The following is a 72089-nucleotide window of genomic DNA, read 5'->3' as shown; positions in this document are numbered from 1 at the left end:
CCCTCCAGATCTTGTAATAGATACGCCTGGAGGCCGGCTTTCTGGCATTGACCAGAGTGGAAAGGACTGGCCCCGAAAGGCCACGGTCTCTCAGAATGTGGGTCTCAGCAGCCAGACCGTCAAATTCAGACTGCGTAAAGCAGGATGGTAGATTGGACCCTGTGAGAGCAGATCTGGCCGGAGAGGGAGGGTCCATGGCCTGCCCACTGCCAACTTCATGATTTCTGCAAACCATGGTCGCCTGGGCCAAGCTGAGGCCACTAACAGGACCGACTTCGACTCCCTCTTGACCCTTCCCAGGAACCGCGATAGCAGCGGGCTCGGGGGGAAGGCATAGATCAGATTGTACTGATCCCAGGGAACCGTCAGAGCATCTGACCCCTGAGCAAGTGCATCTCTTGTCCTTGACACAAAATTGTCCAGTTTCCTGTTGAACCTGGATGCAAACAGATCCACGTCTGGAGTGCCCCACTTGTGACATATGTTCTGAAACACATCGGGGTGCAGAGCCCATTCTCCTGGGCACAACTGCTGGCGGCTGAGAAAATCCCCTGTCGAAGACATATGTGTCGAAACGCGTCGGGCTAGCTTTTGGCACCCTACATTGCTTTTATTTTCATTTTTACCTAATCTTTTTGTGATCACCAAGTCATAAAATATTTTATATAATTTTTTGACTTTTAAATAAATTTGCCGTTTTATACCGTCTGACCCGCACCATGTGGAGCTCTCTTTTTCCTTTCTCTTTTTTTGGCCTAAAAAACCTCTAACATCTTTCACCCTATTTTGGGGTGATCGGATTATCGGTGCTGATCGTGTTACGTCCGAGTTGGATAAGAAACCATCCTGATGTTCCATCCGTGAAACACATCGCCTGGCACACAGTTGGTTGGAGTTCTCTCACCAGTTTGACGGACCCTCATCGATCCACCCCCTGGCCCCAGATTGGGACCCCAAGCTTTACAGACTCAACTGTCATATGACCGTGTGAGTCCAACACAGTTGGTAAGAGTATTTATCTACTTCCCTAATGTCTACAGACAAGCTGTTTTACATGGGTATATCTGTTTAGCAAGATCCCTCTCTTTCCTTGTAATGGCCTAAACATCCTTGCACCAGTTACATCACGGAAGTTCATACCTATTCCATTGGACTTTGTTTTATGTATAAGGACTGCCTCATGTGACCATTTATTTGGAATTTTTTGTGTATGTGTTGATCACATTCACTATTACAGAAGCGCTACACTATTTTTTACTTTTTGATTGTGGAACTTTGTTTTAAGTGTTGGCAGCTGTTTTTTTGTTTTATATTCAGTTATAGCGCAGTGTTTTCCCCCACTTTTTCCTTGGCTGAGAAAATCCGCCTGCCAATTCTCCACTCCTGGGATGAAAACTGCAGTGAGACACGGAACATGCTCTTCTGCCCAGACAAGTATGCGATTCACCTCCCTTTGGGCCACCAGACTTCTGGTACCGCCCTGGTGATTGATGTAAGCCACTGCGGTGGCATTGTCGGACTGAATCCGAACTGGGAAACCTCGCAGTCTGTAAGACCACTCTATGAGTGCCATGTAAACTGCCCGAATCTCCAGGATATTTATGGGCAGCAGACCTTCGGTCGCAGACCATCTTCCCTGCGAGCACGTTCCCTCCAATACGGCTCCCCAGCCTGTCAGGCTGGCGTCCGTTGTGACAATCTTCCATGAGAGGGGAAGAAAAGTTTTGCCTTTCAGCAAATTCCTGGTTTGTAACCACCAGACAAGACTTTTGCGTGCCCGGGGAGATAAACGCATAGGAAGATCCAATGATTGGGGCTTCCTGTTCCAAACCGCAAGGATGCATCTTTGCAGAGGCCTTGAATGGAACTGGGCGAATGGGACGGCCTCGAATGAGGCGACCATCTTTCCCAATAGTCTCATGCATAACCGAACGGAGGGAGATCTTCGGCCCAGAATCAGGCACACCAGATCTCCAATGGCCAAGGCCTTTGGCCCTGGAAGAAACACCCTGCCCTGAGCGGTGTCGATAATGAAACCCAGGTAATCCAACCTGGTGGTCGGTTGCAAGGACGACTTTTCTAGGTTTATAATCCAACCTAGGCGCTCTAAATGTTCTAGCATCCTGGTGATGCTGCGATTTAGGCATGCTGCAGTTCTCTCTACGAGAAGCAAGTCGTCTAGGTAAGCCATGACGGCTATGCCCTGAACTCTTAAGATTGCTAAGAGCGGGTCCAGAATATTCGTGAAGACTCGAGGGGCCGTAGCTAGCCCGAACGGCAGGGCCACAAATTGAAAATGGCGCTGCTCTACCGCGAACCTTAGAAACTTCTGGTGTGCGGGAAATATTGGCACATGGAGATATGCATCTTTGATATCTATTGATGCCAAGAATTCTCCCCCTTGCAGGGAGGAGACCACAGTGCGTATTGACTGCATCCGGAAGGTCTGAATGTGTAAAAACCGATTTAAGTCTCTCAGATCCAAGATAGGTCTGACACTTCCGTTTGGTTTTGGAACGGTGAAGAGATTTGAATAGAAACCTGAACCCTGATCTATCGGGCTCACTTCTACTATCACACCTTGGGATAGTAACTGATCTAAGGCCAGGAATAACGGTCTCTGCCTTACTGGATCCTTGGGGATCCTTGACCTTAGAAAACGAGAAGGTGGAATCTTCTGCAACTCTAGCCTGTAGCCCCGAGATACTGAAGAGATCACCCATTTGTCCTGAATCTCTTCCCGCCAGGCGCCTGCAAACTGCAGGAGCCTTCCCCCCACCCTGTCGAGCGGGGGCGCCCCTTCACAAGGAGGTCTTGGGGGTCTGCTTGGCAGGCTTTCGCCCCCAAGTCTTCTTCTGTCCCTGGGCTCGGCCCTGGGGCTTTCTAGCAGAGGAGGGCTGGGAAGGCCGTCGCCACTGTTTAGAGCTTGATGCTTCGGGAGAGAGAGTACGCCTGAATGAAGGGCGTTTGCTCCTTTTGACTGGAAGGAGAGTAGACTTACCTCCCGAAATATTTTGGACGAATTTATCCAATTCTTCCCCAAACAAACGCTCCCCTTTAAACGGGAACCCAGTCAAATGCTTCTTGCATGACATCTCAGCAGCCCAGTTCTTTAGCCATAGAGTCCTACGCATGTGTACCAACATGAGGGACAAACGTGATGCTTGTTGGACCGAATCCAAAATCGCATCAATTATGAAACACAAGATGTGAGGCATCTCTGCATATTTCTCTACTTCCTCACTGGGAAGGAGATCAAACATTTGTTTAACCTGTTCCTTGAGGAACTGACACAACCCCACGGCTGCGACTGTAGGCTGCACCACAGCGCCGGCCATGGAAAAGGAGGCTTTTAACAAGGTTTCCAGCCTTTTGTCAACTGGATCCTTAAATACCTGCGCATTATCCAAAGGACAAGTTAGGTTCTTATTCACACAAGAAATAGCCGCATCGACAGATGGGGCCCCCCATTTCTTAGTGAAACTTTCCTCCACAGGATAATGCATAGAAAACCTTTTGGGAGGAGAAAACAGTTTATCGGGATGTCCCCATTCCTCATACATCAATTTATCCATTAAAGGATGAATTGGGAAGGAACAAGCAGTCTGTGGGGCTTTCCTGACTCCCAGGGAAGAGACAGAGGATGTAGCGACTTCAGCAGCCGGCATTCTGAATGTGGTACGCATCAATTCAGTATAATACTGCACCTGCTTTCTGAGTGCCTGGGAGGAGGGGACTAACTCCTCTTCCTCTGACTCATCCGACTGCTCATGATCCCTATCCAAAGATAGGGATCCCTCCTCATTTTCAGAGCAACTATCTGAGAGAGGGATTTCAGCAGAGGGAGGGGATCTACCCCTTTTCCTGCTATCTTTTAGGGAAGCAGAAATAAAATTCATGATCCTCCCTTCAAAACCCTCCAATGTAGCCCTAAGGGAGTCCTCAGTGACATAGACCGGGGCTGCGACATTGGGGGAGGCTGCAAAGCCTGAAAGGGGCACTGACTCGTCTTGAGAGGCAGGCTCCAGTCTTGCAGAGGGGGATGGTAATTTACAGGCACTTTTGGAACCCCTGGACCTAGGCTGTGACTTGCCAGTGCTTTTATTACCTGCCCCTGAGACCCTCTTACGAGGAGACATAGTACTAAGCTACAAAGCAGAGGTACTAGTACAAATGCAATCACTGTTGCGCTTAAAGTCTCACAATAAATTAATATATGCTTAAACTGCACAACCTGATGCTGAGTAGGTGTCTTAAGGTTTGCCTGGATCCAATCCCACGGATGCTTACAGCCCACAGCTCCTGTGTCTCCAGTTACAGTCCCCTGACGCTCTGGGCTTTTAAAACTGCCGCTTGGCACCTGCGATACAGCGCTGTGCACACTAACGTGCACGGCTCGCAACCACACACCCCCCCCCCTCCATTAGGCCGGGAGCGCGCCCGCGCGCGTGCACGAGGACCGCGGAATCCGGGGGGGGGGGGAAGGAGAACCCAAAGGGAACAACGTGGGACTGCATGGGACCCCTCTTTACCTTTAACTGTGGCAGGAACTGTAAGGGAGACGTGAGTAGCTGGAAGAACCAGGCTTTCACAGAGCGTGTTTGTATTGAAAGGCATGTAAGTATGCATCAGGCTGCTCTTACTCCCTCAAGTGGTGGAAACCAGGTAAGACATACAACTACTCACAATGAAGAAATCCATTCATATATTTAAAATATATAGGATGACTTCCCTTACCTGTTCCCCGCCGCAGGAATTGCTGAGAACAGACCAATTCCAGCCTTCACCCATCACGGCGGGTATTGCTAGCCAACCTTCAGGTATATCTGGGGCTCTTACGAAAAGATCCTCCCACCTGGGCCATGTAGAAAGCTCTGCCAGAAACTTACGGGCGCTCTGAGTAAACAGTACCCCAAGTCTGGTTGTCCCAGAGCCCAGTCTTCCAATGGAGAGGACTTACAGGCAAAACCTCGTGTCTTCGGCAGACGAGGCCCGGGTACCATACCATCATGGGAGTCAAATATCGGCCCGAGGTATGGATCCGGTTTGTTGTAGCCCTTCGGCCCTCGCTGGGACCCGCATAGAGCTAAGTTTTACGTGACCATCGACCAGACACTGGCGAAAAAACTGAGGTGCCTCCCAAATGGGAGGGGTTATATAGGGGAGGAATTCTCTTTAATTAAGGTCAACCAGTGTCCAATCACCAGAGGTGCCTATATAACCCACTATGTAATGAAGCTCCTGTGTCCCGTGATGTATGATCAAGAAATACATTTTTTCTTTTACTCAGGCCATCTTGTCTGGCACCAACAACCATGCCACGTTCAAAGTCACTTAAATCCCTTTTCTTTCCCATTCTGATGCACTTCAGCAAGTTGTCCTCCCCGCGTCTAGATGGCTAAATGCACTGAGTTGCTGCCTTGTAATTGGCTGATTAGCAATTTGTGTTACCAAGCAATTGGACCTGGGTACCTAATAAAGTGACCGGTGAGTGTATACATGAATGTGGAAGTTGGACACATTTTTGAAGAGTGCATCAGTCATAATCACATTAATCTCTGTTCCCTTTTTTTTGTTTGTTTTTGTTTTTGTCTATGGCATTGTTTTTATCCATCCTTGTGAAAGTGAAAGATTGAATCACTTCCCAATTTTGAGTCAAGAGGAGAATGAAAATGGTGGGAGGGGCAAGAATTGGCCCCACCCACCATGTATGGGATGCTGGCAGACCAATTGTCGTTAAACAGTTAAAATGCTTACCTATGATTGGTGGTATCAAACAGCAACGGTCCTGGCACGAGTTGCTACCTATAAAAATAAAAAAAATTGCGTCACAAGTAGCAGTTACCGGGACAAGAAGAGAAGAAGACGTTCCCGCCCCCCCTTCCCATGTCGCGGCCTGTATTATGAGGTTATTTGTCCTTTTCTTTGAAAAGGGACTGTTTATTCTGTGTGCTTAAATGGCTTGAGCTTTAATAGCTAAGCTATGTTAATGTTGTTGAAATATTAATTTGTGTTTTTTGACAATTTTATGCTGAATAAAATAGATATATATTGATTTATATTTAAACCTATAATAAAAAGGCTGCGGCCGTTTAACTCCACACATATTGGTTTATTGTTTATTCATTATTAATGTTTGATATATTAAATTTGGCTAAATATAAGTTCTGCCTAGAATACCATATTCACAATAAAAAGTGTTGACAACTTGGTGTCCTTTTTCATTTTCTATATTACAATATTATTGTAAATCAGTGTTTGTTTTAAAGCGGTGTGTTTAAAGTAAAGGTGTGCGATGGGTGATGCTGTAAAGCAAGGTTCTCCAAACTACTACTCCATTCCACTATGAGATTTTAGCCCGCAACCAGGGCCAGAGTGTCTTCAGACTGAGGTTTCAGATCAGCGTCACCCTGGCTTCTCTGCTGGGTCCCTAGCTGGCACCAAGATGCCTCTCAAGCTTCACCCCTGCTGGCCTGCTCGGTCCCTGGCTTGACACATATGGCTGCTCTGCAAGCATCACCTTCACTGGCTGGGTCCCTGGCTTGATACCCACTGAAGTTTCCCGATTTTTCACAGTCCCTGGTTGGTGAGAATGCCACTCTAGTACTTGCTTCAGTTACTCACTGTGCTCCCTGGTAATTAGGCGGATAGTGCCTTACTGGCGTCAGCTTCTCTTCTACCTCCGACCACGACTGAGGTTCTCAGGCTGTGAAAACTGTCACTTTTTGACCTCAGTCCAAACCCTCCGCTGCTCTCTTGCTTCTGGATAAGCCCTCAGACAGCCTAGCAGCCAGGTGTGCCGGGATAGGCCCAATCTCTGGCCTAGCATCCCAGGCAACATAACACACCTCCACCCAGACAGCCCTCCAGGTGGCACAGAACACAGATCACCCGACTCTACCCGAATATATAGGCTCCACCAGCAGGACAAGGGATTCAAGAAAACCCCTGCCCAGGGGCGTTGGCAGGGGGTGGCTAGGGGGGGCTGGAGCCCCGAATGGGTCCCCGAAAAGCCCAGAGTCTCGGGAAGGCTCCATCAAATTGTCAGCCCTGAGCACCGCCGGCCGCTGCCGAGTGGGGACCGATCTGATCCGCCAAGTAACCTAGCAGGTCCCCGGGTCCCGCCTTCTGGAGCTATGATGGACGTCCCACTGGTCCAATGGCGGGACCGCGGGACGTGTGACGTCCATCACAGGCGCTGCAGGCTATAGAAAGCGGGAATTACAACATCGCCGCTGCGTCGCACTCGCACCACTTCACTGAGATCCCCGCTCGGCGCTCGGAAAGATCATCATGGCAGCGGAGGAGCAGTCGGGTGATCTGTCAGTGACTGCGCTGGGGGCGGATGGTAGAGTGAAGAAAATCTCGGTGGCAAGGTCAGTGTATGTTAGGTAGGTGTAATTGTATGCATGTTAGGTAGGTCAGTGTATGTTAGGTAGGTAGGTGTATGTTAGGTAGGTCAGTGTATGTAGGTAGGTCAGTGTATGTATGTATGTATGTTAGGTAGGTCAGTGTATGTATGTATGTTAGGTAGGTAGGTGTATGTAGGTGAGGCCAGTGTATGTATGTTAGGTAGGTCAATGTATGTTAGGTAGGTCAGTGTATGTATGTTAGGTAGGTCAGTGTATGTAGTGAGGTCAGTGTATGTTAGGTAGGTCAGTGTATGTATGTTAGGTAGGTCAGTGTATGTAGGTAGGTCAGTGTATGTATGTTAGGTAGGTCAGTGTATGTATGTTAGGTGAGGTCAGTGTATGTATGTTAGGTAGGTGTATGCATGTCAGGTAGGTCAGTGTATGTAGGTGAGGTCAGTGTATGTTAGGTAGGTCAGTGTATGTATGTTAGGTGAGGTCAGTGTATGCATGTCAGGTAGGTGTATGCATGTCAGGTAGGTCAGTGTATGTAGGTCATGTAGGTGAGGTCAGTGTGTCAGGTAGCTGAGTGGTCAAAATTGATGGGCAGTGGTAAGCCCCAGGCAGCAACCAGCAAGTAAGCTCGCCCAGCCAAAATACCCCGTGCCACGACCACCCTGGACCCCCCCCCCCCCGGTGCCAGCATTGGCCCCTGGTCTTTCTGCCACCTAGCAACGCCCCTGCCCCTGCCCATTGGCTGAGATACCCCATATACCCATAACCTGACCTTGAGTTGCCCTTCTCATATCTAGTAGCACCAAATACCCGGCCACCTAGTGGTAGAAGAGAAAAGTGCAGTAAGGCCAATCCCTTTAAAGAGGGATTCCACTGTGAAAAAAAATATTAAAAGCCAGCAGCTACAAATACTGCAGCTGCTGACTTTTAATAAATGGACACTCACCTATCCCAGGGTCCAGCGATGTCGGCAGCCGAGGCCGATCGATTGCTCGACTCTCGGCTGCTGCCGCCACCATTCTAGGTGAGGGAATCAGGAAGTGAAGCATTGCGGCTTCACTTCCCGGTTCCCTACTGCGCATGCGCGAGCCGTGCAGCGCAATAGGAATTGTCCGCGCTGTCTCTGGGACCCGTGCGTGTCCCATCAGACAGCGCGCTGGGACAGCAAGAGGCATAGACTCCCGTGGGAGTCTATGCCCGGAAGTGGGTGTAAATACCTGTCTTTGACAGGTATCTGCACCCCCTCCCCCCTGAAAGGTGCCAATTGTGACACCGGAGGGGGGGAGGGTTCCGATTAAGCGGAAGTTCCACTTTAGGGTGGAGCCCCGCTTTAAGGAGAAATCAATGGATCTCTAACAATGAACCAGGATAATTATTCCTAGCAGGTAAGTTTGTCAGGAGCAACCCTTCCTAAACTCCAGTGTGCTACATCCTCCCCCTGCCCAAAAAACGATGTCTCTGAGTTTGCAGAAAAATTTTTTATTTTAAAGCTCTCAAGCCTGAGAGCAAGTGTCCTGGCAAAAACTGGGATGGGTTGGAAAACTGGAAAGGGTTAACAATATAACTATCTACATATATATATATATATATATATATATATATATATATATATATATGCATGGCGTACCACACGCAATAAACATAGGTGTCAAATATGACATAAAAGAGGTTATGATAGGTCATGTATGACAATAAAGTATCAAAAATATCTATGTACAATTTTAAAGGCAGTTCTAGGCAACAGTCTTAATTCCTCACTCTATCTAAAATATATATACAGCAATAATATAGAAATGGGTTTGTGTTGACAGCAGGTAAGATCCCTGTCACAAGGAAGACGCACTGACACAGCAACACCTGAAAGAGAGAATCAACAGCAATGCAAATGCATCCTATCCTATAGTAACATGGTATAGTAACATGGTGCAATATATGCATACGTGATTAACCACTTCAATACCGGGCACTTAAACACCTTCCTGCCCAGACCAATTTTGAGCTTTCAGCGCTGTCGCACTTTGAATGAAAATTGCGCGGTCATGCTACACTGCACCCAAATGAGATTTTTGTCATTTTTTTCCCCACAAATAGAGCTTTCTTTTAGTGGTATTTGATTACTTCTATGGTTTTTATTTTTTGCTAAACAAATAAAAAAATACAGAAAATTTGGAAAAAAAATATGTTTTTTTTTGTTTCAGTTTCAAAACTTTGTAAATAAGTACGTTTTCTCCTTCACTGATGGGCACTGATGGGGCTACACTGATGGGCACTGATAAGACGGCACTGATGGGCACCAATGATGTGGCACCAATGAAGTGGCACTGATGAGGTGGCATTGATGGACACTGATATGTGGCACTGATAGGCGGCACTGATAGGCACCACTTATGGGTGGCACTGATGGGCGACACGGATGGGCACTGATAGGTGGCACAAATTGGCACTGATAGCTGGCACGGATTGGCATGGATGGGCGGTACAGATGGGCATGGAAAGGTGGCACAGATGGGCATGGATAGGCGGCACAGATGGGCATGGATGGGCACTGATAGGTGGCACAGGTGCCACAGGTGGGCACTGATAGGCGGCATTGTATTATGTTATACTGTACTAATGGATGCCAATCAGTGCCAAACAATAATGCATGCCAATCAGTGATGCCCATTGTGGGCACTGATTGGCATCCATTATGGGCACTGATTGGCATCCACTGTGGGCACTGACTGGCATCCCTGGTGGTCTAGGGAGGATTACCTTGTGCTGGGCATCCCTGGTGGTCTGGTGGCGCCCCTGGTGGTCCAGTGTGGGCATCCTCGGGGGGCTGCGCTGATAATCGATCAGCACAGACACCCCCTGTCAGAGGAGAAGCCGATCGGCGTCCAGACGTATGGTTTAGTCCATTATTCACAGGCATGGTGGGGTCCTGATGTTGCATTGCCCTTCTCATATCTAGTACCATCAAGTACCCGTCCACCTAGTGGTAGAAGAGAAAAGTACAACAAGGCCAAACTTAGGGAGAAATCAATAGATCTCTAACAAGCAACCAGGATAATTATTCCTGGCAGGTAAATTTGTGAGGAGCAACCCTTCCTAAACTCGAGGGTGCTACACTGACAAAGGGTGATCACACCAAATATTGATTTGATTTGGATTTCTCTTCTGTTCATTTACTTTCCATTTTGTTAACTGATAAAAATAAACTATTAGCACTTCTATTTCTAAAAGCTGTGGTTGCCTTTATCTGGCCCTTGGGACACTTTTCCTGCAATTGAAACCAATAACGGGGCACCATTCCTCCCACTGACACCATCAATGGGGCATTATCTCTCCCACACATACCATGAATGCAGCACTATTCCACTCACTAAAACCAATAATATATATTCTATATATATATATATATATATATATATATATATATATATATATATATATATATATATATATATATATATACTAGCGCTGATGGTGGATGAATAAGGTGAAAAATAGTGAATGTAGCTGATATACACAAAGTGCTAAACACTTGAACAAAATAAAAAAATTATTACCGTGCTCACAAACATAAATTATAGGTAGAAAAACATCAAAAACATAATGTCCATAAAAAATGCTTCAAATCCGCTGTGCAAAAAATGCAAAAGGTGTTTCAGAAATTTTCATATGTGACACAACACCCCCACACGTGTCCCCACTCGCTGGATCACAACAACACCCAGTTTTGCAGTCTGGGGGTCACTTCAGACTTATATTCAGATTCAGTATTGGGACTTGGTGACAGAAGATCATAACAGCATCCTTCAAGATGATTTCTTGACCATATAAACAGATACCCAGAATGAAAAAAGATGAACTAATAGTGAAGTACAAGTTTTATTACACATGAACTTACAGACATAAGTTAAAAACAGGCATAAAATGGAGACAATATTTGTCAGAATTTATTACGTTGATATTATTCTTCTCATTATTTTCTATTTTCTATTTCCATTTTTATTTTTATAACACTCATTTTTTTCATTTCTATTTTTCTATTTTTATGTTTATTTTTATTTATTATTTCTATTTTGCTGATATTTTTTGTTTATCATTTTCTATTTTATTTTTATTAAAAAGTTTTGTTATTTTTTATTTTTCATATATATATATATATATATATATATATATATATATATATATATATATATATATTTTTTTTTTTTTTTTATTTCATTTTTACTTTTATTTTTATGTTCATCATTATTTTTATTTTTCTTATTTTCATTTTTATTATCTTTTCATATTGATTCATATTATTTTTCTTATTTATATTTATCTTTTTCCTTGAACTATGTTCCTATATTTTTCTGTAATTATTTTCACAGAACAAAATGGTGTACAATTCGAAAAATACGTAATTTAATGAGACATTGCACAAGAATGTGTTTGTGTTGGAAAAAAATCCAAAAAACAACCACAGAAGCCATTTAAAACCTAGTGAACCCTTAAGCACCACTGTAAACCACCTTAATTTCACCATCCCTATTGTCTCAAACGAATTTTGCCATATTGGAGACATTTCTGACATGTTACCAAAATGTAGGCGAAGTTCATTAATCTCTATTCCAACTTGCTGCTGCAAGATTCTACCACACATGTACTAGCTTTCTTTTTGAAAGCCATTTTTTTGCCCGTATAACTTCAGTCTAATAAGGTGACAGTCATAGGTGTCGTTAAGGGGTGGCTATTGAGGTTGGAGTTCCGAATGTGGGGTCAATAGCCCCGAGTGTCTAAGCGGGTCCAGCTTTGAGAAAGGAAGAAAGTACGGACAGCAGCGGCAGCCGCATTTTACCTCGTGTGTGATTTGGCCTATGCTTTGCCGCCCACTGCACTGTTACTGGCGGAGTGATATGCCACCTGAGGAAAGAAGCAGGAGAACGGTGGCGGTGCTCAATTTCTCCTTGTATGGAGCCAGTGCGGTGACGCCCCCTTCTCCCTCCAGAGTCACGTTGTGTTTATGCCTACAGCAGCCAGCAGGAGAATAGAATAACGGACGTGGTGGCTAGCTGGGACAGAAGAGAAGATTAACTCTCTCTCTATCGTGTTTTACATTGTACGCCCCTAAACACCATGTTCCCTATAAAAAGGGGATGGGCATTAAGGTGTATATATACAGAGTAAACACCTCCAAAATCTTGATATGTGTATATCAGGTTGGTCAGTGCACATCATGTAGGCCACACCCCTCCCTGGCGCCAGACTCGGACTTCGGGCTGAAGACCCTGGTCTTTTTGCCACCTGGCAACACCCTTGGTGACAGTAATCAAGTGCTTACATTTCTCAGTAGCAAAACTGGACAAGTAGCCCTAGCCTGAGGCCTCTTTAAGATAGATGGATGCCACTTCTGGATGCAGCAGCATTCTGTGCTGTGGCCAGATCCAACTTGGTAGATCAACTGTATGAGCTCCTACCTAATTGATAATAACCTTTATAATGCCCTACATTCTGGCTTTCGTTCACAACATTCCACATAAACTGCTGTCTTAAAACGCACTAATGACTTATTAAATGCTAAAACAAATGGCCACTACTCTATACTCATACTATTAGACATTTCTGCTGCTTTGAAAAAGTGACCACCAACTCCTCCTCAATAAACGCCATGTTCTTGTCCTCCGCGATTCTGTTCTTTCCTGGTTCTCTTTCTCTTATCACACCTTCAGTGTCATCTACAACTCTATCTCCTACATTCCTCTTGTTCTTTCTGTAGGGTATCCCTGAGCTCCTCTATTTTCACTCTACACCTCTTCCCTGGGTCAGCTGATAACCTCCCAGTTGATAGCAGCTTTCAATAACACCTCTACGCTGATGACACCCAGACCTGTCTCTCTACTAGGGATGAGCCGGACACCCCCCGATTCGGTTCGCACCAGAACTTTCGAACGGACCGAAAATTCGTACGAACTTTAGAACCCCATTGAAGTCTATGGGACTCGAATGTTCGAAATAAAAGTTCTAATTTTAATGGATAATATGCAAGATACTGTCCTAAAAAGGGTTTGGGGACCTGGATCCTGCCCCAGGGGACATGGGTCAATACCTAAAATGTTTTTAAAAATGGCCGTTTTGGCAGGAGCACTGATTTTAATGACGATTAAAGTGAAAAAAAAAAGTGAAATATTCCTTTAAATATCGTGCCTGGGGGGTGTCTATAGTGTGCCTGTGAAGTGCCACGTGTTTCCCGTGTTTAGAACAGTCCCTGCACAAAATGACATTTAACGGAAATAACGTCATTTAAAACTGCTTAATGTTATATCTGGTTCCGGCAATATGGATGAAAATCATTGACAAAAATGGCATGGGTAGCCCCTCCTGCCCATTACCAGCCCCTTTGGGTCTTGTACGGATATTAAGGGGAACCCCGTACCCAGGCCCCATATACTCAGAACAGCAGTATACAGGTGGTGCAAACAAGACAGGGACTGTGTAGGTTTGTTGTGTTAAGTAGAATCTGTTTGTAATTTTCAACGGTACATTTTTAAAGTGTAGCTCCAGTCAAAAAATCAATTTTTAAGCTTTTTGGAAAACATAGGGAAGGGTTATCAACCCTATATAATTTGTTTTGCCGTCCGTCTTTTTTCATCTCACTTGCTGTTGTCTCCTTCCGTTTGCAAGTAGGAGACGTTTGTAAGTTGGATGTTTGAAAGTATGGACCTGCCCTATATGCTCTGCAGAAATGGCGGAACAAGATGTTGGTGTTGCCACAACATTGTAAGCCCTCAAAGTGACTCTTGGTGGGCGCTGGAGCGCTCTGCTGTGAACGATTATATCAAGAATTGTAATTACATGCCATTGTTGAACAGTGGTAGAAAAATTGACCTTTGGTGGTTGTGGTGCTGGTGCCACAACACTATAAGTCCTCACAGTTACTCTGGGTGGGCACAGGAACGGGCCCTCCTGTGAACTATTATATCAAGAATTGTAATTACATGCCCCTGTTAAACAGGGGCAGAAAAATTGGGCCTTAGGCACTGGTGCTGGTGCCACGACACTGCAACCTCTCTCATATACTCTAGTTGTGGTGCAGGAATGAGCCCTGCTGCAAAGCATTGTATCAAAAATTTTAATTAAATGCCCCTGTTAAACAAGGGCAGAAAAATTGGGCCTTAGGCACTGGTGCTGGTGCCACGACACTGCAACCTCTCCCATATACTCTAGTTGTGGTGCAGGAATGAGCCCTGCTGCAAAGCATTGCATCAAAAATTGTACTTAAACACCCCTGTTAAACAGAGGCAGAAAAATTGAGCCTTAGGCACTGGTGCCACGACACTGCAACCTCTCCCATATACTCTAGTTGTGGTGCAGGAATGAGCCCTGCTGCAAAGCATTGCATCAAAAATTGTAATTAAACGCCCCTGTTAAACAGAGGCAGAAAAATTGGGCTGGTGGCATCACCCAGAACCAAAAATGTTCTTCCAACATATCAGCGGAGGAGGAAGAGGATAGAAAATCAACATAACAGGACAGTCACTCAGCATCAGCATAGGCAATCTTGAAGGGATGTGATATTTTAAAAAAAATTATTCGGTTACATCAGCTTCAGGTGCTTGGTAGCTGTGGGTGATCCAAGACTGATTCATCTTGATGAAGGTCAGTCGATCAACTGAGTCGGTGGACAGGCGCACCCTGTGATCGGTAACAAAGCCACCAGCAGCACTGAAGGTGCATTCCGAAAGAACGCTGGATGCAGGACAGGCCAGTAGCTCAATTGCATACTGTGCAAGCTCTGGCCAGTGATCCATCCTCAAGACCCAGTAAGCCAGAGGATTTTCGGTGGGAAAGGTGTCCAAGTCTGACCTTGCCCCTAGGTATTCCTGCACCATGTAAATCAGACGCTGGCGATGGTTGCTGGAAACGATCATACCTTGGTGCTGCGGACTAAAAAATTGTCTGAACGCATCGGTCAGGCGGCCACCTTCTCCACCACTCCTTCTGACCGATGCCTCAGCAACACGTTGTCCAGGATCAGGAGTTTGTAACCTCCCAGTCTCTGGGAACGCGTTGCACAGACCTTTCTGCAAGGCTTCCCGGAGATGTCTCATCCTCTGCTCCCTCTGCGACGGCAAGATAAGGTCAGCAACCTTACCCTTGTACCGTGGATCAAGGAGAGTGGCCAGCCAGTAATGGTCCCTCTCCTTGATCCGAAGAATACGAGGATCCTTCCGCAGGCTTTGCAGTATCAGGGAGGCCATGCAGCGTAGGTTAGCTGAGGCATTTGGTCCGGAGTCCTCTGGGTCACTAAGGACAACATGATCCGCAGCTACCTCCTCCCAGCCACATACAAGTCCACGGGTTTCTTGTGACTGTAAATCATCCCTACAAGACTGCTGCTGCTGCTGATGCTGAGTGCCAGCCTCCACCTCCATGCTGACACAATCATCCTCCTCCTCCTCCTCCTCCTCATCCTCTTCCTGTGTGATGGGGGGCACAGCAGGAACACTGTCTGGATAAAGGGGGCCTTGAGAGGCAAGGAGTCCTCTTCCTGCCTCTGTTCTGCCTCAAGTGCCCTGTCCATTATTCCATGTAGCGTATGCTCCAAGAGGTGGACAAGAGCTACAGTGTCACTGATGCATGCACTGTCACTGCTCACCATCCTTGTGGCCTCCTCAAACAGTGTCAGGACAGTGCATGCATCCCTGATCATGCCCCACTGGTGTGGTGAGAAAAAACTGAGCTCCCCTGACCCTGTCCTGGTGCTGTAGTCGCACAGGTACTCATTGATGGCCCTCTGCTGCATGTGCAGCCGCTGCAGCATGGCCAACGTTGAGTTCCACCTGGTGGGCATGTCACATATAAGGCGGTTCTTGGGCAGGTTAAACTCCTTTTGGAGCTCAGCCAGCCGAGCACAGGCATTAAATGATTGGCGGAAATGCACACAGACTTTCCTGGCCTGCTTCAGGACATCCTGTAAGCCCGGGTACCTGCCCAAGAACCGCTGCACCACCAGGTTAAGGACGTGATCCACACAGGGCACATGGGTCAGTTGTCCCTGTCGGAGGGCGGAGAGGAGGTTGGTGCCATTGTCGCAAACCACCATTCCTGGCTTAAGCTGGCGTGGTGACAAGCACCTCTCGGCCTGCCCCTGCAGAGCTAACAAAACATCTGCCCCAGTGTGGCTCCTGTCCCCCAAACAAACCAGTGCAAGCACCGCATTGCACCGTTTTGCCTGCGTACTTGCGTAGCCCCTGGAATGCCTACGGAGCACCGCTGGTTCTGAGGAGTGTGTCACAACCAAAGCAGAGCACTGGAAGAGGCCATGGAGGAAGAAGAAGAGGAGGGGGTGGAGGAGAGAGGTGTGTCACAACCAATGTAGCATTTTGGAGGCGTGGTGGCGGAACAACCTCCAACACTACTGCACCTTGTCCTGCATCCTTCCCAGCTGCCAGAAGAGTGACCCAATGGGCCGTGAAAGACAGGTAACGTCCCTGTCCATGCCTGCTGGACCATGAGTCAGCGTTAATATGCACCTTACCGCTGACCGCCCTGTCCAGCGAGGCAAGCACATTGCCTTCCACATGCCGGTAGATAGCCGGAATCGCCTTCCGTGAGAAAAAGTGGCGTTTGGGGACCTGCCACTGAGGCACCGCACATTGTACAAACTCACAGAAGGGGTCGAGTCAACCAACTGAAAAGGCAGCAGTTGAAGTGCAAGCAATTTAGCCAAGCTAGCATTCAACCGCTGGGCATGTGGATGGCTGGGAGTGAACTTCTTTCGGCGGTCCAGCAGCTGGGGCAAGGACATTTGCCTGCTATAATCGGACGTGGGTGTACTGCTAGCAGAGTGCCCGGAAGCACTTGGCTGTGACACACCTAATTCTACACCTTCATTCCTCTCAGAGCAGGTTTCAGAGAGGACTGAAGGTCTAGTGGGGTTGGAGATCCCAGCTGATGAGGAGCAAGGAGAGATCCGCTTTGTTCTTTGGTGTGGGTTTTTGAGGTACGCTTGCCAACGAGCTGCATGGCAGGTCAACATATGTCTGGTCAAGCATGTGGTGCCCAAGCGGCTGATGTTTTGGCCACGCGAGATACGCTTGAGACATATGTTGCAAATAGCAGCGGTGCGATCTGATGCACTCGTCTCAAAAAAGGCCCACACCAAAGAACTTTTAGAATAACGGGCAGAGGCAGCGCCCTGCACAGGCGGAGCTCTGCAGGGTGATTCAGTCTGTGTGCTGCCCCTAAGCTGGCCCGGGAGGGCATCCTGCCTCGTTGGACATGTGCCTCCTCCTCCTCCTCTCTCCTACCAGGCACCCACATGGAGTCAGTGCCCTCATCATCCCCTCCCTCTTCATCGCTGGAGCAAACCTGGCAGTATGCTGCAGCTTGTGGAACATGACTGCCAGATTGCTGTCCTTCTTGAGCATCCCCTCTCTCTGCGCTCACGCTACTGCCTTCCTCTAGATGAGTATCATCATTAGAGCCTACAAAACACTGGGCATCCTCCTGGAGCATGTACCCAACACTGTGCTCAAAGAGTTCAGGAGACTCCTCAGGAGGACGTGGTGGGTCTAGGGAAGGAGTCACTGATGATGACATTGAGAGGAGGGAAGACGATGCGTTGGCCGCTGCTTTTGCTAGTACCCTGAGCCTGGGTGAGAGAGGATGAGGAGGATGAAGAGGGCTAGGTCATCCACTCTACCAAGTCTTCGGCATGTTGCGGCTCAATGTGTCCAGCTGCCGAAAAGAAGGACAAGCGCGTCCCATGGCCACGTGCTGAATGATGACGATGCACCGCGTCCACGACCAGCACTGTTATCTCTAGACACAGAGCCTGCTTGCCCTCTTTTATCGGCTCGCGCCTGTCTGCCTCTCCTTGCTGGCCTTCCAGACATGGTAATGACCTGAAGGGAGATGGGAAAACCAGCAATTGGGTAGTGTATATTGTGCAGGAGGCACACACAACACCCACTAACTCCTGCAGATGGCAGATGGCTCAATTAGAGAAGAGCTATGTAGGTGGATATAACGGTGTATACTGCAGTCAGGGCACACAGACAGCACGCACAATCTCCTACAACTGACTGCAAGCTCTATTTAAAAAGAGCAAGATAGCTAGCTATATAGGTGGATATAACGGTTTATACTGCGGTCAGGGCACGTAGACAGCACGCACAATCTCCTACAACTGACTGCAAGCTCTATTTAAAAAGAGCAAGATAGCTAGCTATATAGGTGGATATAACGGTTTATACTGCGGTCAGGGCACGCAGACAGCACGCACAATCTCCTACAACTGACTGCAAGCTCTATTTAAAAAGAGCAAGATAGCTAGCTATATAGGGGGATATAACGGTGTATTCTGCGGTCAGGGCACACAGACAGCATGCACAATCTCCTACAACTGACTGCAAGCTCTATTTAAAAAGAGCAAGATAGCTAGCTATATAGGTGGATATAACGGTGTATTCTGCGGTCAGGGCACGCAGACAGCACGCACAATCTCCTACAACTGACTGCAAGCTCTATTTTAACCACTAGCCGTCTACTCCTGATAGGACGTTCAGGAACGTCCTTCAGAAGTAGCGTGCCCACGCAGCGGCGCGATCCCGATGTGCTCGTGTCACCCGGACACGGCACATTTTAGATCGGCAGGAGGGCTCTGTGATTGGCCCTCCTGATCACATGACGGCCGTGCCAATCACGGCCGTCATGTGATGTAAACAAACAGCCGGTTGCTAGGCAATCGGCTCTCCTCTCCTCACACGGAAGTCATCGCTGAGGAGAGGAGAGCAGAACGCTGCAGCCGGCTGATGATCAGTGAGTATGAGCTGTTTTTTACAGCTTTTTACTCACTGATCATCAGTCTAGTGTCAACACACAACACACCACACAGTACAAACACAGTCCCCACATATGTCCCCAAAACACACATGTCCCCAAAACATACATGTCCCCAAATAATAAAAACACATGTCCCTAAAAATAAAAACATGTCCCCCACATATGTCCCACTAAAATCACATGTCCCAATGATTATCTGCACACATATGTACGTGATCACCTGCACACATATGTACATGATCATTTGCGTACATATGTCCCTGATCACACAAACCAATTATTATACATTTAACGGAATTTTTTTTACCAAAAACATGTAGCAGAATACATTTTGGCTTAAATTTATGACAAAATTTGATTTTATTGGATTTCTTTTCAAATAGAAAAAAGAAAATATTGTTTTTTTTCCAAATTTCCGCTTTTTTTGCGCTTATATCGCAAGTCGAGTCGAGTCGTGAATAAATAACACCAAAATAAAGCTCTATTTGTGCGAACAAAATGATAACAATTTCATTTGGGTACAGTGTAGCATGACCGCGCAATTGTCATTGAAAGCGCTAGAGCGATGAAAGCTGAAAATTGGGCTGGGAAGGAAGGGGGTGAAAGTGCCCTGTATTGTAGTGGTTAAAAGAGCAAGATAGCTAGCTATATAGGTGGATATAACGGTGTATTCTGCGGTCAGGGCACGCAGACAGCACGCACAATCTCCTACAACTGACTGCAAGCTCTATTTAAAAAGTTTGAAAAAAAAGTACTGAGTTTGTAATATTTCCTCCTCCCCGATCCCCCTTTTTGACTTTAATATTGAGATCATATAGACCAACTACTGGTCCCTCCATGCATGCCAGGGTGTTAGGTGTACTCCTAGACTCTGATCTCTCCTTCATTCCACATCACATCACTGGGAAAAGCTTGCTGCCTTCAGCTCTATAAAATTGCCACAATTCGTCACTTCTTAACTAACATTGCCACAAAACCACTAATTCACTCTCCGGTTACCTCCTAACTGGACTACTGCAACTGTCTTCCCACTGGCCTACCTATACATAGACTACCCCTCCCTCCAGTCTATCATGAATACTGCTTGCAAAACTCATCTTCCTTACTAACCAATCTGTGGCTGCTGCCCTTCTCTGTCAATACCTCCATTGGCTTATATTAGCCCAACGTATACAATTCAAAAAACTAACTACAACATACAAAGTCACAGTACTGCCCCTAGCTACATCACCAACATCATCTTGCCATATCACCCACATTGTCCACTCTGCTCCTCCCAAGACCTCCTGCTTTCTAGCTTCCTTGTCATCTATTTACTCACTCACCTCCCATACGCCCCCAGAGTCTCTCGCATGCTCTGAAACTCCTTACCCCAATCTGTCCGATTTTCTCAAACCCTGTCTGCTTTTATGTGATCCCTGAAAACTCATTGATTCAGGGAATCCTACCTTATCTCCACCTTAAAACTGTACTTCAGTTACTTCTATCAGCTGTTCCTCCACCGTTTTTACCTTTTGTATCACCTCCTGCTCCCTTTAAGCAATATGAGCAGTCTGTCCAAATCCTTCTGCATTAACCTATATTGTAATTGTACTGTCCCATGCACACTGACAATACAGGCTCAGTCTAGGTAATCTTTTTTAGAATGTATTGCAGAATAACTTGAAACAGGGTTAAGCAGTTTCAGGATACTCCAAAACGCTATTAGCAATTAATAGGTAGACAAACTTCTAGCTAAGATCCTTACGCAGGTACGTAAGAATGTCACACAATCAGTTCTTACTCACAATTTCCTAGGCCAGTAGAAGGAGCTGTATGCCCCGAACGCGTAGCCTAGTTTCCCGTCCTTCCTACACCGAGGTCCGCCCAACGGGTGACGTCATTTCCCTCCACGCAGTCCACGCTAGGCAGCCAGGATCCCCTCCACTTCCTGCTTTGAAATCAGCGTCCTGTACATGCGCGAACATCTGCTGAAAGCTGGGAAACTGGATAGCTGGCACCCCTTGAGAAGGACCTTCCATATTACAGATATGCCTTTGATGTCTTCTCCTGTGTAAGTGAATTACTTTGCACTAATAAATAATCTTGTAATACTACACTTAGATGCGCCTCCCTCCTTTCCTCTTTTGCACTACTCATAATTTCCTAGCAGCTACCTGCCATGCAGCCTCCAAAGGTAGATCCTCAGTGAGAGAAATAAAAGGTCCTTCTACAGACCAGCACAGTGCCTGCCAACAAAAATCCATCAATAATCTTCTCTAGCCCCTCAGCCCAGCTCCTGCTGAGGCCCAAATTGCAATTTCTACTCTCAGTAGCTATCTCCCTGTGGCAGCAGCCCCAGGAGAACTAGAACCCTCCCTGGAGATAAGAACACTCTGGAAAAACCTCCCAAACATTTATCACCTCCCCATCCATCTTCTGAACATCTCATTCCAGGGATTGCCTAGGGCATGATAAATGTTTATATTGGTCATTAGACTCTCCCTGCCCTATACTGTGGAAACGCCTTCCAGAAGCAGGTGGGAGAAAGCAGGGAGGAACCCTGACCAGACAAAAACACTACTCCACAAAATCACTGCTCCACTAACTACAGTGAAGCCAAAAACTACATTTAGCCTAGCAGCCTAACTAGAGGAGGTCGCTACAAGTGTAAAGTTTTCATTATGGAAGACTTGTTTGATGTAAAATTAACTGAAGACTCAACAGAAAATACTGTGAAAAGTTCACATCTGGTCCCCATATGGTTAGTTCAGTAGAGTATAAATCTAGCTTCCAAAATGGTAAACACCATCTTCCTGAATAAAATGAAGAAATGGTCGCACTTTGAATTTCCAAAAAACTTGCTTGATGTACCTTTATTGCCACAAGTGTATCAGACAAACACTGGACAAGCAGTTGACATGTTTCACAAGCGATAGCTTGCTTGTTCACAACAAAAGTAGCATACACCAAGCAGGCTGTTTTAGGAGTAAACCCTAATCAGGCACACCCAAAACCACCTACTTAGGATTACACTAAATGCAAAAAATATTTCAGCTGACATGTTAAAAACAATACAACGAAATTGATAAAAATAAAAATGTCCTTAAACAAGATATCCATGAGACAAAATGTCATATTACCTGTAAATAAATCAAAACAACAGAAAAAATAAAAAAGAAGAAAAATTCACAAAATAAAGAAAAATTACTGTATTTATGTCTAGCCTTCTAATGCCCGAAAAAGATAATTGTATACATACACATTCTCAAACCATCTATTGAGTCTTGCAAATCTTGCAATTTACAATATATTGGGCGCACAACAAGAAGATTTAGGGAAAGGTTCCAAGAACATCTGTATAGTGTCGACAAAAATCTGCTGACCCATGTTGGCCGACACTTTAACCAGTACCACAGTGGCAGTAGTGCCACTGTAGGGGTACAGATTTTGGAGAAAGTCCAGACACCTAAAAGAGGAGGAGATGTCTTCAAAATCCTTAGTAAAAGGGAGTTTTTTTTGGATATTTCATTTTTAATACCACAAAATCTTTTGGAATGAACCATGAATGGGACATCTCACACTTTCATAATTAACCATTTAACCAGGATCATTTGTGTTATATATTTTGGGCATGCATTTGAGTTTTCATCTGTATTCATATATATATATATATATATATATATATATATATATATATACAGATTGTGGTTTGTTTTTCTCGCCACTTTTGTGTTTTTTCATCCTCTTATACATATCCAGTTATTGGCACATTTGTCATTTATATCACTTTTTAACCACTAGGCATCCGTGCTATAGCCGAAAGACGGCTACAGTGCGGCGCCCAATTTCCTGGAGAGCGTCCCTGGATATCCTCCTGTTTACAAAGATAAATAGAGGTGCGGGGGGTACAGAGATAAATAGAGGCGCGGGGGGTACAGAGATAAGTAGAGGTGCGGGGGGGGTACAGAGATAAATAGAGGTGCCGGGGGGGACAAAGATAAATAGAGGTGTGGTGGGGTACAAAGATAAATAGAGGTGCGGGGGTACAGAGATAAATAGAGGTGTGGCTGTACAGAGATAAATAGAGGTGCGGGGGGTACAGAGATAAATAGAGGTGCGGGGGGATACAGAGATAAATAGAGGTGTGGGGGGTATAAAGATAAATAGAGGTGCGGGGGGGTGCAAAGGTAAATAGAGGTGCAGGGGGGTACAAAGATAAATAGAGGTGCGGGGGGTACAGAGGTAAATAGAGGTGCAGGGGAGGGAACAGAGATAACTAGAGGTGCAGGGGGGTACAAAGATAAATAGAGGTGCAGGAGGTACAGAGATAAATAGAGGTGCGGAGGGTACAAAGATAAATAGAGGTGCAGGGGGATACAAAGATAGAGGTGCTGGGGGTACAAAGATAAATAGAGGTGCAGGGGGGTATAGAGATAAATAGAAGTGTGGGGGTACAGAGATAAATAGAGGTGTGGGGGTACAGAGATAAATAGAGGTGTGGGGGTACAGAGATAAATAGAGGTGCGGGGGGTACAAAGATAAATAGAGGTATGGGGGGGTACAGAGATAAATAGAGATGCAAGGGGGTACAGAGATAAATAGAAGTGCGGGAGTACAGAGATAAATAGAGGTGTGGGGGTACAGAGATAAATAGAGGTGCGGGGGGTACAAAGATTAATAGAGGTGCGGGGGGCAGAGATAAATAGAGATGCAAGGGGGTACAGAGATAAATAGAGGTGCTAGGGGGTACAGAGATAAACAGAGGTGCGGAGGGTACAGAGATAAATAGAGGTGCGGGGGGGTACAGAGACAAACAGAGGTGCGGGGGGGATACAGAGATAAGTAGAGGTTGCGGGGGGATACAGAGATAGAGGTGCTTGGGGATACAGAGATAAATAGAGGCGTGGGGGGACATTTTTATTTTTATCAATTTCGTTGTAATGTTTTTAACATGTCAGCTGAAATATTTTTTGCATTTAGTGTAATCCTAAGTAGGTGGTTTTGGGTGTGCCTGATTAGGGGTCACCTAAAGCATCTGAAGTGGTCACGCTTTTACAGTATCTGTTATTAATGGCCCCAGCACTGTTCACTTACCTTTTGTTTTCTTAGGCAACTGTTATTTGAATGGGACTTATTGATACATTAGAAATGTGTTGCATTTTCTGGTGTTGCTTGTTTATTCATTTTGTGCACTTTTAAATGTGGCAAACAGTTTAGTCATTTTGATTCACATTTTAAGTAGCACAGTCCATATACACTCACCGGCCACTTTTATTATCTTGCAATCCCAGAAAATGCCATATTTTGGGAAGCGTGTCGTGTGGAGAGCACGCGTGAAGTCATCGCGGCTGGTAGGATGGGTGACATTACGCCCGGCTTGATTTTACTGCTCGTTTTTCTGTGCCTCATTGTGAGTGTATTTCCTTTTATCCTAATAAAACTTTTAAACTCATTCACGCTATGAGGCTTCTCTCTGTTCATACATGCTCCTATAGTGAGTGGTTCTCACCCAAAGAACAGGTCATGCTGATGTGAGATGCTTATTGCTGTGGAGTTTGATTGCGAGCTGTGTCTGTTCTCTGTAGTGGAAATCCATTCCATTTGATAAGAGGCCATTTGTTGCACTAAGGAACACTTTTTTCAACACTGGCACACTTTTTAGAGTGGCATCGGATTGTGAAGCACTGAGCATTTTATTACAGTGGCATTTTTATGATGGACTTTATTTGAAGTTAATTTAATGTTTGATTCATTATCTGCTTGTATATACATTTTTGATCACATGTATATTGGACGTTTGCATAGCACATTAGCACTTGCAATTTATTCTTTTATTGCATGTGCTAAATTAATTTAAGTTGTTTTGCAACATTTATATGATTTAAAGGAACAGCACACTTATTGTTCATTTGTAGTTTATTAATCCAGTATTGCAGGGTTCAGGGTTGTAGCAGTTCACCTTATCATTAGGGCCCAGCACAAAATACAGTTTTTCTTCAACTCAGGCCATCTCGTCTCATTTGTGTTATCAAGCAATTGAACCTGTGTACCTAATAAAGTGAGTGGTGAATGTATACATGAATGTGGAAGTTGGACGCATTTTTAAAGAGTGCATCGCATCAGTCATAATCACATTAATCTCTGTTCCCTTTTTTTTGTTTGTTTTTTGTTTTTGTCTATGGCATAGTTTTCATTGTTATTTTTTACTGCTTCATTGGAACCATCCTTGTGAAAGTGAAATATTGAGTCACTTCCCAATTCTGAGTCAAGAGGAGAATATTCACAATAAAAGTGTTGACAACTTGGTGTCCTTTTTTTCATTTTCTATATTACAATATTATTGTAAATCAGTGTTTGTTTTCAAGCGGTGTGTTTAAATTAAAGTGAAGGTGTGCGATGGGTGATGCTGTAAAGCAAGGGTCTCCAAACGACGGCCCTCGGGCCACATCCATTCCGCTATGAGATTTTAGCCCACAGCAAGGGCCAGAGTATCTTGAGACTGATGATTCAGATCAGTTGGTCGCTACTTCCAATGGGGACCCTTATGGGACTATCATATGTAGAGGGGCTCTAAAGTGATGAAGGGGCTTCTGATGTGAAAGAGGTACTCTAATGTAAATCTGATTTAAAGGAAGGAGGCTCTGACGTGAAAGAAGGAGACTCTGTTGTGAAGGGAGGTCTGGTGTAATGAGGAGGCTTCTGAAATAAGGAGGGTGGCTTCTGGTGTTTTAGGGGCCTTCTGAAGGTATTTCTTGAAGAGTGTTTATTCATTCATTAAAATTTTAATCATCATTCATGTAGCACTGACCTCCGAAGGAGCTGCTGGTTTGATTGGGCTTACCGTTACCTTCTCCTCCTCGATCACAGACCCCCAAAGCATCCTCCCAATGTTGAGGGTATGTGGCCTGGCACGGTTCAGGAGGGAGGGGGGCCGCTCTCTCGCCCCCCCTCTTTTCCTGCTGCCTGCCAGTTTGCGTGCTCGGATAAAGGGTCTGATATGGATTTTTAGGGGGACCCCCACGTCAATTTTTTTTTAATTTGATGCGGGGTTCCCCTTAATATCCATATCAGACCTGAAGGGTCTGGTATGGATATTTAGGGGGACCCCCACGTCAATTTTTTTTTTAATTTGACACGGGGTTCCCCTTAATATCCATGTCAGACCTGAAGGGCCTGGTAATTGAATTTAGGGGAACCCCCACGCTTTTTTTTTTTAAATCAATGAATAGCTAAGAGAACACACTCATTGAGTGTTCTCTGTATTACAGGACCCGACAATATAGCCGCAAGTGATTTTAAAAGACTTTTTTTCCTGCACAAATGACACTTTGTGCAGGGACAGTTCTAAGCACCAGAAACATGCGCCCCTTCACAGGCATACTATAGATACCCCCCAGCTACTAAATGTAAAGGAATATTACACTTCTATTGTTTCACTTTAATCATTATTAAAATCACTGCTCCTGAAAAAACAGCCGTTTTTAAAACTTTTTTTTGCATTGATCCATGTCCCCTGGGGCAGGACCCGGGTCCCCAAACACTTTTTAGGACAGTAACCTGCATATTACCCTTTAAAATTAGCACTTTAGATTTCTCCCATACAGGATGTACAGGGTGTTCCGGCTTTTCCAATTTGCTGCGAACAGCCCAAATTGTTCACTGTTCGCTGAACAGGCGAACAGGCAATGTTCGAGTCGAACATGAGTTCGACTCGAACTCAAAGCTCATCCCTACTGAAGACAGTAATCTCCACTTGTTTGACCATTTCTCAGTGCCTCAATCTTTGCCACAGTGTCGTCATACCAATAATTCCTTGGGCGACAGTTTAAGCTGGGATTCTTAGCACAATAGAGGAAACAGAGTCTGGCACAGTTATCAACTGTCACTCAGTATGAGTATGAGTATACAGTGGTGGCTGAAGAGAGAGAATCTGATCAATTCGGCCTGTTAGAACCATTAGACAAGCTCACTATTACTATTTGTCTGGGCGCATGGAAGGCACACTGCGAGAAACCATCAGTTCAGTCCAATGGAAGATTCCCAGCCAAGCGGGTAGTCTTAAATACCCTAGAAATCCAGCTTCTTTAGCACCTTTTGCCTTACTACACAGGATCAGTCTCTCTGCAGTTGAACAGCATGGCAGCAGTTGCCTATGTTCATCACTAAGGAGGAACTTGTGGCAATATGCTATTAAGAGAGAGGAACCCCACGCTGATGGGATCAGGAAATCACCTGCAATTTTGAAACCAGTTTACCTCCTAGGGGAGTTGAACACACAGACAGACTGACCATCATGCAATCTTTCCAAAGCATGAGTGGTCCCTACACTGTAGGTATTCTATGAGCTGGTCCACAGGTGGGGCCAACCACAGACAGACTTCTCACAGCAATATCAAATTTAGGAGGATGTCTGAATCAGTTCCGCACCCCAAGGCAGAGGGGACAAATTCTTTGATTTTCTCCATGGATCTGCAATCTAGCCTATATATTTCCTAACAACATTTCTCGTAATGAGATTCCTCTTAAGGCTGTCGAGACTGAACATAGTCATATCCATTCCTCCATTTTGACAATGAGGGCCTTTATTTCTCGTTCTCATTCATCTCATGAGACAGAAGCCAATTCCCCATTGCACATACGCAGGCCGTGGCTGCAAACAGGACAACTGATATGGGAAGCGTGAGAACCTAGCCTGCTCCAGGATGATCTCTACCTTGTGGAGTGTGAGAAGGCACTTTACTAACAACATCTATGCCAAAATCTAGAACAAGTTTGCGTTATTTCTCAGCAGAGCGAGATATTGATACTACTGCAACTACAGTGACAGCTGTTCTGGACGTCTTGTAGACAGATTAGCCTTAGCCTATATTCCTTGAGATTGCAAGTGTTGACTAGGTTGGCAATAACAAGGCTTAAATGTGCCGGAAATCCTTTTGTTTGCAAAAATTTTGAAGTCAGTCAGGAGGTCCTAACCACCACGAAAGAGGATCTTTCCCAGAGGAATCTATCGGTCTTGCTGGATTTCAAATCAGTCCAACCATTTGCTCCAGCAGAACAGTGTTCAGATTGTGACATTACCTACCAGGCAGACAGAAACCCACAAATATGAAAGTTGACATACACAGAGAAAGCCACCTCCAATGGAAGTTGCTTAAAGGTCCAATTCACACACCCCTGATCGAAAGCCCTCCAAAAAGGGCTTCAAATTAAAAGCCTCATTGAGGCCTGGGGGTGCAGTAGCATTGAGGTGCATACTGTCTTTCCTCTTTCTGTTTGGCAGAGATCAGCTCAGATATGCCAGTTTTTCCTTTCCCTCTGTCATGTTCACTGTTTGTACAGTCATCCAGTCTCTGATTTTGTAAAACGATCTCAACTTGATTGTACTACTATACTAATGCCTACATATGTTTATATTATAGAACATGTTTGCTATAGATGACACTGACAGAAAGCCTTTGAAGAGGGACATATGAGTCTGAAACATGTCAGACGTCATCCTTAACAGCTAGGTGTATTAGCCCACCATTACCCTAGAGGGCAGTTATTGATATGCTTGCATCATCATTTTAATGTTTCTACTGTGTAACTACCATGTTAATTAAATAAAAAAAATGTTTAATACTATCCCAGTCTATCCTTAAAATCCTGAGGGGTTATGCTGTGCCCAGAGCACTTTCTTTGTTTGTCCAAGGGATTGGCTAGACCAGGCCATACACGCACTGCCATGGTACAAATTTAAATATTACCTACTAGGCAGTATCTATCGCAAGGTCTTCAAGCAGAAGGATGTCTGAGATTCAAGCTCAGAGAGCTTCAGAAAAAGATATTTTTTTTTTTTTTGCAGTGGGCCGTAGTATATATGTAAGGTACCTATGCGGCTGTTTCTTGATGCGGAGTGGTCTATGAGAGAACGATACTTTTGTTATTACTTTTGGTTCCTTTTTTCTTTTTCCTTATCTCCTTTCTTCTTTAATTTTTTGGTTTTATTGATATTTTCCATGTCTCAACAGTTTTCAAACCGAACCTATTTGTATCTCTATATTCTCTGTATACTTTTGGATGTAAAAACCAATGCTACTGTAAGACTGTACTTTACTCCTATGTTTGGTTTGTACCATAAGTGCTTTACAATAAAAACTTATTTGATTTAAAAAAAAAAAAAGATATTTTTTTCTTTCCAGAAGGAGTAGACTTATGTCCGATAGATCATCTTGAATCAAGGGTAGCGACAGGCTTTTCATCTAACAGTCATCTTATCTGGGCATTGCCTAACTTCCCAGAAGATCACTCAGGAGGGTCACACAAATTGGACTTGTACAGAACTTGAAGTCCCTATCCACAATAGCCCTTTTCAGATCATGTAATAAGCCTTTCATCATTCCAACTGTAATTTGTCAGAGAATAGAGGCTACCTCCTAGACTAGGTTTGGTCATGCATATAAGGCGAGGGGTCATGAACCTCCTTCAGCAGTGGATACCTACTCTTCCAGAGAGATTTCAGTCTCATGGGCTGCTCATTCAAATGTGCCCATGGAATCCATCTGCAGGCATGCATCCAAGTATCATGGTCACCCCAGGATACCTTTTTAAGCGGTACGGAGTAGATACCGGGTCTTGCTATTGGTGGACTGCGGAGGAAGGACTGTTTCACATTCTGTCCCATTCTAATTAAAAATTGATTCAACAAGTAGAACCCATCCTGTCAGCTAGTTATTTATCACTAGTATGCTGCCATGGTGGCGTCAGGAAAACTAAAAATTTATCAAATGTTTACCGTAATTTTCCTTTCCTGATGAGAAACCATGGCAGCATAGAGACCCACCCTTGTACATTTCGGTATGTAGTTAATTACAAAGAATGGGGTGGGGCCCAACCAGGCCTTTAATTTATGCTATTCATTGGTCCTGAGGGAGTGGAAGAGAGGTGGCGCCTATCACTAGTATGCTGCCATGGTTTGGCGTCAGGAAAGGAAAATGACGGTAAGTACAATTTTCCGTTGTCACCAGGACTGCAAGTTAAAGGAAATCTCTCTAACAGAGCCCCAGATTACAGTAACAATCTGACAGGAGTTTTAATTCCACCCTACTCCATCCAATATGTTAAAAAAAAGTTTTAGTTAGACATTAAAGTGGAACCTAAAGTGGTTGTAAAGTCACAAGGTTTTTTTACCTTCCTGCATGCTATGCATAACGGTAAAAACCTTCTGTGTGATGGGTGGGCACTGATAGGCACTGATTATCAGCACTGATGAGCATCGAGGCAGGGACCAATGCGCCTGTAACAAAAGCCAGTTACCAGCTTTCTGCTTCTCTCCTCACACTGATCGAGAGGTGAAAAAAATACAATAACCGGTTTCTGTTTACTTCCTTGATCAGCTACCATTGGCTGACAGATGATCATGTGGTAAAGGGCCCTCTGTGATGGGCCCTTTACCCTGTTCTGTGATCAGCCGAGTCGGAAAGGACTCAGCAGTCACAGATTGTGCCACGCATGGGATGACGTCTATTGACACTCTCCCAGCACTGGATGTCATACGGCTATAGCATGGGCAGAAGGTAGTAAAGTCAGAAAAATAAGCACTGCTAGATAACTTTAGGTTGGCCCCTTTTGCAGGTATTGCTATGGAAAACATTAAAAATAAGTTCATGCACTGTTTAAAATCCAGTAATACACTGTCTCATCCTGCTCTGCACATGTTCAGTTGCTCTCAATTTTTAGGCACTGCCAAGTTTGTAGAGGCCGATCTGTTGACAAAGGGCTCATTCACACCATACCTACATGAAAACTAATAGGAAAACTACGCAGATTTCACTTGTGGAGGCATCATTTTTCATGCGCGTTTCAGTCAGTTTCTATGCACTTGACGGAAGTTTTCATGCATGTCAGTTATGTGCCCTATTCACACCAATGTTGATCTCACGTCAGTTTTTTTTCCTGTGCAGAAAACTGCATACACATTGCAGATTCCTGCCTGTGCAGACAAAAATCTGCACGTTGTGGTGTCAACAGAGCACATAGAGAACCATTGTTTTTTGTGCCCTTGCAGAACGCATGCAGAAAAACTGATGTCTCTGCACCATGGTGTAAACGAAGCCTAAAGTGGAATTAAACCCTTCTATTCTTTACAGCCAAGGAAGCTGCATCTGTTTGATCTGCAACTGCTGTGATGTTGCACATGTGATCAGTTATGACACTAGACATTTGATGTTTTGACAGTTTGGAGGAGGACAAGCAAATATGATAGTTAGCAATCTCAGCTTTCCAGGAATATAACAGTTTTTTTTAAACCGTTACTTTGATGGATTTATTCCTGCTTTATGATTTAGACCCCTTTCACACTGAGGTGGTTTTCAGGAGCTTTAGCGCTACCTTGTTTTTAAGGTAACAACCTCCCCGCTAGTGGCCGAAAAGCACAGATAAAACAGCGCTACATCACCACAAAAACAAGCAGGGCTTTAGCACTAACGACCGGGTCCTGCAGTGTGAAAGGGGGGGGGGACATATGCTGCTTGAACACAACTTAGTTCCTGATTCCAAATGAGAGTGTATTTTTAAAGTTGTGGTCAAGTCCTTCCCTTTTTTAGCATAAAATTCTGCTTTGCACAAATATGCGAGAAGGGCTTTTACATTGCAGATATGCATAAGTAAGATGAATGGATGAACAATGGACATCTAAAAGTATGGAAATCAACCATAACAAAAAAAAAAAGAAACGCTGAATGCCAGAAGCTTGACCCAATCTGATAAAATGTACATCATAAATCAAAGCACCACATAGACCACATGGACTGCAGATGTCTAATTTACAGCAGCAGTTTCAGCAGTCCTATGCATGTTCCTCTGCCAGGTTTTAACTCTATGAGTAGATTACCTTGTTTCCAATAAAGTATACATTTGTCAGTACTACACCATGGTATTTGCGCTGTGTCTCCCCTCCCTTCTTGTTTTGTCTAAAAGTATGGAACCTGTCCTGCGAAAGTTCTAAAAACAAATTATATCATTCTATGAGGATGAACCTCAGAACAGTCTGTACTAGACAGCCAAACCTCATATTGTAGATCTGTTTTCAACAAGGTTAGTAGAACATTTTGTAATTATCTTTCATTTTTTTATTGATGAGATGTTTTTTATTGCCTTTTAGTATAAATTTAAGGATACAAAATGAAGATGCTTTCTTTTTAAATGGAAGTCATTTTGCATTTAAAATGGAAATTAACTTTGTTCAGGTAAAAAAAAAAAAAAAACGTATTTAACTACAAAAGTCTGTTTTTTTTAATTATAGGCATTTAAGATGGTAAACTATTCAGGGAATTCAAGCGGCTGTCAGCCTCAATCCATTAACCCCTTCATTCCAATCTTTTTGAGCTTCATCTTCCTTATTGGCTTTGTTTTGAACTGTATCAGTTTATGGATATTCTGGTTTAAGGTAAAACAATGGAACTTAACAGTGTTTCTCCAGTTCAACTTGGCCATCTCTGATGCCATCATCACCCCAGCAGCTCCTCTGATCATTATCTACTCCCTCACTGACCACTGGACCTTTGGATTGTTCCTCTGCCAGTTCAAGGTCTTCTTGCTCAGCACTCACATGTATGGAAGCATCTACTTCCTCACCTTAATCAGTATCCACCGATATTTCTCTGTGGTTCAAAACATCAAAAGACCAGCCTTGACCAGCAAACCATTCATTAAAAAACTTTGCTTCTTCATTTGGGGTTGTCTACTATGCCAAGGCATTCCATTTTTCTTTGTCCTTAAAACGTCTGAAGTACACGGAGCTACAAAATGTCTCAGTTTTCATCAAACCGAACAAGCAGTTTTATTTTTCGTCTGGAACTGGACTATCCTCCTCACTGGTCTTCTCATTCCTTTTTCCATAACGTTGGTGTGCTACACTCTACTGAGTCGACATATCCTCAAAGTAAACCCAATGAACACCCTCAGCAAAGTCATGGTGTCCAAGTCAGTGAGAACCATCTTCATCTCCCTGATAATATTCATTATTTGCTACATCCCGGTCCATATAACCAGGACCATTGGTGTTACTATTATATTGTACTTTCCAGCTTCATGTTCTTTGCTAGAAAATGTTGAGGTTGCCTATTATATCACTTGGATGATGTCAGGAACAAATTGTTGTATGGATCCCATATTGTACTGTTACGCATCCGAAAGATTTAAATACACATTCATAAGTTGCTGTACTTTTCTGCAAGGGCACGATGAGAGGAAAATCTCAGACTATGCTCAACGTAGCCCAGTTGAGGCATCTGCAGATATTAGCTGCCATAGCTCTCCTGTGACTATGAACAGCAGAGAAACTGTGTCAGGGCCAGCTAAACTTTAAAAATACAGGTTTTAAGGCTATATCTAGGCATAAGGGATAGTTAAGTTTGAGGTACAAACAACTTAGATTAATCATTTAGTGGTGTCTCTTATAGCGTATGAACCTGAAAAATATATATGAGAAGTCATAGATGAAAGCTGCCATTTGCTGCTATTTGGGCATATAAGTTCAAGTATAGTAGCATTATTCACACCAAGGTTGGACAGGTTCCAGATGTAAGATATACCCATTTAAGGTCTTATTTAAAGTTTAACTTAAGGCAAGCATCTACATACAGGCAAGGCTGGTGACCTGGTCTTTTTTTGCCGCAGTTATACTTTAACTTACAGATCTCATCTCTACCCCCACCCTGTAATGGGACAGTGAAAGGGGAAGCAGCTCACTGATGAGGGGATCCATCTTTCACTTGGCTCTCTCCTCCTGTTAGTATGCTGCCTGCACTGCAGCAGACCTGCTTGGCATTGTGATGCTTATCCCTCCCCCACCCTGAGCTCTGCTTTACTGTTGACTGCAAGAGGGTGATACCAAAGCTCAGCTTTAAAATGCTTGTGTCTTTCCAAAGTGAGATAGCTTCAACTATCAACACTAAGACTCAGTGGCGGCCCATCCATTAGGGGCACACGGGCATCACCCCCCATCCATGCATCTGGCCCCCATGCAGGGCACCATATGCATGAATTACAATAGGGGGGTGATCTTTTGAAGCACGTTATTAGAGTCACATTGATTCTCCTCCCGACCAATCAGGAAGGTTTCCCAATTGGCCAAAAGGAGAATCATTCCAATTGGCCACCGAGGAGAAGGGAGGAGACGGAAGCTGCTGCTATTCCCGCGCAGGAGAGCAGGGGAGTTGGAAGCCACCTATGATGCCCGCTGCCTGTCGTCCGGGTGAAGCGATGCCCGCCATAGATGGGGTAAGTGTTCCAGATCTGACTGACTGACCGACTGTGGGGTGGCTGTGGGTGCACTGTTTGCTGCCCCCCCACCAGCCGCCACTGCTGAGACTTCTTTTTATAGTCATGGCATGTGGAGCCATCTTTACTCCAGAGTGATTTAGACTCATCAATTAGTATAATTTTTTTAAAGTAAGCCAATTCTTTGGCCTTTTAGGACATCACACATTCACTGGGTTGTAAGAACAGTGATGATCATGGATTATCCACTTGCTTCTCAGCTTCCCTGTTTGCCCATCAATATCATGACAGTTCCTCCAGGTATAGGAGAGCACATGACTCCTTTCCAGGCCTCCCATTATGAAGTATTGGGCATTTAGCCAGTCACCAGGACTGAGAGCTGTCGCATGGGGTAGAAGAGGGTCTTTAGCACTGTATAAGCTTTGACCAAGAACAAATCAGGTGGGCATGTAGGGCAAGAGGAAAGTACAAACATCAGAGTAACTTCTATCCAGCACAGCTGTTATTTCATTAGACACTGTGTCATAGCTCCTAACTGTCCCTGATTTAGAGGGACTGTCCCTGATTTGGAGCAATGTCCCGCTGTCCCTCTTTACCCCTCATTTGTCCCTCATTTTGGTCTGATCCATATAGTTGCATCTAAAATGCATTTTTTAGCTTTCAAAATTGTTCCCCAATGCTAAACCTTTCATGCAATTTCTAAATCGCTGCATTTGTAAATTTAAAAGCCAATATAAAGGAATAGGAGTGGTAAAAAAAAAGTCCTTGTGGATTTAATTAACCTTTCTTTGGTTAATTCTCCTTTAAGGGTGTGTGTCAGGGGGCATGTCCTATGCCTAGATACGTTTGCAAGTAGGTGTCCCTCATTCCCATCTCAAAATGTTGGGGGGTATGTCTGCGGGCTGATTTACTAAAACCGGAGAGTACAAAATCTGGTGCAGCTCTGCATAGAAACCAATCAGTTTCCAGATTATTTTGTCAAAACTTAATTGAACAAACTGAAGTTAGAAGCTGGTTGGTTTCTATGCAGAGTTGCACCAGATTTTGTACTCTCCAATTTTAGTAAATCAACCAGATTGTATCTCTAAAATTACAATGTAATGTAACACCATCATAATGTAACATTTTAATAAAAATATAATCAGATATTTATGGTATCTTCATACATCTATGAAAGCCTTTTTGTTATACATTAACCACAATGCAGGGCACTTTTATCCCCTTCCTACCCATGCCAATTTTCAGCTTTCAGTGCTGTTGCATTTTTTTTTTATCTTTTTATTTGTTTTACAATGTAATATGGACTTACAAAAGTACAGACACAACCACAGACATAAGCAGTCTCAGGCAGCGCAAGGGTTTACAGAGGCAAAAAAGAAATGCAGCATAATTATCAAATGTAGCCTTAAAGTAGAACTTTCATTTTGGATAGAGTAATGGAGGGTTATAACCCCTGTAAAATTCATTTTTGCCATCTTTGTCCAATTGGGGAAATTTCTCTTCACTTCCTGTCCCATAGCCAAACAGGAAGTGAGAGCAAATCTCTGAAAATTAAGGGAATCTTTTGAGAAACCCCAGGTCACCAAATCCCATTGGAAGATTACTTTTCTGGGGACAACCCAAAATATGGGATTTTCTTTTACTTTCACTTTCAATTAAAATGTTAAACAGGACAAATAGAGAGGGTGAAACGGAGAACACAACCAACAACTTAAAGAGGAAATAAATCCATACCAGACCCTTATCTGAGCATGCAGTCAGGAAGGTCAGGAAAAGGAGGGCATGAACTCCTGAACTGTACCAGGCCACATGCCCTCAACATGGGGCAGGTGCTTTGGGTCCTCCCCAAAGCATCTTGTCCCCATGTTGATGGGGACAAGGGCCTCTTCCCAACATCCCTTGCTGGTGGTTGTCGGAGTCTGTGGGTGGGAGCCTTATCAGAATCTGGAAGTCCCCTTTAACAAGTGTAACCCCAGATCCCGGCCCCTATGTGGATGAGTAAGTGGTGCATCGTACTCCTACCCATTCACCAAAAAAGTGACAAAAGACAATTTTGCCAAGTCCTTTATTAAAAATGTCTTCTTCTTCCCCGCTTCTTCCTCCGGCTTCTCCTTCCCCGGTTCTTCCTCTGGTCTTCTCCTTCTTCCTTGGGTCTACCTCCTTCGTCTTCTTCCTCTAACACTGCTCCCACCATCGACCCACTGAAGATCCACAAATGACCCTCCTCTGACGCTGCAGCCCACCATGGCGCACATGTCACATATAACTATGGGGCGTGGCCACTGGATGACATCATCCAGAGACCCCGCCCCTCATAACATGACATGTCCTGGGCAGTGAAGTCAAAAGGGACGGGGTCTCTGAATGACATCATCCGCCCCATCACCTCATCGGTGGAGGCCTGCTTCTTCAGCGGCGGCAGCTGAGGCGGAGGAGGAAGAAAAATACAAGACCCCACATCAATTTTATTTAGAATTTTAGCATGGGGTTCCCCTTAAAATTCATACCGGACCTGAAAGCCCTGGTATGGACGGGGGAGGAACCGCACGCCATTTTTTAATTTCTTTTTATCTATATTGCCGGTATCCGGCAATACATTACAGTCGTGAGCAATTTTCAATAAAAATTTTTCCTTCAGAAATGTCATTATTGCTGTGGCATGTACTAGACATCGCACAGATACGCCACTTTACAGGCAGACTTAGGGGACATCCCAGGCACGATAGTTTAACAATTTTTCATTATTTCACTTCATCATTAAAATCACTGCTCCTTTAAAAGCTAATTTTAAAACCTTATTTTTGTATTGATACATGTGCCCCAGGTCCCCATACACTTTTTATGGCATATAACTTGCATAAAATCCTTCAATGAGGACTTTTGACTTTGCAGGTTCGAGCCCCATTGAGATCAACTATTCCCGCATATGCCGATTTGACAGGTATGTTCACCGGCAATAGTGCAATTTTCTATTTACATGCCCGCCCATTTGAAGTCTTAATTGGCTTAATTGGGCGATTGCATATTCGTGCTATAGTAAATGACCCCCACAGTTTTACTAATGCATGCCTAAATTGCAAAATTTTCTTTATGTGTAAGGATTTGTTTAACACTCTGTCATGAAGGGGTTCAAATAGAAACTTCTAAAAGGGAAACAAAATTTCCTTTTTAGAAACAGTTTTAGTTCCTAAAATTTTGTTTTGGGAAGTGATAATTACTGCTAACAGCCGCGTCGATGTATCATTTTTTTGTTTCATCCTATCAGTGTACATCATCATTAAGTGACTTATATTTTATATTGGGTATGGTAAATTTGTGAACTTCATTATACACTTATGCCTACATTTAGTGTATAATCCCATTGTGCCATGCTGTACATTACAAAGCCCTGACCACTTCCCTGTATGCATTATACTATATGTTACTTAGCCCTAACCACTTAAACCCGGACTCCTGTTGGCTGCTATCCTTCATGTGACACTGTTCTGCTATGAGAACTAGCACCGGCTTTCTTGTCCATCTGTAAGTAACAGCATCTGTGCTTCTCTGTTGCCCTTGTGCCTCCTATTGCCATTACAAGGCTCCCTTTAGTCTCTGATCAGGTAAGTAACAGCTGCATTGTGTACTCTACATTCCTAACCAAAATGTTCATTGTCCCAAAGGTTGCTGGTTGCTATGTAGACTGCAGCTATTTTATAACATCTTTCTTTGGGTAAGCTTTTTTAATGGCCATTTGTTATGTGCCTGTGAGGCTGTTTGTTATGTGCCTGTGAGGCTGTTGTTTGTGGCACTCTGGAGCAATGTTTTTTTTTTTTAATTTTAAAATTCTTTAAGCAGACCTTGCAGGAAAAATGCAAGGTCTGTTTGAAATATTAGGTCCCTCTTCCCCATCTCAAATAGCACACTGACAAAAAAAAGTTGTTGTGAAAAAGTAAATATAAGTAAAGTAACTTATTCTGAAGATCCCAGTCGAGGGTGGCATCATTGTTCCTCTTCTGGCAGCAACCCAAGGAAAGTTGAGTATCCAAAATCTTAGGCCGCGTACACACGCGGGGACTGTTCGCCCAACTTTGTCCGTCAAACAGTTTCAGCAAACAGTCCGCTCAAAATTAGCATGGACGGACAGGGCCACACACGACGAACGAACAGTTTGCTGAAACCGTGCGCGATGACGTGAACGGCACGTACGACGGGACGAAAAATACGACGTCCTATACACTGCATTATAACTTTCGGCGTGTAAATCCTTTCTGAGCATGCGCGGAACTTAGTTTGACGAACAAGCCTACACACGAGGGGATTGTTCGCTGAAACAAAGTTTCAGCGGACAGTTTTTCGGAAATTCCGAAAAACCTTGTTCAGCGGACTGTTCGCTGAAACTGTCCGCTGAAAGCCCACACACGAGCGGACTGTCCGCCGAAACACTGTTCAGCGGACAAAGTTGGGCGAACAGTCCCCGCGTGTGTACGCGGCCTTAGAAGAACATGATCCTAAACTGCATTGCATCATCTTCTTATGAGATTTCAGGTATTCAACACTCTCTGGGATTTTGCCAAAAGCTTCAAGACGTCACCCTCAGTACAGAAGCTAGGGCAGAGAAATGTATATTTACTGACATCTTTTTCTTATAGGTTTTTAGAACTGTAAAGCTATAATATGCAACAATGGAGGGGACCCGATGTATTAAGGGGACCTTGCAGTTTAAAGTGATATTAAAGGCTTGTTTTTTTTTAAAATGTTATACTTACCTGCTCTGTGCAGTGGTTTTTCTGGCACTCCTGGCCCCTCCCCCCTGCCGAGTGCCCCCACAGCAAGCAGCTTGCAATGAGGGCACCCACATCTGCCTCAGCCAATGAGGAGTGAGAGTCCTCGGAGAGCCAAAATTCTTGTACACATCGCTGGGTCGAGATGAGGCTCAGGTAAGTATTAGAGGGGCTGGGGGGACTGCTGCACACAGAAGGTTTTTTACCTTCTTGCATAGAATGCATGAAGGTAAAAAAAACACGAGCCTTTAGAACTACTTTCATATTTATAGCTTTAGGCTGGGTTCACATTGATGCGAACATGTTTGCATGTGATTCGCAACATATTGCTGTGCAGATCGCATGCAATGTCTGTGCAATGTAAATTCAGCTGTACAGTTTGATTAGAAATGGTTAATGGTGCGCTGTTCCTTTAAATGGTGAACTGATGTGATGATGAACAAAATAAAGTGAAATAACAATTCCTGCCTCAGTGTTCAAACATAGAGCATGTGTGTGTGTAAACAAATATAATATATGCAGTATAGTCTCCATTTCCCAGTCGACGACAGTAGTGTAGAAACGCATCAGATCGGAGAGTACTTGCAACGCTATCTGGTCTAATTGGCAGACTGACACCGCCACTAGAGATATCATTCATGCTGGAATTTTTTAACCTCTATGTAAGTTAATCTATAAATTTTTTTAAAATAAAATTGGCTGATTTACACTATGAGGCTTCTCCCTTTTCATATATGATCTTTGAACACATGGAGCTCATCCCTGCAAGTGTATCAAGACATGTTGTTTGAAAATCTTCACACCTGTGATCAGGGCAGGACTTAGGGTGGTTGGGGCCCCTGGGCTTGAGTCACTTTCGGGCCCTATCTTCTATACATTACCGTATATATTGGCGTATAATGCGCGCCGGCATATAACACGCACCCCAAGTTTAGGAGGGAATTTTAAGGAAAAAAACTTTTAGGAGGGAAGTTTAAGGAAAGAAAATTACATTTAAATGCCCATCAATGCAGCCTTATCAGTGTCCATCTGCAGCCTTGCATTGCAGCCTTGTCATTTGCAGCCTTGCCCCAGTGTCATTTGCAGCCTTGTCATTGCAGTCTTGAAGTTTAAAAATGGCGCCGCCAAGATACCTGAGAGTCCTGTGTATCTCGGCGGCTCTCGGGTCCTCTCTGTGGCTAAGGGTCCTCTTGCAGCCCAAAGCAGAGCCGTGAGTAGCCGAGTGTACTCGACTTGGCTCACAGTCACACCCAGTCTCTGTGTTATGTCCATCATCGGGCGGGACTGGGCGTGACTGTGAGCAGAGCTGATCTGAGTACACTTGGCTATGTATCTCGGCGGGGCCCCCTATTGGGTGGGGCCCATGGGCTTGAGCCCAGTCAAGCCCAATGGTAAGTCCAGCCCTGCCTGTGATCATCCCAGCATAAGCTTCCTTGATCTCTGTCATAGGGATCCATCAAATCTGGTAAGAGGCCACTCTCTTTTCTTGTGTATGGAACACAGCCACAGAGTTGAATACTATTTCCACTGGTCACATCCTTTATTAAGTGTATGGATTCTCTTATGGACTTGAACTTTTTCAATTCAACCTAATTTGTTTACACACTGAATATTTTGCAATCATCTTTGCACATTGATATTTTGAATAAATTCACTTGTTATGATATATAATCTGTTTTTGCATCACTGAGTTGCTATCATATTTGTTTACACACACTCATACTCTATGTTTGAACACTTAGGTAGGAAATTTGTTTATGCACTTTATTTTGTTCATCATAACATCAGTTCACAATTTAAAGGAACAGCACACCATTAACCTTTTCTATTACTTTATCCCTTCCAAGATTTGAGTTGTATCAGTTCCATACCAGACTAGCGCAGAGATATATTTGTATTTATTTTATACAGTTTGAATGGCTGAATTTGCATTGCATTTGGACCAAAATGGTACACGACCATTTTTGTTGGTTCGCACAGGAATCGGCTCGAATGGGTGTTCACAATTCACAATACCATTTGTACCATTTCACAATTCGCACTGCGATCTGATCTGGGGATGTCACTAAATTTACATTGACACCCATAGTGGTTCGCAGAGGGCAGTGTAAACTGCCTGCAAGTGACATGCGATGCAGGAACCTGCACAGGAATCGCACTGGTTCTGGCGTTCCGACAAGTGTGAACCCAGCCTTATACACACACCAGCCACTTTATTAGGTACACCTTGCTAGTACCTGGTTGGACCCCCTTTTGCCTTCAGAACTGCCTTAATTCTTTGTGACATAGAGTCAACAAGGTGTTGGAAACATTCCTCAGAGATTTTGGTCCATATTGACATGATAGCAACACGCAGTTGCTACAGATTTGTTGGCTGCACATCCATGCATGATGCAAATCTCCTGTTTCACCACATCCCAAAGGTGCTCATTAGATTGAGATCTGGTGACTGTGGAGGCCATTGGAATACAGTGACTTCATTGTCATGTTCAAGAAACCAGTGGTGAGATGATTTGATCTTTGTGACATGGTATGCCAAAGTCTAACCCTACCATTTGAATGTCGCAACTGAAAATGAGACTCATCAGACCAGGCAACATTTTTCCAATCTTCTATTGTTCAAATTTGGTGAGCCTGTGCCTCAGTTTCCCAGTCTTAGATGACATGAGTGGCACCCGGTGTGGTCTTCTGCTTCTGTAGCCCATTTGCTTCAAGGCTTGATGTGTTGTGCGTTCAGAGATGGTATTCTGCATACCTTGGTTGTAACGAGTGGTTATTTGAGTTACTGTTGCCTTTCAATAATCTCAAACCAGTCTGCCCATTATTCTGTGACCTCTGACATCAACAAGGCATTTTAGTCCACACAACTTCCGCTCCCTGGATATTTTCTCTTTTTTGGACCATTCTCTGTAAACCCTAGAGATGGTTATGTGTGAAAATCCCAGTAGATCAGCAGTTTTTGAAATGCTCAGACCAGCCCCCCTGGCACCAACAACCATGCCACATTCAAAGTCACTCATATTCCCTTTCTTCCCCATTCTAATGCTCAGTTTGAATTTCAGCAAGTCGTCTTCACCACGTCTAAATACCTAAATGCATTGAGTTGCTGCTATATGATTGGCTGATTACAAAGCAATTGAACAGGTGTACCTAATAAAGTGGCTCGTGAGTATATATAGCCTGGCCACAGGGTCACTTCAAGACAAACAGTGCAAAATGATCTGTTATACGCATGTTCACCGGTTCCCGACCGGCGCACGCCGATGTACGTCAGCAGAGTGGCACGGGCAGGCATATTGCTGTACAGGTACGTCCATTTTTAAATGCCGCCCTGCCATTGCGAGCGCGCCGCTGGTGGCGCGCTCGCGTGGCGGTCGGGACCCCCGTGAGCCTGGTCGTGGGTTCTGCAGACTTGATCGCTGTGGGGATACCCGCAATCGTCTCACAGGGCGGCTGAACAGAGAGATGCTGTTGTAAACAGCATCTCCCCGTTCTGCCTAGCAACAAGTGACGCTGATCTCTGCTCCATGTGATTGGAGCAGAGATCAGTATTCACTAACACAAAGCCCAGCCCCCCACAGTTAGTAACACTCGCCTAGGAACACTTAACCCCTACACTGCCACCCCCTGGTTAACCCCTTCACTGCCAGTGTCATTTACACAGGAATCAATGCATTTGTATAGCATTGATTGCTGTATAAATGACAATGGTCCCAAAAATGTGTCAAAAATGTCCGATGTGTCCGCTACAATGTCGCAGTCACAATAAAAATTGCTGATCACTGCCATTACTAGTAAAAAAAATTATTAAAAAAAATACCATAAAACTATCCCCTATTTTGTAAACGCTATAACTTTTGCGCAAACCAATCAATAATCGCTTATTGCAATTTTTTTTACCAAAATATGTAGAAGAATACGTATCGGCCTAAACTGAGGGAAAACATTTTTTTTATATATTTTTGGGGGATATTTATTATAACAGAAAGTAATCAAAATTGTCGCTCTATTTTTGTTTATAGCGAAAAAAAGAAAAACCGCAGGGGTGATCAAATACTACCAAAAGAAAGCTCTATTTGTGGGAAAAAAAGGACGTAAATTTTGTTCGGGAGCCACGTCGCATGACCGCGCAATTCTCAGTTAAAGCGACGCAGTGCCGAATCGCAAAAAGTGGTCTGGTCTTAAGCCAGCAAAATGGTCCGGGGCTAAAAGTGGCTAAAATACACTATTCTTTTCGCTTCCAGTAATGCAGAAGTGTCTTGTCATAATTACTTACCACATCCTTGACCAACTCTTCCTGCTTTTAATACCTCTTTCTATTTTCAGTCACCTCACTTGCAGCACATTTATATTTTAACAAAATCGCAGCCCCCCCCCCCCCCACAAACTGCACTTTTTGGCTTCTATATTTTCCAAAAAAATAAGCTATCTAGCTTTTCGGTTTCATTTTTTGTTATTAGTATGACGTCATATTTGTTTGAATAGTGTAATAGTGAGAGTCCCTGGCTCTGGGAAAATGAAGTTAGAATGGACTCAGAGTTTGCATGTCGGCGTACTGCAGAGCTACAGAGCGTAGATTTAAAAAGTAGAGAACTGCTCTGGCGGCTTTATCCAGATCTTGCTAGTTCCGAATGGGGCTCTGTAGTTTGGACATCCCTCAGAGTCTTGGGTGGGATGGGATCTCCAACCTTGTGTCTGGGTCTTTTGGATAGCCAGCAGGTTGTGTGCCCAGGTGCACATAGCCCATATAATGAGGGACTGGTGAAAGCAGTGGGAGGAGGAAGGTGGAGTGTGAGCAGCTTGTTACGGCTGGTGCTGTATGAAGAGAGACCTGTGTTTGGAAAGCTGTCTGCCCTGTGGGAGACTGTAACCTGTTTAAGAAGGATTCTTTGCCCAGGGACTGGGAAAGGCTGGCCAGCCTTGAGAGTTGGGAAGACTAAGCCCTTCTACACACGGTCGGACATTCCGACAACAAAATCCGTCGGTTAAGAATCGATAAGTCTGTTGGGAGCAAGTAGAGGAACTACTGACAAGAGAGAGCCAGTTGGCTCGGTATGTTTTAATTTATGAGTGCTGAATGAAGTTAAACCCCTGCGTGGGATTCCTGGATGGACTTTTGTTTTTTCCCTTTAACCAGTTGAGGTCCAGGTCATAGCCGAATGACGGCTACAGCGCGGACCTCAATTTCCTGCAGGATGCGCGGAGAGCACGCTGTGATCAATGAGTCACGGAGACTCGGCTGATCACCGATCCTAGTAAGGGGCCGATCCTGGCCCCTTACCATGTGATCAGCTGTCAGCCAATAACAGCTAATCACATGATGTAAACAAAAGCTCGGTGTTCCTTTATTTTTTCTTCTCACACTGACAGCGTGAGGAGAAAAAAAAGCCGATCACCGGCTTATGTTAAAGGGACATCGGTCCCGAAGAGGAAGGATGTAAAGATCCCTCCTCTGTGCCATTCAGTACCCCCTGCCAGTGCCACCTTTCATTGTCACCTGCCAGTGCCCACAGTGCCCATGAGTGCCACCTATCAATGCCCATGAGTGCTACCTATCAATGCCCACAAGTGCGACCTATCAATGTCCACCAGTGGTGCCAATAAGTGCCACCTAGCAGTGTAAGCAATCAGTTCCCATCACTGCCACCCATCAGTGCCCATCACTGCCACCTCATCAGCGTACACCAATGAAGGAGAAAAATTACCTGTTTACACAATTTTATAACAAAATATAAAAAAACATTTTTTTAATTTTGGTCTTTTTCAATTTTTTTTTAAACAAAAAATAAAAACCGCAGAGGTGATCAAATACCAACGAAAGAAAGCTCTATTTGTGAGAAAAGAAATATAAAAATGTCATTTGGGTACAGTGTTGTATGGCCGCGTAATTGTCATTCAAAGTTCGTTAGCGCTGAAAATTAGTCTGGACAGGAGGTTTAAGTGCCCAGTAAGCAAGTGGTTAATAAAAACGTGAGCTACCAGGCCCTTAACTATAAACGCCTGTCTGATGTGGACTCACTGCACAAAAGAGCCTCTATCCACTAAACACCCCAATATCACAATAGATATTTGTGTTGCAGCAAGGTCCCGGACCACCAGAAGCCTAATGATGATCTCCAGAGTTAGGGACAGCTGACATCCTTCTATGTAGAGTGGGTTACGAGGTATGGTGGGTGCAGTGCAAGGTAGATTAATGAGCTCCAGACACTTCTTGAATACAAAGTGATTTATTGTCTCTTAAACATGACTAGTGTAGTCTGAATGTTCCCCCTATATTAAACATTACCCATACCTTCCCCTATTAGAAACGAGACCACACCATAGGTTGGAGTAAACTGGCCACAACAGCCTTTATTAAACATAACTCAAAAATTCACTCCAATAACTTGAAATATGAAAATATATATAAATATATATAAATATATAAATATAAATAACTTTATTAACATTAACCATATTAAATAACACCCACTTAAGCCAATACCAAATCACTGCGGTACACCTGACCAACTTCCCAAAGGCCTCCACCTGTGACCGGTCGGAGACAACTTCCGCCAGTGAACATAACCGTATTCCTTCCAACGTTCAGGAATACCCAGAGGGGCCGATCGTTTGATGAGCCCCCCACACCCTCAGATCCCTTCTGAGTACCTGTCTACCATCAGAAACCACCAGAAAACACACCGCCACAGCCCGAAAGGGTGACCCCCTCACCCTTGAGGGCCACCCCACACCCGAAAAGCTTTTTGTATCCCCTCCTGCAAACCCAACGACCAAAGGTCGATACCCACGTCCGAGAGGTGGACGCCATCCTTCCGAAGGTAAAGACCAACGTTCACCTCCAACTCCCGATGTCGAATCACGATGCCCCCGTTCTGCACCACAAACCTCCCCACCACCTTATTCACCCTGATCCTCGTCTTCTCAATACTGGCCAAGGACCTAGCCCACCGCCACACCGTTCTGGCCACAATGTCCGACCATACCAAAATGGTGCCCGGGAAAAGGACCCGCAGGCGCAAGACATCCGCCTTAATGTCCGCTAAAATATCCTTCACCTTCCGAACGCCCAGGTCGTTGCCCCCCGCGTGAACAACCAGCACATCCGGGGGCCTGTCCCTCAAAGCAAAGAGCTCCACCTCCCTCATGACACGCTCCCACCGCATACCCGGGAACCCCAACCACATCACCCTAGCCTCCCGCCGGGGGATACCCAATTGCCTGCCTGCTGGTAGAGAATCTCCTCTCCTGGCCCCCCAGCACACATACGAATGCCCCAGGATCCAAACGAGGCGTGGAGAACCTCCATCTGGAATAGAAACAAAAGAAATAACACAACAACCAATGTAACACACACACAAACACAGTACTCCCCCTAGAGATCACTATAACAGACCACACTCCCAGCCACCCCGAATCACCCCAGGACCAACTGCGGCCTTACATAGGAGCGGAACCTCCTCGACTCCCACCTACCAATCCGGCGAACAACCGCTTCCTCCAGCCCACACCGTGCAGCCTCCGTGGCCGCCCCGATCCGGAAAGAATGGGACGCGTAGTCCCGTGCATCCAGACCCACTGCCCGCAGGCATCGACGAAAAACCGACACAAACTGAAACCTGGATAGGAAAGAGCCCTCCGCATGCACCAAAAAGGGGCCCGACCCCGCAGGCCGCACCGTCCGGAAAGCCCGTACCGCCGCCACCGGGCACACAGCCGAGCCCGGCAAGGCCAGCAGCGTAATCGCCACACCCTTTCCCTGTTGGTCCGTCTTGGACCTACGCAACCGTATACTCACCCGATCAGCAACCACCTGTACATCCTGATCCCACAAACCCCCAGCCACCCGTTTCGAGCGGCACACCAACTCCCCAATCCTAAACGCCCCATAGAACGCCAACGAAAAAGCCGCCGTAAACAGAACGGTCTCGTAAGCAGAAGAACAAATACCCTCCAGCCGAGAACAAATTGCCACCAAATTATCAAACGACACCGGCCGGCACGCATCCCGACTCTCCTGATCCTTCCTGTACCCCTTCAACGTTTGCCGCACCCAAAAGTCCTTCGTCCCGTCCGGCTCACCCCACAACTTAAACAAAAAGGCCAACCCCGCCAACTTCCGCTCAATAGACGCAGGTGACAGACCCAACTCTATGTTACGGGCCACCCAGTACAAGACCACCCAGCGCTGGCCGGAGCCCCGACCAGCCACGCCAACCTCCCGCAGCAATGCCCACCATTCCGCCCACGCCCTAGAATAGGCGGACCACGTAGCCTCACTCAGTGACCTTTTTAACCAACCTGCGGCGATTCCAAGGGCAGCTCCCACATCCACCCGGGGCAGGGCGCCCCCGACTCCTCCGCTCCCGGCGCCAGCTGCCGGAACTTGTCCCACTGAAAGCGAGAAAGTGAGTCAGCCAAAGAATTCTCCACCCCAGGTATGTGCACCGCATAAACGTAAACATTGAGCCGTAAACACCGAAAAACCAGCTGCCTCAGCAGCCGGATGACAGGGGGCGAGGAAGCAGTCATCCGATTAATGACCTGGACCACCCCCAATTGATGCGCAACTTCAAATTACGAAACTCATCCCCCCACAGTTCCAAAGCCAACACCACCGGGAATAATTCAAGCAGAACCAAATTGCCCAACAACCCCTCGACCTCCCAGGAGCGCGGCCAAGGTTCGGCACTCCATCGTCCCCGAAAAAACGCCCCATAACCCGCAGACCCAGCCGCGTCAGTGACCAACTCCACGTCGAAATTGCTCACTGGCCCCGACATCCACATGGCCCGCCCGTTGTAAGATGCCAAAAATTCATGCCACGCCCGCAGATCCTCTCTGTGTTCCTTCCGCAACCGCACAAAATGGTTAGGACCGGTCACCCCGGCGGTGGCCCCCGACAGCCGTCGGCAGAACACACGGCCCATAGGGATGATCCGGCAAGCGAAATTCAGCTTGCCTAACAGGGACTGTAGGGCCCGAAGCTGAACCTTCTGCCGGCCCTGCATCCCCGCCAACTCTGCCTGCAGATCCCGTAATTTATTCTCTGGCAATCGAATCAATCACGATCCCCAAAAAACTCAATTCCGTAACCGGGCCTTCCGTCTTGTCCCCCGCCAACGGTACCCCAAACCTACCCGCAATGTGCTGCAACGTGGACAGAAGAACCGCACACACATTGGAGGCAGGCGGGCCCACGCACAGAAAGTCGTCCAAATAATGGATGACCGACTCCAGGCCCGAAACGTCCCTCACCACCCACTCTAAAAACGAGCTAAAAGACTCAAAATAGGCGCAGGAAATGGAACAGCCCATGGGCAGGCACAAATCCACATAGAACTTGTCCCGCCAATGGCACCCCAGCAGCCGGAAGCTGTCCGGGTGGACCGGCAGCAGCCGAAACGCCGATTCCACATCCGCCTTGGCCATAAGAGCCCCGCGACCATACCGCCTGACCCACCGAACCGCCGCATCAAAAGACGTGTAGGAAACCATACACGCGTCCGGGTCAATGAAATCGTTGACGACCCCCCTTTCGGAAAAGACAGATGATGAATCAAGCGAAACTTCCCCGGCTCCTTCTTAGGAACTACACCCAACGGGGAGACCACCAGGTCCCCCCATGGCCGTACTTCGAAAGGCCCGCCCATCCGGCCCAGCGCCACTTCCTTCCCCAATTTATCATCGACCACCCCCGGGTGATCCAACGCAGAGCGCAAGTTCCGGGCTATCGGTGGCACCCCTGACAGCGAACACGGAATCCTAAAACCGTCCCGAAAACCCGAAATCAACCCCCGCGCCGCCTCACCATCCGGATACCTATTTAGGAAAGGAAGCATCCTTCCCAGGTTTACCGGCGTCATCCCTTTTGTGACCGGCCTCGCCGGCGCGCTTACCCTTTTTGAAACAGCGGGAGAGGGCGTGGTTGCCGCCGCAGCCGGAGCACTCATGCTTGAACCGGCACGCGCCCCCGAATTTACAAGCCCCCTCATTAAAGGGCCAGCACACCCCCCACTTCTTTCCGGCCGGCAGTCCCGAGGACGACGTACTCCCGGCCCCCCCCTGAAGAAACGGAGTAGGCGTCCGCGCCGCAGACATAAGCCTCATCCAGAGGCTTATGTCCTTGTGATCCCAGCGCAGTTCCGCCCGCACCGCCTTACGTTGACGAAACTGCTCGTCATAGCGCAGCCACGCCAACCCCCCATACACCCGATAAGCCTCACCAATCGCGTCCAGATAACAGAACAACGCCGAGCAATGCTCGGGGTTCTTCTCCCCTATCACACTAGCCAAGATAGCGAACGCCTGAAGCCAATTCGCAAAGGTGCGCGGGATAAGCCGATACCTACGTTTTTCCTCGTCGTCCTTCTTGGAACTGTCCGGCTTGACCCTGTCCAAGTTAAACTTCTCGAGGGGGAGCAAAGAGAAAATCTCCACATACTCACCCTTGCCGATCTTGTCCTGCACCTCCTGCTTCAAATGTGTCCCCAACGGGCCCTCGAAGCAAACATATACTTCGCACCGGGCAGCATCCGCGAGCCTAACCACATCGGACCGCGCCCCCGGGTCCGTGGCCACTGGGGGAATCCCCGGGCCCCCCGCTCCCACGTCCACACCCCCGACGCCACCGCGGTCGGGGCGACCAGCATGGGCGCAGCACCGGACCCCCCGGCCCCGCCCCGTGACCCAGCCAAGGGCCCGCCTGTGGCGGCCCCGAGCCCCCAGCAAACCTGCCCACCAGGGCCTGCAACCCCTCCAACAGCTCCTGCAGCGGACCCGAGGGCCCCCCCGAGCCAACTGGCCCCGCCCCCCCGATGGACCAACCGAAACCCCCCCTAAACCGTCCCGGGACCCCGGGGCCCCAGAACCCCCCTGTGTCACCCCCATCAAACCCCGCAGTGCCTCCGTCAGCAATGCAGAATCAGGTAACTTACCTGGCCCCACTGGGGCCCCGCCGACCTGCACCGGTCCAGGCGCAGCAAAGGACACCTCCTCCTCCTGGGACAGCTCGCTCTCGGACCCGACCTCCCCAGCGCGCACCGGGGACGCCGCCATCCCCCTGTGCTACAAGCGGTCCTTCCGGTCCATGCGATCCGGAACAGCAGGCAAGGTCCGCAAACCCCCACCGCCCCCAGCATGCCGGCGTCTGAAACCGGCCCTGCCAGGCACCTTGGCGGCCCTCCGCGACCCGCCCCCCCCTCTAACATGCGGCCCCCCCGAGGCACCCCCCGCCCCCCCACCGCGCGGATCCCAGCCCCTGGGCCCGCAGGCCTCCCATCAACCGCCATGCGCACCCCCCCCTGAAGAACAGACCCCGAGCCACCCGCACTCCCCCCCTCCTCCACCGGGCCCCGTCCAGGCCCGGAGCCATTGCCGTGCAGCCGCGAAGCCCCGCCCCCCTCCGGTCGGCGGCGCAACGACCGCCCGGACCGGGGAGAGCCGAGAACCGGCCGTTTTGCCGGGGGGACCGACCGGTCATCCCCCGGGCTCCGGGAGTCACGAGGTGGCCGAGGTGCAGGCCCAGGAGAAAAACGCGCCGGAGGCCGAGACCTCCGCACGCGCAGCTGCACCTCACCTGTCCCGCCGACGTCCTCCTCGCCGTCCGCCAGGTCACCCACGCGGTCCCGCAGCCAATCCGCGCCGTGCACCTCCGCAGCCCGTCGCAGCCGCGCGAAGAGTCCCTCCAGGTCAGCCATTGCAGAGGAGCAGCGAAAAAACTGCCTCCTCTGTGTAACTTTGGGATCCGAATGATCCTCCAAGCCCCACCCTTCCCTTTTATATGGCCCCTCCCCTGCACTAAACTTGCTTCGTGCAAACTTTCCTCTTAGCTCCACCCACAAATCTTAACCCTATGTGTCCCTCATCCACACTGTCATGTCCAGCACTCCTTATCATTGCATTCCTATCCGTGCTTCTCTGAAGTGTGAGAGAGAGAGTTAAGGCCAGGACACCCTTTAGCAGTTGTAATGTTAATTGTCAGTCTCCGAGATCTCTACAGGTAGACAACCATGCAGGGAAAGGCATCTAGCAACCACATCTGCACTGCACGAGTAGGATCGCTGCCTCCTATGGCAACAGTCTTGTAACAGTTTCTAAAACAAGTTGTAACAAACTCCTTTACTTCCTCTACAGTCTCCTCTTGTAGATATTCAATCAACTGAGCTCCCAGTCTCTCTCTCTAGACTTGCTGATCCATGACCTGCGTGGCCCAATGTCCCCTTTCTTATTGTTAACCCCATAACACCTCTAGCCCCTTATCAACCTTTAATAATAATAATGAGACCACACCTTCTCTTTGGAGTAAACTGGCCACAACAGCCTTTTATTAACACACCGAAATTTTAACTCACTCCAAAGATATGTATATAAATATATAAATATATAAATATATATATACAACCATAAACAACATTTTAAACCAAAGTCCAGTCTGGTGATCTCTGACGGTGACCCACTTTATAACCAAAAACCAACCTCACTGCGGTACCATTAACATAACCAGGCCTCCAGCTGTGACCGCTCGGAGACAACCAATTCCTGCAGTGAAAAACACCCAGTATTCCGTCCAACGTTCGGGAATACCCCGGAGGGGCCCCATATTACTGATGAGCCCCCCCCACCCCTTTTAGATCACCTCCATTTACCGCCACCGTCAAAGACCACCAGAAAGATAACGCTGCAGCCCCCAATAGGGCCGTTTTCACTGTTGTGACGACCAAGCCTCTGTTCCTGAAAGAAAGAAAGAAAAACAACGACCAGCCAGATACCAATAACCTGAATGCTCAAACAACCCCACATTAGGGAGGGAGGGTGGGAAAGCTGCCTCCTCCTGTGAACTCTCCACGTGTACTGGCCCCGTCTAAGCTCCGCCCCCTTTTTATATGGCTCCGCCCCCCTCGCTTCTCTCAGTTAATTCCAAACTCCCTTGCTTCTGTTGGCTCCTAGGCACCAGGTCATGCCCGCCCCTCATTACCCCTCCCCTTGGGGGTCGGATCATTCCGTGGCTCCCTTGACCTGCGTGGCCCAATGTCCCCTTTCTTATTGTTAACCCCATAACACCTCTAGCCCCTTATCAACCTTTAATAATAATAATGAGACCACACCTTCTCTTTGGAGTAAACTGGCCACAACAGCCTTTTATTAACACACCGAAATTTTAACTCACTCCAAAGATATGTATATAAATATATAAATATATAAATATATATATACAACCATAAACAACATTTTAAACCAAAGTCCAGTCTGGTGATCTCTGACGGTGACCCACTTTATAACCAAAAACCAACCTCACTGCGGTACCATTAACATAACCAGGCCTGCAGCTGTGACCGCCCGGAGACAACCAATTCCTGCAGTGAAAAACACCCAGTATTCCGTCCAACGTTTGGGAATACCCCGGAGGGGCCCCATATTACTGATGAGCCCCCCACCCCTTTTAGATCACCTCCATTTACCGCCACCGTCAAAGACCACCAGAAAGATAACGCCACAGCCTGAAAGGGTGACCCCCCTTACCCTTGAGGGCAACCCCACACCCTCAAAGCAGTTTGAATGCCCCCTTGCAAACCCAGGGACCATAAGTCGATGCCGACATCCTTGAGATGTATGCCATCCCGTTTCAAATATAAGCCCACATTAGACTCCAGCTCCCTGTGTCTAATCACCAACCCTCCATTCTTGACCACGAACCTTCCCACCACCTTATTCACCCTGATCCGTGTCTTCTGGATACTTGCCACCGATCTAGCCCACCTCCACTTCGTCCGGGCCACAATGTCTGACCAGAGCAAAATCGTGTTCAGGAACCTCTCTCGGAGCCGCAGAAAATCCGCCTTTATGTCCACGAGCAGGTCCCGGACCTTACGCAACCCCAGGTCATTCCCCCCAGCATGGAGCACCAACACATCCGGGGGCCCGTCTAAAAGCACATGCCTGTCCACCACACCCATCACCCCGTCCCACTGCATGCCCGGGATTCCCAACCAATGCAACTCCGCTGCTCTCCTGGAAATCCCCAGCTGCCTCCCATCCGGCCTCATGTCACCTCTCCTGGCCCCCCAACATACATAAGAATGGCCCACGATCCAAACGAGGCGTGGTGCACCTCCATCTGAAACGAAAAACCACACACACGGACACTGAAACGGAGAGAAAACAAAACAAAACAAAACACATCAACCACCCAACCGTGCCGTCCCACAAGACACCAATCCCTCTGTAACCAAGTTGTCGATTTACCCTTTTTTTTTTTTTTTTTTTTTTTAGCTGTTACCCGCTCCCTGTATGGGGAACCCCACGCCAAACCAACCACCCCACCGCTATCACCCTACCGCCAACTGCGGCCTAATGTAGGACCTGAACCTACGCGACTCCCACCGACCTATCTTGCGCACAGATGCTTCGTCCAACCCGCACCGGGCTGCTTCCGTGGCCGCCCCGATGCGGAAGGAGTGTGAAGCATACTCCGCCTCCACTAAACCTCGATTCCGCAAACACCGCCGAAAAACCGACACAAACTGGAACCTCGACAAGAAGGACCCATCCTCGTGCATAAGGAACGGGCTTTCCCAGCCCGGCCTGACCCCCCGATACCCCTGAACAGCAGCAACCGGGCAAACCGGGGACCCAGGTAACTGAAACAACGAAACCTCCACACCCCGACCCCGCTGGTCAGTTTTCGATCGTCGGATAAGCAAACAAACCTTATCCCTTGCCACCTGCACGTCCTGATCCAACAGCCCTCCCGGTAGTTTTTTGGATGGGCTGACCAATTCACCCACCCTAAACGCCCCGTAAAACGCTAACGAAAAAGCCGTAGTAAACAGTCGCACCTCAAAACTAGACGTACAAATCGACCCCAATTCCGCGCATATGGCCACCAAAAGGTTGAACGTCACCGGACGCCGTCCGTCCCCCGCTTAATCTGTTTACGAAAACCCCGCAGCATCTGTCGCACCCAAAAGTCTTTAGTCCAATCCTCCGAACCCAACAGTTTAAAAAGAAACGACAAACCTGCCATTTTCTTGTCAATCGCGGCCGCTGAGCGCCCGCCCTCCATATTCCGGACCACAAAATACAGCACCAGTAAACGCCAGTCTCCGGCATCCCCGTCCGAGGACACCTCCTCCACCAACCCTTGCCATTCCCGCCATACCCTTTCGTATGCTGACCAGGTAGTCCCACTCACGGACCGCCGTATCCATCCCGCGGCGATTCCAAGGGCAGTGCCCACATCCACTCTGGGCAAGGGAGTCCGTCCACCGCCGCTCCAGGCGCCAGTTCCCTGAACTTGTCCCACTGGAAACGAGACAGTGAGTCAGCCAAGGAATTATCCACCCCTGGGATGTGAACGGCATAAATGAACACGTTTAAACGCAGGCACCGAAAGACTAAATGACGCAAAACTCGAATAACCGGGGGGGAAGACGCCGACATGCGATTCACCACCTGCACCACCCCCATGTTATCACAGTGAATTCGCAATTTCAAATCCCTGCACCTCTCCCCCCACAGCTCCAATGCGAGCACTATCGGGAAGAGTTCCAGTAACACCAAATTGCCCAGGAAACCTGCCTCCTTCCAGGAGCTCGGCCAAGGTGCCGCGCTCCATTCGAAAAAACGCACCATAACCCGTTGACCCGACCGCGTCGGTGACCAACTCCAGGTCGAAATTGCTCACCGGCCCGGCCATCCAGACTGCCCGGCCATTGTAAGAGGACAGGAAGTCATGCCACGCGCCCAAATCGTCCCTGTGTTCCTTCGTCAATCTAATGAAGTGCGTCGGTGCTTTTGCCCCGGCCGTCGCAGCCGACAGCCGTCGGCAAAACACCCTCCCCATAGGGATAATACGGCACGCAAAATTCAGTTTTCCAAGCAAGGACTGCAAGCTCTCCAACTGCACTTTCCGGCGACCCTGAACCTCCCGAATCTCCCTCTGCAGGCCCTCCAGTTTGTCCAACGGCAGCCTGCATTCCATGGCCTCCGAATCGATCACTATGCCCAAAAAGCTCAACACCTGCACAGGACCCTCCGTTTTTTCAGCCGCCAAAGGCACCCCAAAAATGCTCGCGATGTGCTGCAACGTGGAAAGAAGAATCGCACACACAGCCGAAGCCCGGGGGCCAATGCAGAGAAAATCGTCCAAATAATGAATGATCGATTCGAGGCCAGAGACATCCCTCACCACCCATTCCAAGAACGAGCTAAACTGTTCGAACACCGCACACGAAACGGAGCAGCCCATGGGCAAACACTTGTCCACGTAAAACTGCTCCCTCCAATGACAACCCAACAGTGGAAAACTGTCCGGGTGCACCGGAAGCAACCGGAACGCCGACTCAACGTCTGCCTTCGCCATAAGCGCCCCCCGGCCGTACTTCCGCACCCACCGGACCGCCGCGTCAAATGACGTATAAGACACCGTGCAGAACTCCGGATCAATGAAGTCATTGACTGAACCCCCCTTCGGGAAGGACAAGTGGTGAATGAGCCGGAACTTGTTCGGCTCCTTCTTGGGGACAACCTCCAGTGGAGACACCACAAGACACCCCCAAGGTTTTTTCTCAAAAGGACCCCCCATGCGACCCAGCGCAACCTCCTTACCCAACTTGTCATCCACTACCGACGGATGCAGTAGGGCCGACTTGAGGTTCCGTGCCAACGGCGGCACCACCTGCAGGTCACAAGGAATCCGGAAACCCACTCGGAAACCCTCCGCCAGCAGACGCGCCGCCTCCCCGTCCGGATACTTATTTAGGAAAGGAAGCATCCTTTCCACCTTCACCGGCGTCCTCCCTCTTGTGAGAAGCGTCTCCGGCCCGTTTTCCTTTCTTAAAGCACCGAGACAACGCGTGGGCCCCCCCGCAACCAGAACATTCGTGCTTGAACCTGCAGGCACCCCCGAACTTGCACGCACCCTCGTTGAACTGCCAGCAAACTCCCCACTTCTTTCCGGCCGACAGTCCTGAGGAGGTTGTACCCCCGCCCCCCCCCGAAAAAACGAAGGCGGGGCCCGGGCCGAGGACATCAGCCGCATCCAGAGGCTGATGTCCTTGTGATCCCACCGCAGTTCCTGACGCACCGCCTTTCGCTGCCGGAACTGTTCATCATACCGCAGCCACGCAACACCCCCGTACACCCTGTGGGCCTCTCCGATGGCGTCCATGTAGCAAAATAACGCCGAGCAGTGCTCGGGGTTCTTTTCCCCAATGACGCTCGCCAATATCGCGAATGCCTGCAACCAATTTGCAAACGTCCGCGGTATCAACCGGTAACGCCTCTTTTCCTCGTCATCCTTCTTGGTGTCATTAGGCTTGACCCGATCCAAATTGAACTTCTCTAACGGGAGCAGCGAGAATATCTCCACGTACTCACCTTTTGTAATCTTCTCCCGGACCTCCGGCTTCAGGTGCGCTCCAAGCGGGCCCTCGAAGCAGACGTACACCTCGCACCGTGCCGCATCCCCTATTCTGACCACGTCCGACCGACCCGTCGCCACCTCCGCGACCTTGTCACCACTGGCCCCCCCACTCGATGCCGGCCCCTCCACCCCGGGTACCGCGGGTTCAACCACCGCCGCAGGCACGGCCGCGGCCGCCCCCGGAATCGCACCCGACCCCCACGGTGCCGCCAGAGCAGGCGTGCCCGGAGCCCCCCCAAACCTCTCCACCAATGCCCGCAGGCCGTCCAGAAGCCCCTGCAGCTGCGGTGCGGGCGCCGGCATAGCCCCCTTGAACCACCCCCAGCAACCCCTGCAAAGCATCAGTCAAAACATTATGCATGGACTTACCGGGCCGACCAGGAACAGCTCCCACAGCCGCACTGCCGCTCTCCACCGCCGGATCTGCCACCTCGTCTTCCGTGGACAGCTCTCCTTCCGACCGCTCCGCCACGTCCGCCTCTGCTTGCGAAGGGAGCCCCCTGGGCGATCTCCCCCCAGAGGCCGCATCACTCCGGCGGCTGGAAAGGTGTGTCTCCACAGGGTGCGCACTCCCAGACCGGCGGTGAGGACCGGACCTGGGGTGCCCCCCCCGTACCGCCCTTCGCCTCCACGTGTCCCCCGCGGCGCCCCGCTTGGCCATCCGCCGGTCTGCGTCCCTTCCCCCCTGTCTCCAGCTTCCTCGCGACACTCCTGACGCCGTCTTCCGCCCCTGGCACCTCTTCCACCCGAACTCCGCTCGTGCTGGGGCCCCCCCCGAGCTCCCCCACGCGACTGGTTGCCGGGCTGCGAGACGGGGAACCAGCGCAGGTACTGCCTGTGGCCCCGCTCCCCGGGGCGGGCCGGCGGCGTGTCGACCGCCCTGAGCCCCGACACTCCTGCTGTCTCTTCTTCGCCGGGGGGACCGAGCCGTCCCTCCCCGGGCTCCGCCGGTCACGAGGTGGCCGAGGGGCGGGGCCTGGCAAAAATCGCGCCGGCGGCCGAGACCGCCGGGCCCGCTGTACAGTCCCTCCGCCGCTACCCCGCCTCAGCACTATCCCCCAGCAGCTCCTGCACCTGCCTGGTCAGCCATTCTGGTCCCCTCACCGCTGCCTGCGCCCTCAATCTCGCCAGCGCCGCCTCGATCGCCGCCATTTTGAGTGTGGAGGAGCAGTGAGAAAAGCTGCCTCCTCCTGTGAACTCTCCACGTGTACTGGCCCCGTCTAAGCTCCGCCCCCTTTTTATATGGCTCCGCCCCCCTCGCTTCTCTCAGTTAATTCCAAACTCCCTTGCTTCTGTTGGCTCCTAGGCACCAGGTCATGCCCGCCCCTCATTACCCCTCCCCTTGGGGGTCGGATCATTCCGTGGCTCCCTCTCCCACTGGATCCCCTGAGCTCTTCCAATCTTCTCACACAGAATCTTCCTCAAGTGTCACCACCCGCATCCCTGTTGGGTCCCTAGGTTGGCACTCAGATACTCCTGCTCGGTCCCTGGCATGACACACAATACTCCTCTGAAAGCGTCACCTCCACTGGCTGGGTCCCTGGCTTGGTGCCTGCTGAAGTTTCCCAATTCTTTGCTGTCCCTGGTTGGTGAGAATACCACTCTGGCACTTGCTTCAGCTATTCACAGTAGTCCCCTGTATCAAGGTGGATGGTCCCTTAGTAGCGACAGCATCCCCCTGACCTCCGACTAAGACAAGTTCTCTGGCTGACAAAACCGTTACTTCTGGTTGGACTGCAAGCCGCAGTCCTAACCCTACGCTGCTCTCTTGCTTCTGCATAGGCCCCTTAGACAGCCTAGCAGCCAGATGTCCCGGGGATAGGCCTCAGGTCTCTAGCCTATCAGCCCAGGGCAGTACAACACGTCTACCCAGACAGACGTTCAGATGGCACATACCCCGACCACTTGACTCCACCCAAATAAATAGGCTCTCCCAGCAGGTCAAGGGACCCAAGAAAATCTCTGCCCATTGGCTGAGCTACCCCATATACTCCTAATTTGTCCTTACAATGCCCTTGTCTTATCTAATGCCACAAGGTACCTGGCCACCTAGCGACAGAAGTGAGAAGTACAGCAATTCCAGAATTAGGGCAAAGTCAGTTAACCTCCTAGCAATTGGCCAAGGCAACTATCACTTGGCAAATAAATTTAAGAGCAACCCTGCCTAAACATCAGGGTGCTACATTGTTTCATATCTTACTTCCCTTTTTTTGTTGACATTGTATGTGCTTGTGGTCAGGGTCCCCCACATTACGTAATGTGGTATTGATAAGCTAAGGTACAGGGATTCTCACCTCCTACAAGTCACAGCTGGAAAAATTGGATAGAGATGGGTAAAAGATAAAGGTGAGTTTCATGTTTAAAAAAAACGTGTAAAGTTCCTGGCTGGAAAAACAGGCAGGCACATACACTATATTACCAAAAGTATTGGGACGCCTGCCTTTACAGGCACACAAACTTTAATGGCATCCTAGTCTTAGTCCATAGGGTTCATTATTGAGTTGGCCCACGCTTTGCAGCTATAACAGCTTCAACCCTTCTGGGAAGGCTGTCCACAAGGTTTAGGAGTGTGTCTATGGGAATGTTTGACCATTCTTTCAGAAGCGCGTGAGGCCAGGCACTGATGTTGGACGAGAAGGCCTATCTCACAGTCTCCGCTTTAATTCATCCCACAGCTGTTCTATTGTGATTGAGGTAGCTGAAAGGATGTGAGTTCAATAGGATCAACATCCCCCAAGGGCTGAGCAGGTGGCCTGCAGATCTTAGGGACAGCCGATACTGGTGCAGTTTGTGGGTGATGAGGGCAGGGGGCACTAGCAACTACTTCACTGTTCTCCCCACACATACATGCTTCTGGTCATCTCCCCTCAAACAGCACAGTGACAGATGGAGTCTTGGCCATCCTGTCTGAAAAGATATCTGAGATGGACAGTTCCTCTGCAGGGACTAGATTTAAGTGGGGGGTGTCTCTTGGGGCTCCCAGAGTGGTGCCTATCTTGAGATCTTGAGGGGTCAGATTAGGGCTGAAGAGCTCAGGAGACCAAGACCTCCTGACACATGAACAAATGTGGGCCAATAAGGATGTTATCAACCCAAAACCCTGCAGCCCAGTGGAGACCTGGGCCTAAAGCTACCTTGGACATTTGCTGCATGCATTTTGGAAAGTGATCTTTCCAGATCACCAATGGCTGCTGTTTGTTACAGACCAAGCACAAGAAACCAGGAGAAAGCTGTCCGAAGCTGGCAAAGCTCTGACTATTCTTCAGACAAGAACGTTTGCAGGAATGAGAAACATTCGTTCCCTCTGTACAGAGCTCTGTGTTGATTGTCAACACAGAGCCCTGGGCTGGGATTATACACAGCCGATTAGCAGGTCCGGGCCATGAATCATTGGCCGGGACTTGCTGACAGTCTCTCGCTGTGTGCAATCACAGGCGGTACATTGCAGGTGGGTGGTCCGCAAGTGGTTAATCAAAATTTTTCTTTCTTTCTTTTTTTCCGCAAAGAAGCAAATTCTCATTCACAAAACAGTTGGTCAACAAACTACAAACACTACAACCACATACGGACATTTAGATATACAAAATATGGATAACAAAATACAGCTCTTTAGGTTCAACTGTATACATTCCACAACATAAGCACCAATTGCCTAACTGTTAACCTGCACTTACAGTATCTGTTTCTACATTATCCTCCTTAATTATTTGTCACCTTGTATGGGGTTCTACTGCCCTTCCCTGTTACCCTAACCTGCACTTTGAGACCATCACCCATCTCCCATATCATTCCAGTTATTCCATAACAAGTGATATTTTTTGAGCATACCTCTGTTCATATGTATTTCTTTTTAAATGCTACTATTTTATTAAAGTGCTATTAAAGGTTATTTTTTTCCTTAAATAAAAAAACATGTTATTCTTACCTGCTCTGTGCAATGGTTTTGCACAGAGCAGCCCTGATCCTCCTCTTTTCGGATCCCCCAATGGTGCTCTTTGCTCCTCCTCTTCCCCGAATGCCCCCATAGCAAACTTTTTGATATGGGGCACTTGTGCATGCTTGCTCCCGAGCCCCACTCGGTATGTCCATAAGACATACAGAACGGTGCTCTGTCCCGTCCCCGCTCCTTCCTCACTGGCAGTGATTGATAGCAGCACTGCTGCCTCTGAGACAATGAGGAGCTAGAGACCCAGGAGAGCTGCTGGTCTCATGCACATAGCTGGATTGCAATTGGTCTTGTGTAAGTATTAGGGGAGGCTGCTGGGGAGCTGCATATTGAAGGCCTATGCAGGATGGTGAAAAACCTTCAACCTTTAGAACCACTTTATGTTCTGTAACCCAATAATGTGTATTGGAGGCATTGTTAGTTATCCATAGCAATATTATTACTCTCCATGCTGCAAAGAGAGATCTCTGCACTGCAGTAAGAGGTAAATTGTCCTATCCAGAAGGGTCAACATACCCAAAAATACAGACAAGCAGGAAATTACTAATAGATGTGTTATTTACCTGCTTAATTTTAAAAATGACTGCATCCCAAAATCCTACTAATTTTGGACATGTCCACAACAAATACACCAGATCACCTGGTTCCACATCCCATTTATGATATTTTGCAGTGTTTTTCTGTCTGATAAAATATAAAAATATTTGTGTTGTATATATGCAATGAAGAATACATTTTTTTATTTATCTATGTGAAGGGGAAAGAGAGACAGATTAAAAATGGGAGGCACAGTGGTGTAGTGGGTAGCACTCTCACCTAGCAATAAGAAGGGTCACTGGTTCAAACCCCAACCACACCACAACACTAGCTACCTGGAGTTTGCATGTTCTCCCTGTGCCTGTGTGGGTTTCCTTCCACAATCCAACGACATGCAGGTAGGTTAATTGACTTCTGTCCAAAATTGGCCCTAGTATATGAATGGGGACCTTGGATCATGGGCTCCTTGAGAGTAGGGACTGATGTGAGTGTGCAACGTACAGGGATAGGGACAATTGTAGACACTCACTCAGGATGGACTGGTGTCTTTATTCAACCTCACTAACTATGAAAAATTACAAAGTACTTGCTCACATATTTCCTGAGAATATCACCCAGATCCTCCTCCCATTTGACATGCAGTCTAATGCCCCGTACACACGGTTGGATTTTCCAAAGTAAAATGTTCGATGGGAGCTTTTTGTTGGAAATTCCGACCGTGTGTAGGCTCCATTGGACATTTTCCATCAGAATTTCCGTCACACAAAATTTATGATCTGGATCTCAAAATTTCCGACAACAAAATCCGTTGTCGGAAATTCTGATCGTGTGTACACAATTCCGACGCACAAAGTTCCACGCATGCTCGGAAAAAAGCAGAAGAGCAGCACTGGCTATTGAACTTTTTTCTTGGCTCGTCGTGCAAGTTGTACGTCACTTGACGTTCGCAATTTCTGACCAACTTTGTGTGACCGTGTATATGCAAGACGAGTTTGAGCCAACATCCGTCAGAAAAAATCCATGGATTTTGTTGTTGGAATGTCTGATCAATGTCTGATCGTGTGTACGGGGCATAAGAGGGTTAATACCCTAAAATGTATTTAATAAATGGCCATATAAAGATGAAATCAAACCTTTAATATTATGCAAATGAATCTCTGTATCTATTATCCCAATTTCATCAATCATAGATCATGTTATCCCAAACTGAGTGTGGACCGTAAAAACATTCTTGTATTAACCCCTTCCCACTGACCACACACATACAGTACGAGGAGAGGCTAATACGTTCTTACCCTCCCCAAGATCCAGACGTGCTAGGGATCTGAAATTTAGTCCACTGACTCTTCCTTCTCTACATATCCACCTCCTATGGTTACACACTACACATTTAAAATACCATCTGCGTAGAAGTATGCCGATTTTGAAGAAAACCAGCTATCAGCTTCAGTAATGACTGCCTCCTCATTGTGGAAACGTCTTCCCCATAAATGTTTCTTCATATTTGGAAACAGGAAGAAGTCTGAAGGTGCCAGGTCAGGTGAGTAAGGTGAATTGGGCAAAGATTCATAACCACAATCATGAACAAAATGCTTTGCTGGGAACCCAATGCGCAGCCACTTTGCTCATATGTAAAATGTTCTGTAATATGTTGTAAACTGACACCCAACTAATGTTCACCTCCCTAGCTAAGAAATTATTAACCACACGTCTATCTTCAAGTAATAGTTGCTCAACTTTCGCCACCACACTTGGTTCCGTGGTAGATGACAGACGATGTTCCCTTGTGCCACCCTGCATATTTGTGCAGCCTAGGCTTGTGCAATTCGTTTCGTAACGAATCGAAATTCGGCCGAATTTTGCATCTTTCGGACATTCGGATGCATCCGAATGTCCGAATAAAAAAATAACAAATTACAACGAATACGAAAGAAATATAACGAATGAATTCGAATGAATTCGACATGATTCAAAATTATTTCAACCGCATTCGAAATTATTTCAATATGATTCGACATTATTTCAACTGCATTTGAAATGATTTCAACATGATTCGACATTATTTCAACCGCATTCAAAAATATTTTGGGACCCGACTTTATGGCCATGTATCTCGGGGTCACTTGGTGCTAGACACTTCAAATTTGGATACGTTGTAGTGCTAGTATTATTGTGTTTTCTAGCTATAAGTGACCCCGAGATATGTGGCCCCAAAATCGGGTCGCAAAATGTTATTAGTTATTAGAGCAGAGAATGACATTTTGCGACCCAATTGTGGGGCCACATATCTCGGGGTCACATATAGCTAGAAACCCCAAATTTGGTATGCAAACACAATGGTACTAGCACTACTACATATCCAAATTTGAAGTGTCTAGCACCAAGTGACCCCGAGATACATGGGCCTAAATTCGGGTCACAAAATATTTTCGAATGCGGTTGAAATAATGTCGAATCATGTTGAAATCATTTCGAATCCGGTAGAAATATTTTCGAATTTCGTTGAAATATTTTCGAATGTGCCCGATTTTTCGAATTCGGTAGAAAACTAAATGAAATCCGAAAACGAATTTAAGGAAGTTAACGAATATAACTAAACGAAATTAATGAATTAACGAATTAAAACGAAACGAAACTAAACAAATTTTTTCCTTTTGCACATGTCTAGTGCAGCCACACTTGGATTCTCTCTTCCATTGTCTGACAGTCTCAAATGATGGACAATCCTCTCCATACACAGCTGACATCTCTTCATGGATTATTTGGGCAGATTTCCCTTCAAAATGGAGGAATCTAATCACGGCTCGGTATTCAACTTTGTCTGGCATGACACCTATTCCATTTCTCTTGGCTCCAACTGTGATTCACCACTACCTACAAAACCAAAAATTAGCATGCATATTACTAAGATGTTCACCTATAAACCTGCAAAATTTCAGATCCCTAGCACATCTAGGTTATATTGGTGAGGATAAGAACTTATTGGCCTCCCCTCATATATATGGGGCCTCAGGGAAGTGGGTTTTTCTCAGTGGGACCACATATGATTAACCACTACCTACAAAAACAAAAATTTGCATGCATATTACTAAGATATTCACCTATAAAACTCCAAAATTTCAGATCCCTATCTAGCTTATCATGGTGATGGAAAGAACTTATTGGCCTCCCCTTGTATATGTGGCCTCAGGGAAATGGGTTTTTCTCAGTGGGGCCACATATATGCATATCTCCCTTTGTGCTGGGTGCGCGCCACACAGCGTGCTCGAATTACAGAGATTGGGCTCTCACCGAGAGCTGCGGGTCTTGTCCTAACGTAACGACCGAGACATGGGAATATTGGTTCTGGGTCACCTGATTGCTGTGATAGCCTCTGAAAAAAAAAGAAAAGAAAAAAAGAACAATATCAAGGTGTATCACTGTGTTTTAGGCAGCATAAAAAAGAAAAAATGGGCACCATTGTTTCTGGGCTGTACTACAGGTACAACTAACATACACGAATGTGATATTGCTGCACACCTCAGGAGCAGAAGAAATGATTCTGGTTATACAGCTAAGTTTATAAAAAACTATTTTTTTTACTATTTTGGGGCAGTTTTCCTTTGATAATTAAAAAAAAAATCAGGAGATATCCACTAGCATTTACCACCAAATTAAATCTCAATGTGTCCTGAAAAATACAAGGCATAATCCACCTGGATAGACAAAGTAGTTGTGATGATATGCAGTTGCTGAATTATTTGAATTGACACCCATACCCAACCGGGTAATTAAATCTTCTATGTACCCTAATGCCGTGTACACACAAGCTTTTTTTCTGTCGGAATAAACTCTGAAGGTTTCTCTGACGGAATTCCGCTCAAGCTGTCTTGCATACACACGGTCACACCAAAGTCTGACCGTCAAGAACGCGGTGACATACAACACATATGACGGGACTAGAAAAAGGAAGTTCAATAGCCAGTAGCCAATAGCTTCTGTCTCGTACTTGCTTTAGAGCATGCATCGTTTTTAATGCGTTGGAACAGCATAAAGACGAGCGGTTTTCCCAATAGGGATTGGTTCCATCGGAAAAATTTAGAACATGTTCTTTTTCTAGGTCTGTCAGAATTTTCGACGTAAATATTCTGATGGGGCATACACACAATCGGAATAAACGATGAAAAGCTCCCGTCAGACTTTTTCTGTCAGAAATTCCGCTCGTGTGTACACGGCATCAAACTTGTAATTTCTTTGTTCTCCCAGATGGGGTCAACTTTGAGGTTTTTTTTCCATAGTTACATAGTTAGTCTGATTGAAAAAAGACACAAGTTCATATAGTTCAACCAATTTTCATTCATTCATTTTTCGAGCACTCGAGTAAAGAATATTTTTTGAGCACTGCCATACTTTCGGTAAAGACATATGGCTTTGTGTAGAGAAGGGGTTCCAATGCTAACAAATGGTTAAATATATAAATATAAGAAATAAATAGCTTACTATGGAGTATGTATAATGCCGCGTACACACGATTGGATAATTCACCCGTGTGTGGGCTCCGGCTGACTTTTTCTTCCCAAAAGTCCGGTGGACTTAGAAAGAAGCCTTCACTCAAAATTGCCGCCCGTCTGTGTGCTAGTTCGCCGGACTTTCAAATGAATGGACTTGCTCACACATGGAGTAAAGTCTGTTCATTTTGAACGTGACTCCAGGTAGACGGGACTAGCGAAGGAAGTCAATGTCACCGCCTCCATCAGCGAGATTGACACCTTGCTAGCCCGTTGCCTGGTATGGATTTTAAGGGGAACCCCTACCCCGAAAAAACGGTGTGGGGGTCCCCCCAAGCATATTGTCCCCATGTTGATGAGGACAAAGGCCTCTTCCCGACAACCCTGGCCGTTGGTTGTCGGGGTCTGAGGTCGGGAGGCTTATCGGAATCCCGCAGCCCCCTTTAATAAGGGGGCCCACAGATCCCGGCCCCCCACCCTATGTGAATGAGTATGGGGTACATGGTACCCCTACCCATTCACCTGAGGGAAAAAGTGTTAATAAAAAATACACAACACAGTTTTTTAAAGTTTATTAGATAGCTCCGGGGGTCTTCTTCCAACTTCGGGAGTCTTCTCGCGGGGCTCCTCCGCTATCTTCTGCTCTTTTACCACTCTTTTACTAGTGGAGGAGCCCGGCTTTCTCTTTCATCGCCGCCGTCCTGGGGTCTTCTTTGGACTTTGGGGGTCTTGTCCTGCTCTTTGGTTCTTCTGCCAGACTCCGCTATCTTCTTCCAGGAAGAGGCCCTTGTCCTCATCAACATGCTTTGGGGTGGGGGAGCCGCAGGTCCCCCCCTCCCCAAAGCAGCCCAATGCACCCACCCCCCATGTTGAGGGCACGCGGCCTGGTACGGTTCAGGAGGGGGGGCGCACGCTCATCCCCACCCCCTTTCCTGACCGGCCAGGCTGCGTGCTCAGATAAGGGTCTGGTATTGACTTTGGGGGGGACCCCCACGCCATTTTTTCGGTGTAAGAGTTCACCTTAAAATCCATACCAGGCGCCAGGGCTAGCAAGGTGTCAATCTCACTGATGGAGGCGGCGACATTGACTTCCTTCGCTAGTCTCATCGTACCTCAAGTCACGTTCAAAATGAACGGACTTTACTCCGTGTGTGAGCAAGTCCATTCATTTGAAAAGTCAGACGGACCTCCGTCAAAAGTTCGGCAGATTGTCCGCCGGACCTAGTCTGCCGGAAAAGTCAGTTCGTGTGTGGGCAAGTCTGCTCGGTCGGAAAGTCCGGCGGGCCTCCACTGCAAAGTCTGCCGGATTGTCCGCCAGGCAGTCTGATCGTGTGTACGCAGCATAAGAAGCACAGTTGTTTTGGCTTCCCTCTAGCAAGGTGATATAGCTAGGATGCCAAAAAATATGGACATACTTGAGCAGAGGGGCTCTGAACAAATTTGAGAAGGTTTTGGGGGTGGGGGGGGTGGCTTCCATGGATAATACGGAAGGGCGATTGTTTTGAAGGGCTAGAAGATTAGTGAGTGATTGAAGAATTTACACACTGCACAGTTAGGGATGTGTAACTCTCCTTAATTAAACCATGTCACTATGGGGCGGGGGGAGCAGGGGGTCGAGGGGAAATAACCATTCCCCGAAAGACATCTGATAGAACGCGGGGGAGCCGTGGAATTGTATCCTTCTGTCCATTGCCTCCGGCTGGAGGTAGGAATGTTTGTATACCTGTCTAGGCAAAGTTAGGGGGGATGTACCACAAGTTTCTGTGAGAACTTTTATGTTGTATTGTTTTTCTGTAGTGTACCGGCAAGTTTGTGGCCGGTTGCAGCCCACATTGTGTGGCTTGTTATAATATGTATTGTATAAAACAAAATAAAAATAATAAAAAAAAAAATATGGGCCAGGGTTTGATAGAGCAAAACCACCTAACTTCTTCCTCTCCATTTATATGTTCCTGATTTTAAACAAAAAATATGTTTTTAAAGTTGTGGTTAGTTCCTTACATAATATAGCACTGAACTCGTGTAGAAGTGTTGCCTAACATTTTAGGGCTTACCCATGAAGCCTATTTGTATTTCTGAATGTCTGCAATATGGAAATATTGCAATGTTCTACAGAAATTGAGAACATATACCAGTCTAATAAGAGAACCTTCTGACGGTGTCAGACGATTAAAGCATATCTCTCAAACCGGTTTTCAAGATCAGGTAAGTAATACATGAAAAGCTTTTCTTTATTTCACTTGTTTCAGTAAGGTTAGCAAGTTGTATGTTATCACTTGTTGCAGCATGTCTATAAGTAACCCAGAGAAAAAAAGAAAATATGTTTTTTGTTTTTTTTCCACACGTTTAACCACTTAAGGACCAGAAGGCCATTTTTTGCGATACGGCACTGCGTTATTTTAACTGACAGTTGCACTTTCTTTTGGTGCTATTTGATCATCTTTGCATCTTTGTTTTTATTTTTTTAACTGAAAAACAAAAAATGCCGACACTTTAGAAAAAAAATATATATTTTTTTTACTTTTCGTTATAATACATATCCAATAAAAATGTAAAAGAAAATATCTTCATCAGTTTAGGCCAATATGTATTCTACTATATATTACTGGTTAAAAAAAATCGCAATAAGCATATATTGAATGGTTTGCGCAAAAGTTATAGTGTCTACAAATTTGGGGATAAATTTATGGCATTTTTATTATTATTTTTTTTTTACTAGGAATGGCGGTGATCAACGTTTTTTAGCGGGACTGTAACATTGTGGCGAACAGATCAGACACTTTTGACACTTTTTCGGGACCAGTGACGTTATTATAGTGATCAGAGCTAAAAATATACACTGATCACTGTATAAATGACACTGCCAGGGAAGAGGTTAACACTAGGGAGCAATCAAAAGGTTAAGTGTGTCCTAGGGAGGTGTTTATAACTGTGGGGGGAGTGCATAGCTTCCAACTGTCCCTTATTTCGAGGTACTGTCCCTCACTTGGAGCAATGTCCCTCTGTCCCTTTTACCACCTCATTTGTCCCTCATTTTGGTCTGATCTATATAGTTGTATACAAAATGCATTTTTTATCTATCAAAAAGTGTTTTCAAGTGCTAAACCTTTCATCTGATTTCTAAATTGCTGCATTTGTAAATTTCAAAAGCCAATATAAAGGAATAGTAGTGGTAAAGAAAAGCACTTGTGGGTTTAACCAATCTTGTTTTTTGTACAATTCTCCTTTTAAGGGGTGTGGCAAGAGGTGTATCCTATGCCTGCATACTTTTGCTGATAGGTGATCCTCATTCCCATCTCAAAAAGAGGTGTTTCTAACTGTGGGGGGAGGGGACTGACTGGGAGTACAGAGAGATTGCGGTTCCTGATCACTAGGAACAGATGATCTCTCTGTACTCCCCTGTCAGAACAGGGATCTGCTTTGTTTACAAAGACAGATCCCCATTCTGTCTCTCTAAAGAGCGATTAAGGGTGGCCAGCGGACATCGCAGCCGCCGGACACGCTCATCGGCTCCCCCACAGTCGCACACGCCCGCAGTGTCTCCTGCACGAAACGACATATGGGTACGTAGTTTCACGCAATTGGGCTGCCCTGCCACGGTATATATGCGGTTGGAGGTCCTTAAGTGGTTAAAGTAAATTAGAATTTGTTTAGGTGAGCAAAAAAGATGATCCTAATTATGATCTTCTCTTATTTGTTTCTCTTTGGTCTATTAAATAAACAATTGTAAGGGTTTTGCTATATCTGTTTAATAAGTAAAAAAAAATCCCCTGTGCTGTACTGTTAGCATTTTTACGAGTTCTCTATGTGGTCTACAAAACAACTCAACCTGTGTTATGAAAATAAAGAGAGGTGGAGGTTTTCTGTAGTGCTAATACACTTATGCCACATACACACGATCAGACTATCCGGCGGACAATTTTGAGTCAAGACTTCTTTCAAAGTCCGCCAAACTTTTGGGAATAAAAAGTCCGCCGGAGCCCATACACGGGCGAATTGCCCGGCAGACTCTGGATAGTCCGATCGTGTGTACACGGCATTACTGTCCTAAGTTGACAGCGCAGCTACTAGTAAGACACAGTACAGTGAGTCTTGTCACAGGAAGTGTATTATTGGCAGGATCACCATGAGAAAAGAAGGGACAACGGATTCTGAAAAAAGAAAAGGAATGCAACTACCACATCTAAGTACCAGTAAGCTGCAATATAGTATTTTTACACTCTAACTATTAAAGGTTAATTTTTTTAGGTTGCAGACTCTTGGAATGTCAATCTCAACTGAGAATTCAACTGATTGTAAACCACAGCCCATTAACAACTTCATCCCCATCTTCATGAGTTTCACCTTTTTAATTGGCTTTGTGCTGAACTGCATCAGTTTATGGATTTTCTGGTTCAAGGTAAAACCGTGGAACGCAATGGTAATTCTCCAGTTCAACTTGGCCCTCTCAGATGTCATCATCACCCCAGCAGGTCCCTTGATTGTTATTTACTACCTGAAAAATGACTGGACCTTTGGATTGCTGCTCTGCAAGTTCAAGGTCTTCTTGCTCAGCACTAACATGTATGGAAGCATCTACTTCCTCACCATAATCAGTATACATCGATACTTTACCATTGCCCACAGTAACAAAGGATCAGCCTTGGCCAGAAAAACATTCATTAAAAAACTTTGCTTCTTCATCTGGGGTTGTCTGTTATGTCAAGGCATTCCATTTTTCTTTGTCCTTAAAATTACTGAAGTCCAAGGAATTAAAAAATGTCTTAGCTTCCATAAAAACGAACAACCCTCTTTATTTTTTGCCTGGAATTGGGTCATTCTATTTTCTGGCCTTATTATTCCTCTTTCTATAACGTTGGTCTGCTACAGCCTGCTAATTCGATATATGCGAAAAGTCAACCCAATAAACACCTTTAGCAAAGTCATGGTGTCCAAGTCAGTGCGGACTATTTCCATCTCCCTTATAATATTCATAATCTGCTTCATCCCTGTCCACATCACCAGAACAATAGGTGTCACCATCATGTTGTTTTTCCCAAATTTGTGTTTTTTGGTGGAAAGCGTTGAGGTTGCTCATTACTTCACGTGGATGCTGTCAGGAACAAATTATTGTTTGGATCCCATACTGTACTGTTTTGCTTCCAGAAGATTTAAATACACATTCACAAGTTGGTGTACTTTTCTACAGAGACAGCCTCAGAACAACATTACAGAAGATTCTCAGGGTAATCAGCTTGAGACACCTTCAGATACTCACTGCTCTGGTCCTTATCTGACATCACAAATAACATACCCAGGGTCTGGGTCAACTGAACGTGGAAAATGAATACAGATTTACAGACTAAATCCAGATAAAAGCTATAAAATATGTCAGTTTTGTGGAAAAATATGTGGAATGAATACGTGGAAAACATGGAGAAATACAAATATGTTGTTATGCTTGTTCTAGATCGGGGGTCTCAAAACTGCGGCCCGAGGGCCAGATGTGGCCATTTGATAGTCTTTATCCGGCCCTTGAGGCACTATTCCTCCCACTGACACCAACAAGGGGGCACTATATCTTCCACTGCTGCCAACGATGGGATACAATTCCTCCTAATGATAGGGGCACTACTCCTCCTCCTACTGACCACCAACCCTGAGGCCATATTTATTCTCACTGATGCTGGACCTTTTCTGTACCCACTCGCCACAATCTGGCCCTCCTAAATTCTGAAGGACAATAAACTGGCCCTTTGAAAAGTTTGGAGACCCCTGTTCTAGATCATGAAGCTAGATAGATCTAGACATGTGCAGAGTGAAATATTTTGTTTCGGAATTTCGTTTTCGTCTGAAAAATAAATGTATTTAGTTACTCCTGAAATTTGTTTTTATTTATTTCGTTTTTCGTTCAAAAATTGCATTCATCCAAAAATACACATGAATTACAGTCGAATCTGTCTTTGAAGGCTTATGGTGTCTGTTGAATGTATAAGGCTAGGTTCACACTATTGCGATGCGGGAACGCCGCGAATCCGCAGCGTTTTCCCGCATCGCATACCTCCCGCCGGCAGTTCACACTGCCCTATGCGGACGGCTGGGGGTGTCAATGTTATGTTAATGACACCCCCAGATCCGTCGGCATATCGCAGTGCGATCTGCCGACTCGCACAGGAATCGGATCGCATGGTGTGAACCCCCATGCGATCCGATTCCGTTGCGGACCCAAAAAAGGGTCCTGTGCGAGTTTGCTGCGGGACAGCTGCGAGTTCAGCCATACTATCTGTATGGCTGAACTCGCAGTGCTACGGAGATCGGATGTGATTTGCTGTGCGAATCACATCCGGATCTCCCCCCGCAGCAGTGTGAACCCAGCCTAAAGAAGATTCAACGGAGCTGCTAAACTCTATATGGCCTATAGGCGGAGCATTTGACTCGGGAAATGTACGATTGCAGCGTCGTACAGTTTCAATACTCCTTCGAATATTATTATAAACGTGTGTGTTTTTCGTTGCTTTGTCGAAT

General features: G+C 46.5%; 2 protein-coding genes across 3 annotated transcripts; both read left to right on the top strand.

Annotated features, from left to right (window-relative positions):
- The first annotated feature begins 32146 nt into the window (after window positions 1-32146).
- On the top strand, window positions 32147-35650 carry LOC143974496 (lysophosphatidic acid receptor 6-like). Its single transcript, XM_077475965.1, has 2 exons — window positions 32147-32240; window positions 32449-35650. The coding sequence occupies exon 2, from the start codon at window positions 32458-32460 to the stop codon at window positions 33511-33513; it is 1056 nt and encodes a 351-aa protein (XP_077332091.1). The 5' UTR covers window positions 32147-32240; window positions 32449-32457; the 3' UTR covers window positions 33514-35650.
- Window positions 35651-37793: 2143 nt separating this feature from the next.
- LOC143974484 (P2Y purinoceptor 4-like) lies at window positions 37794-71448 on the top strand. 2 transcript variants are annotated; one of them, XM_077475953.1, is made up of 2 exons: window positions 37794-38029; window positions 69834-71448. In XM_077475953.1, the coding sequence occupies exon 2, from the start codon at window positions 69850-69852 to the stop codon at window positions 70909-70911; it is 1062 nt and encodes a 353-aa protein (XP_077332079.1). In that variant the 5' UTR covers window positions 37794-38029; window positions 69834-69849; the 3' UTR covers window positions 70912-71448. The 2 variants fall into 2 exon arrangements, with proteins under 2 accessions (XP_077332079.1, XP_077332071.1); XM_077475945.1 differs by lacking the exon at window positions 37794-38029 and adding an exon at window positions 67614-67790.
- Window positions 71449-72089: the final 641 nt, after the last annotated feature.

Source organism: Lithobates pipiens, unplaced genomic scaffold, assembly GCF_037356315.1.
Source record: "Lithobates pipiens isolate NorthernLeopardFrog02 unplaced genomic scaffold, aLitPip1_a1.2 Scaffold_1, whole genome shotgun sequence".
NCBI lineage: Eukaryota > Metazoa > Chordata > Amphibia > Anura > Ranidae > Lithobates > Lithobates pipiens.
The sequence above is the reverse complement of the archived record's forward strand: the minus strand, read 5'-3'. Positions and strand labels throughout refer to the sequence as shown.

Excerpts from the sequence above, each read along its gene's own strand:
- LOC143974484 (XM_077475953.1), top strand. The coding sequence starts at position 69,850 with ATGTCAATCTCAACTGAGAATTCAACTGATTGTAAACCACAGCCCATT.
- LOC143974496 (XM_077475965.1), top strand. The coding sequence starts at position 32,458 with ATGGTAAACTATTCAGGGAATTCAAGCGGCTGTCAGCCTCAATCCATT.